The sequence below is a fragment of the Cajanus cajan genome, chromosome 8 (assembly GCF_000230855.2).
Source record: "Cajanus cajan strain Asha chromosome 8, NIPB_CcT2T_4, whole genome shotgun sequence".
NCBI classification, from domain to species: domain Eukaryota; kingdom Viridiplantae; phylum Streptophyta; class Magnoliopsida; order Fabales; family Fabaceae; genus Cajanus; species Cajanus cajan.
In genome coordinates, this window is record NC_138524.1 from 52240859 (window position 1) to 52301806 (window position 60948).

Below are 60948 nucleotides of genomic sequence, written 5' to 3' on the forward strand. Positions count from 1 at the left end.
AAATTTAAAAAAACTTACTTCTAAACTTATTTTTAGAATAAATAGATCCTCATATATATATATATATATATATATATATATAAAGTCTTCATACTGTAGATACACAATGATTCTAGAGATGGAAATGAAGAAGATTTACTCCCATAAAAATCAACATCAATACTCACTATCTTATCAAGCCTATTAATTTGCAAGAACTTGAGAAATGACAAACGTCCAAGGGGAGGCAAACGTTGGCAGAATTTACAACCTTGCAACCTTAAGGAGACTACGTTCGATAATGAATTATCGAATAACCAACTTGGAAATTGTGTACCTCTATACCCCTTAATTAACAATTGCTCCAAGTGTTTTGGCGGTTTTAGATTATCAATTATAATCGCATCCTCTTTCCTTGGATCATCAAGGATCAATTTTTGGTCCCATACTAAATCTATTTCAACAAGCTGTGTTTTATTTGTCAAATCCAGAGCTAATGCCTCTGACGGGTTCTGAATATTTTGTAGATTCCTAATTTGCAGTCTTCCATGGAGATTGAGTTCTCCTAATTGTTGAATAGTGAACCCTTTACTTTCTCCAACACAAAATGAACTCATTAATATTTGAAGGTTTTTCAATTGTCCCAAACGTGTTGGCACTTCTCTCAAGTGAGTGAAAATCAATTCAAGGCGATGCAACTTGATGAGTTTATGAAAACTTGAGGGAAGCTTCTTCAAATATTTACAATTGTTCAACTTTAATATTTGCAAGTTAGAGAGTGAGCACGTTGATTCAGGTAGCTCTTTTATGTCAGTACAGGAAAGGTCTAAGGAACAGAGATGCATAAGATTGCCAACAGAGTCTGGCACCTCTGATAGGACATAATGAGACAAAGATAAGAAACGTAAGAACTTCAACTTGGAGAACAACTCATGTAACGACATCTTGCAATCCCAAACATGAAAAGGTGTTGGCATAAATGTACGTAACCTTTCAATATCATGTAAAGTTTCGTACCCATCAAAACATTGAAATGACAAATGACGAGTTGTTTTTGGTATACTTTTTCCATGATCAACTTCTAACCTGAAACAAATGTCCTTGGAAACATATGTTGCCAAATCATTTAGAAGGTCATGCATGACAAAACGCTTTTTGTTTTCACTTGATTGTTGAAAGAACGACCTAGATAATAGATCATTGAAATATTGTTCACCAATTTCTTCTGGACTTTTACTTTGTTGAGAACATTCTAGAAATTTTTGAGTCATCCAAACCTCAATTAAAAACTCCTTGTTAAACAAATAATCTTTTGGAAATAAAGAACAGTAAGCAAAACATCTTTTGAGATGGGAAGGAAGGTGGTGATAACTCAGTGCTAAAGCAGGCACAATATCACTATTCTCCAATTCCCATATATCGCTTTGCAATACGTTTTTCCATTCCAAAACAGGCTTGTTGTGTAATAAACTTCCCATTGTTTTTAAGGCAAGAGGAAGTCCATTACATTTTTCAACTATCTTCATGCCAATCTCCTTGAAGTCTGGACTTGGGGAAGGATTAGCATTTTGGAATGCATGTTTCTCGAACAACTGCCAATAATAATCTTCTTGTAATTGTGTCAAGAGGTGTTCTTTTGACCTTATGATAGAAGCAACATTCTTGCTACGTGTTGTAACAAGGATCCTACTTTCCTGAGCCCCACAATCAATTAGAGGAGTATGCACAGCTTCCCATTTATCTCTCTTTTCATTCCAAACGTCATCTAAAACAAGGAGAAATTTCTTTCCAGACAATTTTTCTTTCAATCTTTCTTGAACCATTTGTAAGTCTCTACTATCATCAGTTGATTTAGTGATTGCCTCTAGAATTGTTCTTGTTACCTTAAAAACATCAAAATCATCCGAGACACAGACCCAAGCTTTGATATCAAATTTACCCTCTAGCATTGGGTCATTGTATGCATGTTGGGCAAGTGTGGTCTTACCCACCCCTCCCATGCCCACAATAGAAAGTATTGATAACTTGTTATGATTGTCTGTGTCAGATGTGAGCCAACTAAAGATGATTTTTTTGTCATCATCTCTACCATAAATAACACTTTCAATGATGAAAGATGTTGATGGCAGTTTTTGTGACACACAACTAGGCTCTTTGGAGCCTAGTTTGGGTTTCAAACCTAGATGAGTGCCTTCATTAGCAAGCTCATCTAAGTCATCAAGGATTTGTGTCATCCTGGTTTCAATTTCATTTTCATTATTGAACAAACTGACAGGAGATATAGAGAAATTGAAATTCCACACCTTGTCTTCAATGCTTTGAGCCTGAGATTCAGCTTCCACTTGGCGTTTGGAGAGTTCATAAATTTCATCCAGCAAATCCTCAGCTTCAAACACAGCATCTTTGACATCAAGAAGCCATGCTCTCACACGTTGATCTCTGAACTGTTGTAGTTCTGCATCATCAGCAAGAGCATCGATGGATCGCAGCTTTCTCTTCAACTTCTTCAAAAGGTTCTCATCAAGTTTTTTTTTACGAAAGAAATCCAAAACTTGAGGAGAAGCAAGTCTGTCAAATGCAACCTGAAGGAAAGCAGAAAGAAAAGCACCACCAACCAATGTTGCTGCCATGTATGGTAAGAATTAAGAAAATGAGTAATTAATTTGAAGAACAAGTTATGTGAATGACTATAACAATGCATTGCAGTTTTAATATACTGATGAAATGAGTTATTGATGACTTGACTTTAAGTCAATAAGTCAATAAAGTTACCCATATTACAATATTTTAATAAATATTATGGGAAAAGGAAAAACAAATGTGAAAAGAAAAAGAAATAACACTGCAGCATGCCAAAATCAGAAATAACTGTAAAATAATATTATCATAGTATAAAATGAATAAAACTGATAAATATTTTAAAAATTATAAATTACATTTGTAAAATAAGAAATGATACTAAATAAATTTATTAAATTTTGGCCATGAATAATAGTTATTATTATATTAAAATAAAAAAGTAAACATATTTTACTAAAATAGACAATATTGCCATTTTATTATTGGTTACAATGATTTTTTTTTTGTTAACAACCACTGTATTATTACTCATTAGCACAATTTGGGAATAAAGATTTTTAAACAATAATATTTTTAAAAATTTCTCAAAATATTGAAAAAATAAAAATTATTTATCTAAATTCAACCATAAGAATGACAAGACAGATAGTGATCCCTTTTATCATTTTATATATTATAAACGTATTCATTTATCTGATATCAATCAAATAAAATATATATATATATATATATATATATATATATATATATATATATATATATGAATGAATGTTTATGAGTATTTATATATAAATTAATATTTACATGAAAATATTATTTACATGAAAGCGTGAAAGTGAAACTACCAAGAACTTGCGTCTACCATCTACTATCAATAAACAAAGTAGACTTGACTTTGAGTCTAACATTTTATAGTTTTGTATTTCATAATATAAATAAAAAATAATCTATCATTATAGTAGGCTTACTGTTTATACACATACTTTATCTTCCATCCACTTTCTGTCTCATTTTTCTATATTTCACACTTTATCATATCTATTATCACATCAATTAATTATTTTTTTTCTTTCTAATTTTATCTTCTATTTAACCATTTTCTACTATATCTATTAATAAGAAAAAATGATTGAGCCTCGAAATACATCCGTCAAAATTCATTCCGAAAGATTAATATAATAATTTGAATTATAAAATATTAAATTAAATAAGTATTTTACAATAAATTTATTTAAAAATATTAATATTTTAATATTCAAAACGTTTAGAATACATTTTCGGGCTGTATATTATTGCTCATTAACAAGTCTTAATAAATATTACAATATTTTAATAAATATTATGGGAAAAGGAAAAACAAATGTGAAAAGAAAAAGAAATAACACTACAGCATGCCAAAATCAGAAATAACTGTAAAATAATATTATCATAGCATAAAATGAATAAAACTGATACATATTTTAAAAATTATAAATAACATTTGTAAAATAAGAAATGATACTAAATAAATTTATTAAATTTCGGCCATGAATAATAGTTATTATTATATTAGAATAAAAAAATTAAACATATTTTACTAAAATAGACAATATTGCCATTTTATTATTGGTTATAATGATTTTTTTTATTGTGTTAACGAGCACAATTTGGGAATAAAATTTTTTAAACAATAGCATTTTTAAAAAAATTTCAAAATATTAAAAAAATAAAAAATTATTTATTTAAATTCAACCATAATAATGACAATGAAACATGGGACAGATAATAATCCCTTTTATCATTCTATATATTCATTTATCTGATATCAATCAAATAAATAAATAAATAAATAAATAAATAAATATATATATATATATATATATATATATATATATATGAATGAGTATTTATGAATATTTATATATAAATTAATATTTTTTAAATATAAAGTTTAAATAAGATCAAAATAAAATAAAATTAAAATTAATAATTTTAAAATATATATTTATAATAAAAACTAATTTGAAATATATGTGTACTAAAAGATAGTTATTACATATATATTGGTAATAAAATAAATTAGAAAAATTTAGGTTAAAAACTAATTTTAGTCCCTTATAATAATTGTTTGTTTCAATTTAATCTCAATTTTATTTTTTGTCTCAATTTAGTCTCTAATAAGTTAATTAGTTGCAATGTCGGACTTCCATCCAAATTATTTAAACAGAGTTAACTATTGATCACGTGGAAGCTACGTTGATGCCACGTGGATGTCAAATTTTGTCATGCATCTGGAACCAGAATGACCCATTTTGAAACTGGAAGAGTCGTTCCGATTGCACTCATGATGTGTAAATTTTGCATCTGGAACGACCCATTCCAGATACATTATTTAACACCAATGCGTGCATCAGAACGGGCCGTTCTAAAACCAGAATAGGTCGTTCTGAAACCAGAACAGGTCGTTCTAGATTCCAAATGAACCGTTCTAGATTCAGAACGGGCCGTTCCAGAACGCCAAACAACATAATGCACCAGTGTGGTTCAAAAATCGAAAGCAAACCATTTACACACACAATTTTTTTTATCTAAAAAATGATATATTTTAAAAAATAAAAATTATATTCTAATATATATATATATATATATATATATATATATATATATACTTATTTATTTATTTAAATTATCGTATGTATAAAATATAATTTTCGAGGAACTATTCATTTATCTTATATTTGTCAAACTTTTGTACTTTCTATATATTGTTTATGTTGATAAAAAAAAATTAAAATTGTAAAAATTTATATCACATTAAAAACATCTTTATGTGATAAATAAATTAAACTTAATTTTTATTGTAACGTAGCAAGTTGTTTTAGAAAGTCCAATATAGGTGATTTAGTAGCCCAGAACGGGCCGTTCCCAATCTGGAACGGGTCGTTCCAGGCTATTAAATTTACCAATAATTCGTGGTTGAGAACGGGCCGTTCTGGAGGGAGAACGGGCCGTTCCAAATTCTAGAACGAGTCCTTCTGGTTGGAGAACAAGTCGTTCTGGTTGGAGTACGGGGCGTTCTAGATGCAGAACAGGCCGTTCTGGATGAGTACCAGAACGGGCCGTTCTGATTTCAAAACGGGTCGTTCTGCAGGTGGGTTTTGCACATGATGAAGGAGTACAGAACGGGCCGTTCCGAATTTGGTACAGGTCGTTCTGGCCATTCCGGAATGTCTATAAATAGGGGTTGTGGGCCTTGAGGAGAATGTGAGTTTTTAGAGAGAAGTTTTAGAGAGAAGGTCTCTGGGTCTGTGAGCTCCTTTCTCTCCCAAATTTCTCTGTATGATTCCTTTTCTTCTCTAGACCACTAATGCCTTCTGTCATTTCTTGAAATTCATATTAGAAAGCTTGATTTGGGTGGATAGAAGTTCTAAGTTGAGCCTCGAAGGAAAATTCTACTTTTGTTCAGTTTTTGGCTATTTGAGCCAATCTTCAGGTGAGGGAAGCTAGAATGTAGGTTGTTTAATTTCAGGAGAGTTAGGGAAGCTTTATGTGTGGTGTTCTTTTGTTGAAATAGTTGAGTTGTTGAGTGCTTAAGTTGATTTATGCTGTTTATATAAGTTGACATGATAGATTAATTTTAATATGTTGTATATTGCTGAAGTTGTTTATAAAGTTATTAAGTTACATTAACTGTATTTTGGAACCAGAACGGCCCGTTCCGGATTCAAAACAGGTCGTTTTGGTTCCACATGCATGACAAAAATTTGATATTCACGTGGCATCTACGTAGCTTCCACGTGACATCCACGTAGCATCCACATGACTAACAGTTAACTCCGTCTAAATAATTTAGACGGAAATCTGACATTGTAACCAATTAATTATTAAAGACTAAATGAGACAAAAAATAAAAGTGAGACTAAATTAAAACAAATAATTATTATAAAGAACCAAAATAGGTTTTTAGCCAAAAATTTACATTATATGTATAACTAGATCTGAATGATTTTATAAAATAAAAGAAAGATAAAATTAACATTTTATGAAAATATTGAATTCCAGTTTAATTGTGAGTGAAGAAGGTTTGTGTGTGAGGTGGTGGAACAGGTTTTTCATAAAATTAAATTTATACACTAAAAAAATATATATCTTCTTTATATATTACTATTTTTTGTCTCCGTAAAAAAAAATAGTGTTTCTATAAAGGGATGGGTAGTTATTATTTTTAAAAAGGTAGTTATATATATAAATATATATATATATATATATATATATATTATTTCTATTTTATCCTTAAATATAAATTAGTGAGAAAAAAAATAAAATACAACATAAAGGTATAATATACTAGCACTCTAACTTTTTATATTAATAAACTGTTGAATTAACCATCTAAACATTTACTTTAATTTAATTTGATCTTTTAAGTTTTTTCTATAATATCATAATTCATAAAGGCTGAAATTAAAAGTTATAACTTATAAGACGGTAATATTTATTTTTCTAATAAGCTGTCTATAATATGGTTTGTTTTAATTCTAAAAATAAATCTCATAAATACACATTTTTTTCTTCTACATGACCAAAAATAAATAAATAATAATAATAATAATAATAATAAAATGAAGTTGTAAATAAAAAAAATTATAAACCAAGTGTTTTTTTTTTCAAAGTATAAGAAAATAAAATTAACAACTAAATTTTTTCTTCTCTCAGTTTTTAAACTGTCGTTAAATTAAGTGTTAATAAACGTATTTATATTTCTTTATTTTCATCTGAAAAGTAGTTACTAAAAAGTAGTTTATAGAATAGTTTTGAAAAAAACAAAAAACAAAAAAGCCTTGAACCCATTATATTAGGATATTATTTACATGAAAGCGTGAAAGTGAAACTACGAAGAACTTGCGTCTTAAAAAGAATCATAGTGTTCACACTTAAAACTCTTTGTCCCTTTTCAAAAGATATGTCTTTTACGAAAGTTAAGTGCGTTTGGTCAACTTTGGTGGCTAACTAATCAATAAATAAACTCAACTTATCTAATAATGCATGTATTTTTCTTTATAGCTTCTTTTTAATGCTAAACTTTTAGGAATAGTGATAAAGTAGTTCAACAACAAACTAATTATTAGCTGTTTATGTGATCCAACTCAAACATAATTATTTATGCATAAAGATATCACTAAAAAAAAGTATATATAAAAATAAAAAAAAAGCTGCAGTTTGTCACGGCTAATACAGTTTCTGATAACTAAAAATCTCCACAAAATATTTTTCCTGAAAGCTAAAAGAGCTGTAACATTTACAAATGTCAGAAATTGATTATGACAAATTTAAATTAGTTGCTTCTAAATTTGCCTTAAAAAATATTGGCTAAATTATATTTTTATTTTTTCTATTTTTTATTTATGTTTTTAATTCTTCTATTTTAAAATAAATATATTAATTCTTTTATCTTTTAAAATACAAAATTTAGATTCTATCATTAATTTAATATTTTTTATCGTTAAATTTAAACATTATTCAATGATTTATCATTATTTAAGTTACATGACATTTATTAATATAATATATAAAAATAAAAATAACATGCAAAAGATTCTATTTTTATATATTTTTACGAGTGATAAAAATTTATTTATATATTTTTTAATTTTTTATTTTTAAATATCATGTTATTAAATATTATACCACTTAATATTATGTTAGTCCAAAATTACTGTACCATTCTAGGTGCATACACCTATAAAATATATATTATAACATTTATAATAAACCAATTTTTAAGACAGGGTGTACTAAAAATTACAAGAATAACTTTACTTAACTTTGTGAGCATGATAGTCACAAACATCTCACATCTATAAAGACAAGTGAGCTTGAGGATGATAATCAGATTACAAAGCATTCCAATTCAGAAGGAATGTTGAGAAGGGAAAGCAGTATAAAATCAAATCTCGACGAGGAATCACTGGAAAAGATTGTAGAGTCGTACTCTATTGATAATTCAAAATTCAAAAATTGTGGAACATTGGTAGTTGATTCTCCTGTCGGTACCACTCCAGTAGATGTTTCTTTAGAACCTGTTGAAGTATGTGTAACACCTTGAAGTTCTTTCTTCAAATCATCATGGTATTGCTGCTCCAGGATCATCATCTGCAATGCAATCATTCAAATGTAAAATACATGAGTATCAGAGTTTACATAAAATGATCCACTCCCATTATGCCACTATGATCGGAGCTTAAGTACTATGGACTGCCCAAGTCCCACATTAAGTAGAATAGGATGTTTGTTAGAGTACTAATACTTGATTCTCCTCCTTAATAGCCATCTTTCAAGAGAGGGTTCCCCAAATGCTTGGATACTTTTATCAAGATATTTTTCTAATCTGTTCCCTTAGGTTAATTAATGATTGTGTCAAGAGAACTAAATTGTGGAACTAATTTTTTTTTAGACTTAAATATGTTTTTAGTCCCTCAAATTTAAGGTAAATTTACTTTTAGTCCATCAAATTAAAAAATTATCTTTTTAGTCCATGTAATTTCAAAAAATCTTATTTTAATCTTTATTTTCAAATATTTTTTAGAGTCTGTCAAATATTGTTGCACAAAATTTACCTACTAATGTCTCTATTAGCAAAACCATAACATTAAACTAAGTTGATTTTGCACAACTATATCAATTTGTCACTTTTAGATGTTACTAGTGATTTAAGGGACTAAAACAAGATTTTTAAAAATTACAAGATTAAAGAAAACAATTTTACATTTGAGGGACTAAAAATGTATTTATTATAAATTTAAGAAACTAAACATATTTAAGCCTTTTTTATTTTACATAAATGCTTTAGATTATGCATTGTATTTTCATTATTGAATATTAATTATAACTTTCATGCAAAAGTGAGAGAGAAGGAGGAGTGAGATAGTAGAGAGTGTGACTTATAAGTTTTGTAGCTTTTAATTTCTATAGATAGAGATATAATAGAATAAGAAAAAAAAATTATAAAATGACACATAAACTTTTTCACTAACATGGTAATGCATAAAGTGATGTATCAACGTATTATAGTGTATCTCAACTTTTTATATTATAAATAGATGTTACACATGAATTATCACAAAACTAAGAACTTATGATTTAATAGGTGAAAGTAACCATAGCTCCTAATGAGAGAGTCTTGGACTTTTTTTCATGATAGATAGCATGTGAGTCATGAGTTTGATTTATGATAATAAGTTGATAATCCGAATGAAATCTTAAGTTCTTTTGAATATATGAATCTTAATCCTAGCACATTTGTTTATTTAGTCAAATTTGTTTAGTTTAACAAATCTCCTGCACATAATTGTTGTATCAAAACACAAATATTAAGAATTAATCCCCTACACATGTGTTTACTTAGACAAATTTGTGTAATTTACCAAGTGATATTGGATACTTTCAAGCACAATTGACATCCTCTTGCAAATTCTATTGCTTCATATATGTAAAAGGTTATAAAAACATATTAGCATTTCTACTTCCTTTTCTGCAAATTTTATTGCTTCAGGACATGTAAGGGATAATAAAAACATATTCAACATTAATTTCTACTTCTTTTCCTATAACTCCAACTTACAAAAATATAAGGTGTCAATAGATATGAGTTAGCTATTATAATTTTATTATTAGCATTATTTTTCCCTATTGATGCAGTTTTATATTTCATTTATGAAACTATGAAATTCTCATAGTGATATAGGGTACCTTAGTTTTGTGATTGATATGCTGCCAAAAGTTGTTTCGGATTATATGCATAATTCTTTATGTTACATAATTTATATTACATATTGTAATTTACAAGGGGATACTATTAATACAAAGTAACAAATGCACTACACAGTTACCAGAATCACAACGATACATAAGCATGTAAAACAATATATTAATTAGTAATATATTATAGGGATGTATATGATCCATTAAAACTAGAGGCAAATTGTCAAATCATAGATTATCATTAACTATTGTATATGTTAGATCTAATTAAAATTTAAATTGATTTTAATTTTATTTATCTTTTCATAGTTTTATTGTGATGATAAATACATTTTATTCTTTTTATAGATAAAATATCATTTATTTATTTAATTCATGTACATCAATTTTTAATTAATATATTATTTGTATACAAATATAAATTAAAGCATATTTTTGTTCTCTTGGTTTAACTAAAAAAAAATCTCAATTTACTTCACTTGCTTTAACTAAGTGTTTCACATCAGGTAATCATGAATTTTTTTCAAAATTACTTATCTAATTCCTTGTTCATAAATTTTAAATTACTTATCTAATTTTTATTTTTATATATGTCTTTTATAAAATTAATTTATTTATCTAATTTTTCTTCTTCTTGAACTTAGTTGGATGGATGTATAGTAATGGATAAATCATGAATTAATATGCCACATAAAATACAATAAAATATTTAAAACCGCTAAAAAATATAAATAAGTCAAACAAAAATGCAATTTTGTGATGGTTTCAAATCGCCAAAAACTTCCAAAATAACCATCACAAATCACACATTTTTTTTTATAGTGAATTGAGTATTACATACTCATTCGTACTCATATTCAATTAAACTGAATATTTCCTATCAAAATTGGAATGAGTTCAAAATTACCCATAAATAAGAATTTACTTTTTATCCTTATAAGTAAACATGATAATTGCTACGATATAATAATATCAATAAATACAAATATTTCAATCTCTATAATTACGTATCTGATTTCCTTCATGACATAAATATTTAAGATAATTAAATTTAAAAAAATTGCAACTTGTTCCTTCCTGAGGTAGAGATATAAGGAATTAAGTGGGAAAACCATGGTTTCTTGGATGTTGATAATCTTTAAATTAAAACCTTGTGAGATAAATTTTCATATGATATTTATTTATTTATTTGATAAAATTTAGGAACTTCAGTTAAGAAAAATAATTAAAATAAGTTAATTAAAAACTTTGGTAGATTACAAATTTAGAAAATGTTAAAAGCATGAGATCCTAGTAAATTTTTTCAGATATATGAAAGATTATATTATATTATTATATTAGTGAAAATGGAATTTGGTTTTAATTTTTTAAGGAACGTCTCAAGTACAAATATCAAGTACAAATATGTAGATAAAAAAAATATAATTGGAAGGTGATATTCTACTAAAACTAATCAAGGTTAAATATATTTTTAATTTTTTAAATTTAGAATAAATTTATTTGTAATCTTCCTTTAAATTTAAAATTATTATTTTTAGTCTTTATAATTTTTTAAAGTCTTATTATAATTTCCTAAATCACAAATAATATATCTAAAAATAACCATTTGAAATAGTTAATACTATCAATGATGTTTAATGTAATATTTTTATTAATAAAAATATTAGTAGGTAGTAAATTTTATGTGACAATATTAAATATTTTTTAACAAAATTGGAATAAAAAACTAATATTTTAGAATTCAAGAAAAGGGTCGGAGAAAAAAAACAGTAATCCTTCTAAGTTCTGCACTCGAGGTTGAAAAAAATAACAGTGCTACCAAAATTGAGGATTTTGAGAGCTAGAGCTAGTCATATGCATATATTTGAGAATCGTCGATTTAATTAAATGATAGAACAAGGATTTCAATAATATTGAAAGTATATTAAATTCATATAATATTTTTCTCATGTAAAAGTTAAGACGAAAAGGAATGAAAACTATTTACAAATAGCAGTAAATTCAATCCAGTTTTAACTGGATTTTAACTTTGATTCTTTGGATAAATGACATCCAACATAATATCTTTAAAATGTTTCTAAGAACTAAAATAAAATTATTTATTTTCAATAGAAAAATTCTTTAAAATATTTTTAAACTATATCAAAGTACATTTTAGCTTGAAGTTTCGACTCTTATATATTGCAACAAATTAAATATTTTTTTATACATAATTAACACAATATGTAACTCTTCAATTAGAAATAAAATTTATGAATTAAAACTACTTTTATATATATATATATATATATATATATATATATATATAAGAATATTCATTTATTTAAAGAATAAGTTTACTTTAATTTAATGTATTAAATAAAATTTATGAATTAAAACCAGGAATAAGTTTACTTTGATTTAATACATTAAATAAAATTTATGAATTAAAACCATTTATATATATATATATATATATATATATACATATATATATATATATATATATATATATTTATATATATAAGAAGACTCATTTATTTAAAGAATAAGTTTACTTTAATTTAATACATTAAATAACTTATATTTTTCATTAAATTTCAATGATCAAATTTTTAAATTAAATTTTTTTAATGTATAGATTAAATTTGTAAATTTTAAAAAGATTTAAAAATTATTTAATACTTCATTAAATTTAAATCATAAAATTATTTTATAGGATTATTTAAATTAATAAAATAAAATATTAAATAATTTTTAAATTTTTAAAAAATTTGTAAATCTGATCAATATATTAAAAACTTTAAATTCAATAGAGTAAATTTAAAAAAACTTACTTCTAAACTTATTTTTAGAATAAATAGATCCTCATATATATATATATATATATATATATATATATATATATATATATATATATATATATATATATATATATATATAAAGTCTTGTATTATGAAAAGAAGAATTATCTATCGAAAGTATAAACAATACGAAGAAAAACAATTAATTATCGATTGAACAATGATGTCTCGTACGTAAAACATTAAAAACAGAATTTTTGTGAGAAGTATTCTATCCATTATGAATAACTCACGAACGACTACAACAACCATGAAGCAAATAAAACTTTATAAAACAATAATTTAGTAATTCCCTAGATCCACCACATATATAGCACAAGAAACTCTAGAAACTTAAACATGATAATAACTCACCAATACTCATCATAATCAGAAAAATCAGAATCAGAATCAGTGTCGTAAACAACATCTTGAATGTGAGCAATCTTTCCATGGTCTTGGCCTTGTGGTGATTACTGACAGGATGACACTTGCCCTTATGAAGGTAGGTGTCCCTTTTCGTAATATCTTACGACATGACAGAGGTTACACCAAATCTTAGAAAGTCGGTCATTATCGGTGTCCCTTTTCGTAATATTTTACGATATGACAAAGGTTGCACTGATTTTTGTCGAGTATTCCTACCAGTTCTAATATATGTATAGCATATAAGCGCCTTATTATATTTTTTTGTTTATATTTTTAGACAAAAGAAAGGGATTATGACAAAAGGCAAACGAACTATATTTAATTTTTTTTTTCACAAACAACTATGCAACAATCATATGCTCAACCAACGTACACCCACGAACAGTCGCGTATAAATCCATGGTTTGTGGTCTCTGTTCAGAAAAGTGCATTGTACAAGGATGGTTCTAATCTCAATGGTTTCAAGGCCCCCAAGGTGCCCCCATTATAGCGACCCAGTATCTCTGTCGCCGTCACCTGACAAACTCTAAGGTATGTCGTAGTATTTCGGGCTAGAGTAACCGGTTATCATCTTGAGTGTGATTTCCGACAAGGCTCGCAGGCTCCAAGGCCAAACTTGGGCCGGTCGTATGTCAACCACTCCCTATGTTTATTACCCTCATGCCCCCGGGTGTAGGGGAAACTGTTGTGTGCAAAGGATTGTGTACAGTTTTATTCAAACAAGTGCAGAATTTAAATAAACAAACAAACAGATATTAAAGCCAAACAAATAAAATAAATAAAGTAAAGGGGAAAATATTTAAATTATTATTTTTATTTTATTAAATTCATCAATTAAAGGGGCCTGACCCTCTTTAAACGTCCCCAGTGGAGTCGCCATCTGTCGCAACCCGAAAATTTCCGATCTTGCGACCTATGGTTTAGACGTCCTTTTAAAAGTCTCATCAATTAAGGAATGCCCGGATACCAGACTAATCCTTAATTAATGGTTTTGAAAATAGGTTCTATGGAGTCGCCACCAATATTTTACTCAAAACATTGGAAAAAGAAAAGGTTTTTAAAAGATCCAATAATGGCCTTGATAACCAGAATTGGGTTCGGGGGTCGGTTACGTGTAAGGAAGGTATTAAGCACCCTTACAACGCCCTAAATCGGTACCCTATGATAAAGTTAATGCGATAAGAAATAATAAATTAAATATTAGATCCCCTTTTATTGATGATTATTTACATGCTTGAAATTTAAATTATACAATTAATCCTAAAATGTCTACATGATTATTTTTTATTATAAATAATATTTATGAAAAAATAAGAAATAAAAGATAGAAGAGAATTAGCTGAAATACCTCTTGAACGAGCTCTATTAATCTTCAAAGATGGAGATTTGGGCGCTTTTTGGCAACCCTTCACACTACAATGCCTCACAAAAATCTCAAGAAATACAAAGAGAGGGAGAGAGAGAAAAAGAGAGAAATTTCGTGCTCTATGGAGCTCTGGACGAAATTTTCGGGGCCTGGAGAAATGAGCCCCAGCTGTCTATTTATAGACTTCGGGAAGGGGGTCCAGAACGGCCCGTTCCAAGATCGGAACGGCCGTTCTGGATATGGCCGTTGTGTGTTAATTTGGACCCCAGAACGGCCCGTTCTGAAATCAGAACGGCCCGTTCCGGGTAACTGGAACAGCCCGTATTGATTTCAGAACGGCCGTTCTGGGCTTCAAATTAAGCCCCTTTTTTAAAGGTTGGAACGGCCCGTTCTGAGTCAGAACGGCCCGTTCTGGACGACCAGAACGGCCCGTTCCAATCTATAATTTTAGGCTTTTTATAGGCCTCGGAACAACCCGTTCCAATTCGAGAACGGCCTGTTCCAGACTTGGGAACGGCCCGTTCCGATTTTGGAACGGCCCGTTCCAACTTAGGTTTTTTTCCTTTTTTTAAAAGCCTTGGAACGGCCCGTTCTGGACATTGGAACGGCTCGTTCCAATTTTGGAACAGCCCATTCTGATTTTGGAACGGCCCGTTCCGGGCCAATAACAATTTTGGGCCTTTTAAAGCCCCGTCTTCTTGTTGGCTTGTTTCGGGAGCTCCTTCCCTTCACAACAGAGGTCCATGTCCTTGTTTGTATGCCCCCGGACGAAATTGGGTGTCTACATGCTGATGCAACACGGGAAAGTGGTGTCCTATGCGTCAAGGCAACTGAAGAACCATGAGAGGAATTATCCCACTCATGACTTGGAGTTGGCAGCTGTTGTTTTTGCATTGAAGATATGGCGACATTATTTGTATAGTGCTCGGTTCAGCGTCTTTAGTGATCATAAGAGTCTGAGGTATCTATTTGACCAGAAGGAGCTGAACATGAGGCAGAGGCGGTGGATGGAGTTTCTGAAGGACTATGACTTTTAGTTGATGTATCATCTTGGTAAGACCAATGTTGTGGCAGACGCGTTGAGTAGGAAATCCATCCACATGTCGAGTATGATGGTGAGGGAGTTGGAACTGATTGAGAAATTCTGAGATTTGAACCTCGGTGTAGAGTTAGCTCAAGATCACATTAGTTGTGGGACAGTCACCATAACTAATGAGTTCTTGAGGCAGGTTGGACTTAAGCAATTACAAGATGCTGAGCTAGTTAAGCTTCTTGGTTTGTTAGGTACCGAGAAGGTTGTGGGTTTTGAGTTGGGCGGAGATGGAATCTTGAGGTTCAAGGGCAGAATTTGCCTACCTCAGGATACAGAGTTGAAGAAAGTTGTGTTGGAGGAAGGCCATAAGAGTAGACTTAGCATACATCCGGGTATGACTAAGATGTACCAGGACCGCAGGAAGACTTTCTGGTGGCCTGGCATGAAGAGGGAGATAGCTGAGTATGTAGCGGCCTGTCTGACTTGTCAAAAGGCGAAGGTGGAGCATCAGAAGTGGAGTGGGTTGATGCAGCAGATGGAGATTCCGGAATGGAAGTGGGATAGCATTACCATGGATTTTATTGTCGGGTTGCCTAGGTCAGCTAGGAATAGTGATGCTATCTGGGTGATTGTAGACCGGTTGACCAAGTACGCACACTTCTTGCCTGTCAACATCAAGTGGTCCTTGGAGAAGTGACGCAGTTGTATGTGAGGGAAATAGTACGGTTGCACGGGGTGCCTTCCGGTATTATTTCAAACAGAGATCCGAGGTTCACTTCCAGATTTTGGCAGAGTCTACACCAGGCCTTAGGTACGAAGTTGAAGTTGAGCTCTGCTTATCATCCACAAACGGATGGTCAATCAGAAAGGACAATCCAGTCCTTGGAGGATCTGCTTAGGGCTTGTGTGTTAGACCATTTGGGTAGCTGGGAAGAGGTCCTACCGTTGGTTGAGTTCACCTATAGCAACAGCTTTCACGCAAGCATTGGGATGGCACCATTCGAAGTGTTGTATGGCAGGAGATGTAGGACTCCTCTGTACTGGTACCAGGATGGTGAGTCAGTGGTGGTAGGTCCGGAGCTAATCCTACAGACTACTGAGAAAGTGAAGATGATTCAGGAAAGGATGAAGGCTGCTCAGAGTAGGTAGAAGTCGTATGCTGACAAGAAGAGGAAGCCTTTGGAGTTTGCTAAAAGGGAGCATGTGTTTCTGAAGGTGACTCCGACTTCTGGTGTGGGTAGAGAACTGAAGGCAAGGAAGTTGACACCGAGGTTCATGGGTCCCTACCAGATCATACAGCGTGTGGGTCCGGTTGCCTATCGGTTGGCTTTGCCACCATCTCTTTCAAACCTGCACGATGTGTTTCATGTCTCCCAGCTGAGAAAGTACGTCCATGATCCGAGTCATGTGATGGAGTTGGATGATGTACAAGTGAAGGAGAATTTGACGTATGAGAAGTTTCCAGTAGCTGTAGTTGATCATAAGCTGAAGGAGTTGAGAGGCAAGTCCATTGCCCTGGTAAAGGTGTTGTGGGATGCAACTACCGGTGAGGCTACCTGGGAGGTAGAGCAGCAGTTCAGGGAGCGTTACCCGTTTCTCTTCCCAAGTAAGTCTGTTTTCGGGGACGAAAACGTTTTTTGTTGGGGAGGTTGTTAGACCTCTATCTGTCTTTTTCTTTTTCCTTCCCCGGGACCCTACCCTCTCCCTCTCATTTTGAACTGAATTCACTTTCTTCATTCTCTAAAACTCTCTCTTTCCCTTTTTGCTTGAACTCAAGGTGGTGGTGCTGAGTAGTAGGGAGTACTAGCTGGTGTTGGATTCCTCTTCTCCTTTCTCCGTCATTCAAGCTCACTTGTTCTCTCTTCTTCTCCATTCAAGCTTCCCGGAGCTCGAAATCTTCACCCGAGGTAAAGGAAGCTAGTCATTCTGTTTTATTTGGCTATGGACGAGTTCAGAAACTCATTTGTTACACGATGATTTCTGGATTTCTGAGTTAAGATTTCTGAAAATGGGTTTTTGGGAGGGTTTCGGAGTTAAATAAATTTTTGGGGTTTTGATGATTTCGTGTTTGCATGTCGAAAATGTATCATTTTTATTGATGTTTGATGAAAGAGAAAGCTTGTGGATAGTTTGCATGTTAGATTTCTGTTGAGTTATACAGGTTTTGGTCAAACTTTTTGAAAATGGAGTGTTGCTGCTGAGCTTCGCGCTGAGCGCTGTTCATCGCGCTGGGCGCGTGGCCACCAGGGGACCCCATTTGGCCAAGCTCGCTGGGCACAATCATGAGTGCGCTGGGCGCGCTTGAGAATGTGGGTCTCTGGTTGGCCCGAGCAGAGCGTGACTTGGACCGCGCTGGGCACGATACTCGTTGTAACTTGCTTTTGGTTTCTTGAGGCTGCGCTGAGCACGACCCTTGTCGCGCTGGGTGTGAGACTCCTTGGGAGTCTCTGCCTTGAGGGCGCTGGGTGCAATTTCGAATTGCACTAGGCACGAGACCAAGGGGTGGTCCCTGCCTTCCCCGCGCTCAGCGTTGGGTTCGGTACGTCGGGCGCGTGAATCTCCTTTGAGTCTCTGCCTGGCCAACACTGGGCGCAATGGCCATTGCGCGAAGTGCGAGAAAGCCTTGGGTTCTCTGGCTGAGTCCCGTCGGGCGCGGGCACACCTGCGCTGGGTGCGTGGGGCACGCTGGTGCTTTCTGGTTGCGCTGCGCTGGGCGCAACCACGTATGCGCTGGGCGCAACCACGTATGCGCCGGGCGCGGAGATGAGATTGTTGTGTATGATGTTTTATGTTGAGTTGAATTGAAATGGAAGGTTATGAAATGATGTCTAGTAGATAATGTTGTTGTTGATATTAAATTGTATCTGATGAATGTGTTGAGAAGTGGTGTTGTGTTGTAGATGATATGTTGAACTGTGAAGCTGATGTGATGAGTTGTATAGTTGTGCAGTGTTATGTGATGACTGAGTTGTTGTAGGCCTAAACGGCTGAGTTGTTGTAGGAGGGTTGAGTTGTTGTAGGCCTAAAGGGCTGAGTTGTTGTAGGCCTAAACGGCTGAGTTGTTGTAGGAGATCTCCGAGTTGATATGCGTGACGACGCATTGCATGCTTATTGATGATCATGTTGAGAACCGATGGGATGTATGTTGATGAAGTGTTGATAGTTGTAGTTTTTTTTATATTTCCTAAATCTTTCTATATGTTGTTCCTTTTTATGCTAGCTTACCCTTTGTGTTTCCATGTGGTTGGACTGCTATGATCGTACTATGTACGGGAGCAGAGCAGGGATAGGTGGTGGATAGTGGCGAGTCGGTAGCTGATGGATGGAGCTGACTTATATGGAAGTTTTGTTTGTTTTGGTCACTTGGCATTGTGACTTTTGATGAAATTCTTGTATTACATGCCCTAACTCTAGTCGGACTCGGGACATATGTATATATTTATATTCTAGACTCTATATTTATATATTTGTTCTACTCTGTATAGTGTTTCCGGTGTGTTATGGTGATGAGCGTAGTGGCCAGCCGGGTCGTTACATAAAACAAAGGCAAAAATTTCAATATAGAGTAGTAATTATAAAATTATATTAATTAAGTTTCATTTAACATAATTTTAAAATAGAGTAAAAATTACATAATATCAAATAAATTTTTAAAAAATAAATTAAATTTCTAGAAATTTAAAGTAAGTATAAATACAGGACAAGTAAATTTATACAAATTCTGGCCCTCATATCCGATTTAATAAATTGCATATTACTTATACTTATATTCATACTCATATTTGATCAAACTGAATATTTTTCGTCAAAATTGAAACAAATCCTATATATATTACCCATGAATAAGAATTCACTTATTCTCATTCTTATATATAAATATATTATCTAGCCTATAATTATTTCTAATTTCTACGATACAATAATATTAATAAATACAAATATTTCAATCCCTGCAATTACATATCTAATTTCCTTGTTTCCGTTAATATGGACAACAAAAACCAGCTATATATAAAATGCATTCATTCAAGACATAAATATTTAAGATAATTAAATTAAAAAAAATATTGTAACTTGTTCCTTCCTGAGGTAGATATAAGGAATTAACTTGGAAAACAATGCTTTCTTGATGATAATCTTTGAATTAAAACCTTGTGAGATAAATTTTTATAAGATATTTATTTATTTATCTTGTAAATTTAGGATCTTCACTTAAGAAAAATAATTAAAAGAAGAAAATTAAGAATTTTGGTAAATTACAAATTTAGAAAATGTTAAAAGCATGAGATCCTATGTAAATTTTTTCAAATAATAAAGATATGAGATCCTAGGTTTTAATTTTTTTAAGGAAGGTCTCAAGTGCAAATATGTAGATAAAAGAATGTAATTGGAAAGAGATATTCTACTAAAAATAATCAAGATTTAAATATATTTTTAGTCTCTAAAATTTACGATAAATTTATATTTGGTCCTTTTTTAAATTTAAAATTATTATTTTTAGTCCTGTAATTTTTAAAAATTTTGTTATAGTCCCTCAAGTCACCAATAATATATTTGAAAATGACAGTTTGAAATAATTATACACTATCAACGACGGTGTTTAATAAGATATTTTTACTAACAAAAATATCCATAACTAGATTTTATGCAACATTAATAGATAAATTTTTTAACAAAAATTTAAGTATAAAAATTAGAGCAAAATTTTTTAAAATTACAAGATTAAAAAGATCAATTTTAAATTTCAAAGACAAAAAAAAATAAATTTATCTTAAATTTAAAAAATAAAAATATATTTAAGCTAATAATCAATTAATGAAAATTAATTATCAACGACAAAAGTAGGTATGTTACACTTTTAACATGATAACAAATAAAATAATAGTGATATAGATTTTTTTATATATATAATCATAAGAATCGATAAAAAATAATTTAACTTAATGTTGAATGTGTGCGCAAATGTTGTTATTTACTTATAAAGCATGAAACGTGTTTTTTTTTTTTTCTCGTGATTCAAGAAAAGGGTTGGGGAAAAAAACAATGATCCTTTCTAGGTTCTGCACTCAAGGTTGAAAAAAAATAACAGTTGCTACAAAAATTGAGAATTTTGAGAGTTAGAGCTAGTCGTATGTATATATTTGAGAATCATCAATTTAATTAAATGATAGAACAAGAACAAGAATTTCAATAATATTAAAAGTATATATTAAATTCATATAATATTTTTCTAGCTCTTGTAAAATTTATGACGGAAAGGAATGAAAACTATTTACAAAAAGCAGTAAATTCAAACTAATTATAAGTGAATTTTAACTTTGATTCTTTGGATAAATGACATTCAACATAATAACTTAAAAAAAATTAAGAGCTTCTTTAGTTTAAACAAATGTTATTTATTTTCAATAAAAACACCCTTAAAAATCTTTTAAAACTATATCCAAACAAATTTTAGGTTAAAGGTTAGACTCTTATATTGCAACAAATTAATTTTTTTTTTATTACTCAATGTGTACCTCTTCAATTAAAAACAAAATTTATACTTATATATATATATAGGAGGATCTGCTTACTGCAAAACTAAGTTTACATAAATTTATTCTGTTTATAATTTTAACCATTTAATTGTTGAATTTAAAGTTCTTAATACATAGATCAAATTTACAAATTTAAAAAATAATTAAAAATTATTTGATATTTTATTTCATTAATTCAAAATACTTCAAATGAATGGATAATTATAAATTAATTTTATATATTAATTTGAATTAATGAAACTCGGTATCAAATAACTTTTAAATTTTTTTAAAAATTCACAAACTTAATCTATACATTAAAAACTTTAAATTTAATAGTTGAATTATAAAAATTTAATGTAGGAGATACATTATTGAATAAATCTAAAAAGATATATTCTTAGAGTAAATAGGTTCTTTTCTATATATTAAAAGCCTTGTATTGTGAAAAGAAGAATTATCTCCATAGAAGTCGGCTATATAAACAATATGAAGAAAAACAAAATTAGTTATCAATTGAACAATATGTCTCGTACGTAAAACATTGCAAACAATTTTTTTTGTGAGAAGTATTCTGTCCATTATGAATAACTCACGAACGACTACAACAACCATGAAGCAAATATAACTTTATAAAACAATAATTTAGTAATTCCCTAGATCCACCACATATAAAGCACAAGAAACTCTAGAAACTTAAACATGATAATAACTCACCAATACTCATCATAATCAGAATCAGAATTACCGTCGAAAACAACATCTTGAATGTGAGCAATCTTTCCATGGTCTTGGCCTTGTGGTGAGCCGCAACACTGTTTGAGCAATGGACTGCCTGAAATTCTGAGAAGTGAAATGGATTGGGGTAGACCATTGTCTGGTAAGCATTGGATGTTGGGACAGTGTCGAAGAACCAGTTTCTGGAGAGAGGAAAGTTGGCAGAGACCCTTTGGTAAGCATTGCAAGTTGGAACAATCTCGAACAATCAATTTCTTGAGAGAAGAGAGTTGGCAGAGATCCTCTGGTAAGCAATGGAGGCTTTTGCAGTTTATTAGAACTATTTTCTCAAGAGATGAGAGGTGGAAGAGACCCTTGTAGTCTACATTTTTAAGATTTTGACAATTCTCAATCCATAGAGAAGTAAGAGAGACTGGCAACAAACCTTCATCGGGAAAACACTCAACATGATCCAATTTCTCTATATACAAGTATTTTAAAGAGGGATTGGCAACCAAAGCACAAGCCTCTTTTATTGAGGCCATAAGTTTGGAGCAATTGAGGAGAGACAAGGATTTTAGATTTGGTGGGAAACCTTTGTCAGGGGGTAACTCAAGTTTTGGACTATCTGTTATGCATAGATCTTCAAGAGAGGGGAGGGAGATATGCATGCATTGAGGCAGTGATTCAAATTGAGGGCACTCCCAAATTTTCAAATTCTTAAGATGATCATGAATGTGTTCCTGTGAAATGATCCGTAGACTATGACAACGACCAAGCTCAAGTGACCTTAATGTTGGGAAGATATCGAGGGGAAAGGTCATTAGGGATTTACCACTCATTTTCAATTTTTTAAGGAAATTGTAGCAACGATTCATGGGAATATATACATGTAGGCCAAAATAAGCATCCAAACATTCAATTGAAGAATCACATATGATGTTCCCAATCCATTCGATCAACCACGCTTCCATTTTGTGTCCACATATATCAATGTCTGACTCTTTTCCTTCATAGAAAAGCTTTCCTTCAAAAAGTTGCTCACAAGAAATAATACTTAGTCTCTTTAAACAAAGGAGTTGCTTTGGCAAATGACTTTTCAGCTCGGGACAATAAATTATAGAAAGATTTTGAAGGCGTGGAAAAGCACCCGTCACATCTTCACATTCCCATTTTTCCCAGTTCTTCATACCGGAGATACACAATGATTCTAGAGATGGAAATGAAGAAGATTTACTCCCATAAAAATCAACATCAATACTCACTATCTTATCAAGCCTATTAATTTGCAAGAACTTGAGAAATGACAAACGTCCAAGGGGAGGCAAACGTTGGCAGAATTTACAACCTTGCAACCTTAAGGAGACTACGTTCGATAATGAATTATCGAATAACCAACTTGGAAATTGTGTACCTCTATACCCCTTAATTAACAATTGCTCCAAGTGTTTTGGCGGTTTTAGATTATCAATTATAATCGCATCCTCTTTCCTTGGATCATCAAGGATCAATTTTTGGTCCCATACTAAATCTATTTCAACAAGCTGTGTTTTATTTGTCAAATCCAGAGCTAATGCCTCTGACGGGTTCTGAATATTTTGTAGATTCCTAATTTGCAGTCTTCCATGGAGATTGAGTTCTCCTAATTGTTGAATAGTGAACCCTTTACTTTCTCCAACACAAAATGAACTCATTAATATTTGAAGGTTTTTCAATTGTCCCAAACGTGTTGGCACTTCTCTCAAGTGAGTGAAAATCAATTCAAGGCGATGCAACTTGATGAGTTTATGAAAACTTGAGGGAAGCTTCTTCAAATATTTACAATTGTTCAACTTTAATATTTGCAAGTTAGAGAGTGAGCACGTTGATTCAGGTAGCTCTTTCATGTCAGTACAGGAAAGGTCTAAGGAACAGAGATGCATAAGATTGCCAACAGAGTCTGGCACCTCTGATAGGACATAATGAGACAAAGATAAGAAACGTAAGAACTTCAACTTGGAGAACAACTCATGTAACGACATCTTGCAATCCCAAACATGAAAAGGTGTTGGCATAAATGTACGTAACCTTTCAATATCATGTAAAGTTTCGTACCCATCAAAACATTGAAATGACAAATGACGAGTTGTTTTTGGTATACTTTTTCCATGATCAACTTCTAACCTGAAACAAATGTCCTTGGAAACATATGTTGCCAAATCATTTAGAAGGTCATGCATGACAAAACGCTTTTTGTTTTCACTTGATTGTTGAAAGAATGACCTAGATAATAGATCATTGAAATATTGTTCACCAATTTCTTCTGGACTTTTACTTTGTTGAGAACATTCTAGAAATTTTTGAGTCATCCAAACCTCAATTAAAAACTCCTTGTTAAACAAATAATCTTTTGGAAATAAAGAACAGTAAGCAAAACATCTTTTGAGATGGGAAGGAAGGTGGTGATAACTCAGTGCTAAAGCAGGCACAATATCACTATTCTCCAATTCCCATATATCGCTTTGCAATACGTTTTTCCATTCCAAAACAGGCTTGTTGTGTAATAAACTTCCCATTGTTTTTAAGGCAAGAGGAAGTCCATTACATTTTTCAACTATCTTCATGCCAATCTCCTTGAAGTCTGGACTTGGGGAAGGATTAGCATTTTGGAATGCATGTTTCTCGAACAACTGCCAACAATAATCTTCTTGTAATTGTGTCAAGAGGTGTTCTTTTGACCTTATGATAGAAGCAACATTCTTGCTACGTGTTGTAACAAGGATCCTACTTTCCTGAGCCCCACAATCAATTAGAGGAGTATGCACAGCTTCCCATTTATCTCTCTTTTCATTCCAAACGTCATCTAAAACAAGGAGAAATTTCTTTCCAGACAATTTTTCTTTCAATCTTTCTTGAACCATTTGTAAGTCTCTACTATCATCAGTTGATTTAGTGATTGCCTCTAGAATTGTTCTTGTTACCTTAAAAACATCAAAATCATCCGAGACACAGACCCAAGCTTTGATATCAAATTTACCCTCTAGCATTGGGTCATTGTATGCATGTTGGGCAAGTGTGGTCTTACCCACCCCTCCCATGCCCACAATAGAAAGTATTGATAACTTGTTATGATTGTCTGTGTCAGATGTGAGCCAACTAAAGATGATTTTTTTGTCATCATCTCTACCATAAATAACACTTTCAATGATGAAAGATGTTGATGGCAGTTTTTGTGACACACAACTAGGCTCTTTGGAGCCTAGTTTGGGTTTCAAACCTAGATGAGTGCCTTCATTAGCAAGCTCATCTAAGTCATCAAGGATTTGTGTCATCCTGGTTTCAATTTCATTTTCATTATTGAACAAACTGACAGGAGATATAGAGAAATTGAAATTCCACACCTTGTCTTCAATGCTTTGAGCCTGAGATTCAGCTTCCACTTGGCGTTTGGAGAGTTCATAAATTTCATCCAGCAAATCCTCAGCTTCAAACACAGCATCTTTGACATCAAGAAGCCATGCTCTCACACGTTGATCTCTGAACTGTTGTAGTTCTGCATCATCAGCAAGAGCATCGATGGATCGCAGCTTTCTCTTCAACTTCTTCAAAAGGTTCTCATCAAGTTTTTTTTTACGAAAGAAATCCAAAACTTGAGGAGAAGCAAGTCTGTCAAATGCAACCTGAAGGAAAGCAGAAAGAAAAGCACCACCAACCAATGTTGCTGCCATGTATGGTAAGAATTAAGAAAATGAGTAATTAATTTGAAGAACAAGTTATGTGAATGACTATAACAATGCATTGCAGTTTTAATATACTGATGAAATGAGTTATTGATGACTTGACTTTAAGTCAATAAGTCAATAAAGTTACCCATATTACAATATTTTAATAAATATTATGGGAAAAGGAAAAACAAATGTGAAAAGAAAAAGAAATAACACTGCAGCATGCCAAAATCAGAAATAACTGTAAAATAATATTATCATAGTATAAAATGAATAAAACTGATAAATATTTTAAAAATTATAAATTACATTTGTAAAATAAGAAATGATACTAAATAAATTTATTAAATTTTGGCCATGAATAATAGTTATTATTATATTAAAATAAAAAAGTAAACATATTTTACTAAAATAGACAATATTGCCATTTTATTATTGGTTACAATGATTTTTTTTTTGTTAACAACCACTGTATTATTACTCATTAGCACAATTTGGGAATAAAGATTTTTAAACAATAATATTTTTAAAAATTTCTCAAAATATTGAAAAAATAAAAATTATTTATCTAAATTCAACCATAAGAATGACAAGACAGATAGTGATCCCTTTTATCAGTTTATATATTATAAAAGTATTCATTTATCTGATATCAATCAAATAAAATATATATATATATATATATATATATATATATATATATATATATATATATATATATATATATATGAATGAATGTTTATGAGTATTTATATATAAATTAATATTTACATGAAAATATTATTTACATGAAAGCGTGAAAGTGAAACTACCAAGAACTTGCGTCTACCATCTACTATCAATAAACAAAGTAGACTTGACTTTGAGTCTAACATTTTATAGTTTTGTATTTCATAATATAAATAAAAAATAATCTATCATTATAGTAGGCTTACTGTTTATACACATACTTTATCTTCCATCCACTTTCTGTCTCATTTTTCTATATTTCACACTTTATCATATCTATTATCACATCAATTAATTATTTTTTTTCTTTCTAATTTTATCTTCTATTTAACCATTTTCTACTATATCTATTAATAAGAAAAAATGATTGAGCCTCGAAATACATCCGTCAAAATTCATTCCGAAAGATTAATATAATAATTTGAATTATAAAATATTAAATTAAATAAGTATTTTACAATAAATTTATTTAAAAATATTAATATTTTAATATTCAAAACGTTTAGAATACATTTTCGGGCTGTATATTATTGCTCATTAACAAGTCTTAATAAATATTACAATATTTTAATAAATATTATGGGAAAAGGAAAAACAAATGTGAAAAGAAAAAGAAATAACACTACAGCATGCCAAAATCAGAAATAACTGTAAAATAATATTATCATAGCATAAAATGAATAAAACTGATACATATTTTAAAAATTATAAATAACATTTGTAAAATAAGAAATGATACTAAATAAATTTATTAAATTTCGGCCATGAATAATAGTTATTATTATATTAGAATAAAAAAATTAAACATATTTTACTAAAATAGACAATATTGCCATTTTATTATTGGTTATAATGATTTTTTTTATTGTGTTAACGAGCACAATTTGGGAATAAAAATTTTTAAACAATAGCATTTTTAAAAAAATTTCAAAATATTAAAAAAATAAAAAATTATTTATCTAAATTCAACCATAAGAATGACAATGAAACATGGGACAGATAATAATCCCTTTTATCATTCTATATATTCATTTATCTGATATCAATCAAATAAATAAATAAATAAATAAATAAATAAATATATATATATATATATATATATATATATATGAATGAGTATTTATGAATATTTATATATAAATTAATATTTTTTAAATATAAAGTTTAAATAAGATCAAAATAAAATAAAATTAAAATTAATAATTTTAAAATATATATTTATAATAAAAACTAATTTGAAATATATGTGTACTAAAAGATAGTTATTACATATATATTGGTAATAAAATAAATTAGAAAAATTTAGGTTAAAAACTAATTTTAGTCCCTTATAATAATTGTTTGTTTCAATTTAATCTCAATTTTATTTTTTGTCTCAATTTAGTCTCTAATAAGTTAATTAGTTGCAATGTCGGACTTCCATCCAAATTATTTAAACAGAGTTAACTATTGATCACGTGGAAGCTACGTTGATGCCACGTGGATGTCAAATTTTGTCATGCATCTGGAACCAGAATGACCCATTTTGAAACTGGAAGAGTCGTTCCGATTGCACTCATGATGTGTAAATTTTGCATCTGGAACGACCCATTCCAGATACATTATTTAACACCAATGCGTGCATCAGAACGGGCCGTTCTAAAACCAGAATAGGCCGTTCTGAAACCAGAACAGGTCGTTCTAGATTCCAAATGAACCGTTCTAGATTCAGAACGGGCCGTTCCAGAACGCCAAACAACATAATGCACCAGTGTGGTTCAAAAATCGAAAGCAAACCATTTACACACACAATTTTTTTTATCTAAAAAATGATATATTTTAAAAAATAAAAATTATATTCTAATATATATATATATATATATATATATATATATATATATACTTATTTATTTATTTAAATTATCGTATGTATAAAATATAATTTTCGAGGAACTATTCATTTATCTTATATTTGTCAAACTTTTGTACTTTCTATATATTGTTTATGTTGATAAAAAAAAATTAAAATTGTAAAAATTTATATCACATTAAAAACATCTTTATGTGATAAATAAATTAAACTTAATTTTTATTGTAACGTAGCAAGTTGTTTTAGAAAGTCCAATATAGGTGATTTAGTAGCCCAGAACGGGCCGTTCCCAATCTGGAACGGGTCGTTCCAGGCTATTAAATTTACCAATAATTCGTGGTTGAGAACGGGCCGTTCTGGAGGGAGAACGGGCCGTTCCAAATTCTAGAACGAGTCCTTCTGGTTGGAGAACAAGTCGTTCTGGTTGGAGTACGGGGCGTTCTAGATGCAGAACAGGCCGTTCTGGATGAGTACCAGAACGGGCCGTTCTGATTTCAAAACGGGTCGTTCTGCAGGTGGGTTTTGCACATGATGAAGGAGTACAGAACGGGCCGTTCCGAATTTGGTACAGGTCGTTCTGGCCATTCCGGAATGTCTATAAATAGGGGTTGTGGGCCTTGAGGAGAATGTGAGTTTTTAGAGAGAAGTTTTAGAGAGAAGGTCTCTGGGTCTGTGAGCTCCTTTCTCTCCCAAATTTCTCTGTATGATTCCTTTTCTTCTCTAGACCACTAATGCCTTCTGTCATTTCTTGAAATTCATATTAGAAAGCTTGATTTGGGTGGATAGAAGTTCTAAGTTGAGCCTCGAAGGAAAATTCTACTTTTGTTCAGTTTTTGGCTATTTGAGCCAATCTTCAGGTGAGGGAAGCTAGAATGTAGGTTGTTTAATTTTAGGAGAGTTAGGGAAGCTTTATGTGTGGTGTTCTTTTGTTGAAATAGTTGAGTTGTTGAGTGCTTAAGTTGATTTATGCTGTTTATATAAGTTGACATGATAGATTAATTTTAATATGTTGTATATTGCTGAAGTTGTTTATAAAGTTATTAAGTTACATTAACTGTATTTTGGAACCAGAACGGCCCGTTCCGGATTCAAAACAGGTCGTTTTGGTTCCACATGCATGACAAAAATTTGATATTCACGTGGCATCTACGTAGCTTCCACGTGGCATCCACGTAGCATCCACATGACTAACAGTTAACTCCGTCTAAATAATTTAGACGGAAATCTGACATTGTAACCAATTAATTATTAAAGACTAAATGAGACAAAAAATAAAAGTGAGACTAAATTAAAACAAATAATTATTATAAAGAACCAAAATAGGTTTTTAGCCAAAAATTTACATTATATGTATAACTAGATCTGAATGATTTTATAAAATAAAAGAAAGATAAAATTAACATTTTATGAAAATATTGAATTCCAGTTTAATTGTGAGTGAAGAAGGTTTGTGTGTGAGGTGGTGGAACAGGTTTTTCATAAAATTAAATTTATACACTAAAAAAATATATATCTTCTTTATATATTACTATTTTTTGTCTCCGTAAAAAAAAATAGTGTTTCTATAAAGGGATGGGTAGTTATTATTTTTAAAAAGGTAGTTATATATATAAATATATATATATATATATATATATATTATTTCTATTTTATCCTTAAATATAAATTAGTGAGAAAAAAAATAAAATACAACATAAAGGTATAATATACTAGCACTCTAACTTTTTATATTAATAAACTGTTGAATTAACCATCTAAACATTTACTTTAATTTAATTTGATCTTTTAAGTTTTTTCTATAATATCATAATTCATAAAGGCTGAAATTAAAAGTTATAACTTATAAGACGGTAATATTTATTTTTCTAATAAGCTGTCTATAATATGGTTTGTTTTAATTCTAAAAATAAATCTCATAAATACACATTTTTTTCTTCTACATGACCAAAAATAAATAAATAATAATAATAATAATAATAATAAAATGAAGTTGTAAATAAAAAAAATTATAAACCAAGTGTTTTTTTTTTCAAAGTATAAGAAAATAAAATTAACAACTAAATTTTTTCTTCTCTCAGTTTTTAAACTGTCGTTAAATTAAGTGTTAATAAACGTATTTATATTTCTTTATTTTCATCTGAAAAGTAGTTACTAAAAAGTAGTTTATAGAATAGTTTTGAAAAAAACAAAAAACAAAAAAGCCTTGAACCCATTATATTAGGATATTATTTACATGAAAGCGTGAAAGTGAAACTACGAAGAACTTGCGTCTTAAAAAGAATCATAGTGTTCACACTTAAAACTCTTTGTCCCTTTTCAAAAGATATGTCTTTTACGAAAGTTAAGTGCGTTTGGTCAACTTTGGTGGCTAACTAATCAATAAATAAACTCAACTTATCTAATAATGCATGTATTTTTCTTTATAGCTTCTTTTTAATGCTAAACTTTTAGGAATAGTGATAAAGTAGTTCAACAACAAACTAATTATTAGCTGTTTATGTGATCCAACTCAAACATAATTATTTATGCATAAAGATATCACTAAAAAAAAGTATATATAAAAATAAAAAAAAAGCTGCAGTTTGTCACGGCTAATACAGTTTCTGATAACTAAAAATCTCCACAAAATATTTTTCCTGAAAGCTAAAAGAGCTGTAACATTTACAAATGTCAGAAATTGATTATGACAAATTTAAATTAGTTGCTTCTAAATTTGCCTTAAAAAATATTGGCTAAATTATATTTTTATTTTTTCTATTTTTTATTTATGTTTTTAATTCTTCTATTTTAAAATAAATATATTAATTCTTTTATCTTTTAAAATACAAAATTTAGATTCTATCATTAATTTAATATTTTTTATCGTTAAATTTAAACATTATTCAATGATTTATCATTATTTAAGTTACATGACATTTATTAATATAATATATAAAAATAAAAATAACATGCAAAAGATTCTATTTTTATATATTTTTACGAGTGATAAAAATTTATTTATATATTTTTTAATTTTTTATTTTTAAATATCATGTTATTAAATATTATACCACTTAATATTATGTTAGTCCAAAATTACTGTACCATTCTAGGTGCATACACCTATAAAATATATATTATAACATTTATAATAAACCAATTTTTAAGACAGGGTGTACTAAAAATTACAAGAATAACTTTACTTAACTTTGTGAGCATGATAGTCACAAACATCTCACATCTATAAAGACAAGTGAGCTTGAGGATGATAATCAGATTACAAAGCATTCCAATTCAGAAGGAATGTTGAGAAGGGAAAGCAGTATAAAATCAAATCTCGACGAGGAATCACTGGAAAAGATTGTAGAGTCGTACTCTATTGATAATTCAAAATTCAAAAATTGTGGAACATTGGTAGTTGATTCTCCTGTCGGTACCACTCCAGTAGATGTTTCTTTAGAACCTGTTGAAGTATGTGTAACACCTTGAAGTTCTTTCTTCAAATCATCATGGTATTGCTGCTCCAGGATCATCATCTGCAATGCAATCATTCAAATGTAAAATACATGAGTATCAGAGTTTACATAAAATGATCCACTCCCATTATGCCACTATGATCGGAGCTTAAGTACTATGGACTGCCCAAGTCCCACATTAAGTAGAATAGGATGTTTGTTAGAGTACTAATACTTGATTCTCCTCCTTAATAGCCATCTTTCAAGAGAGGGTTCCCCAAATGCTTGGATACTTTTATCAAGAGATTTTTCTAATCTGTTCCCTTAGGTTAATTAATGATTGTGTCAAGAGAACTAAATTGTGGAACTAATTTTTTTTTAGACTTAAATATGTTTTTAGTCCCTCAAATTTAAGGTAAATTTACTTTTAGTCCATCAAATTAAAAAATTATCTTTTTAGTCCATGTAATTTCAAAAAATCTTATTTTAATCTTTATTTTCAAATATTTTTTAGAGTCTGTCAAATATTGTTGCACAAAATTTACCTACTAATGTCTCTATTAGCAAAACCATAACATTAAACTAAGTTGATTTTGCACAACTATATCAATTTGTCACTTTTAGATGTTACTAGTGATTTAAGGGACTAAAACAAGATTTTTAAAAATTACAAGATTAAAGAAAACAATTTTACATTTGAGGGACTAAAAATGTATTTATTATAAATTTAAGAAACTAAACATATTTAAGCCTTTTTTATTTTACATAAATGCTTTAGATTATGCATTGTATTTTCATTATTGAATATTAATTATAACTTTCATGCAAAAGTGAGAGAGAAGGAGGAGTGAGATAGTAGAGAGTGTGACTTATAAGTTTTGTAGCTTTTAATTTCTATAGATAGAGATATAATAGAATAAGAAAAAAAAATTATAAAATGACACATAAACTTTTTCACTAACATGGTAATGCATAAAGTGATGTATCAACGTATTATAGTGTATCTCAACTTTTTATATTATAAATAGATGTTACACATGAATTATCACAAAACTAAGAACTTATGATTTAATAGGTGAAAGTAACCATAGCTCCTAATGAGAGAGTCTTGGACTTTTTTTCATGATAGATAGCATGTGAGTCATGAGTTTGATTTATGATAATAAGTTGATAATCCGAATGAAATCTTAAGTTCTTTTGAATATATGAATCTTAATCCTAGCACATTTGTTTATTTAGTCAAATTTGTTTAGTTTAACAAATCTCCTGCACATAATTGTTGTATCAAAACACAAATATTAAGAATTAATCCCCTACACATGTGTTTACTTAGACAAATTTGTGTAATTTACCAAGTGATATTGGATACTTTCAAGCACAATTGACATCCTCTTGCAAATTCTATTGCTTCATATATGTAAAAGGTTATAAAAACATATTAGCATTTCTACTTCCTTTTCTGCAAATTTTATTGCTTCAGGACATGTAAGGGATAATAAAAACATATTCAACATTAATTTCTACTTCTTTTCCTATAACTCCAACTTACAAAAATATAAGGTGTCAATAGATATGAGTTAGCTATTATAATTTTATTATTAGCATTATTTTTCCCTATTGATGCAGTTTTATATTTCATTTATGAAACTATGAAATTCTCATAGTGATATAGGGTACCTTAGTTTTGTGATTGATATGCTGCCAAAAGTTGTTTCGGATTATATGCATAATTCTTTATGTTACATAATTTATATTACATATTGTAATTTACAAGGGGATACTATTAATACAAAGTAACAAATGCACTACACAGTTACCAGAATCACAACGATACATAAGCATGTAAAACAATATATTAATTAGTAATATATTATAGGGATGTATATGATCCATTAAAACTAGAGGCAAATTGTCAAATCATAGATTATCATTAACTATTGTATATGTTAGATCTAATTAAAATTTAAATTGATTTTAATTTTATTTATCTTTTCATAGTTTTATTGTGATGATAAATACATTTTATTCTTTTTATAGATAAAATATCATTTATTTATTTAATTCATGTACATCAATTTTTAATTAATATATTATTTGTATACAAATATAAATTAAAGCATATTTTTGTTCTCTTGGTTTAACTAAAAAAAAATCTCAATTTACTTCACTTGCTTTAACTAAGTGTTTCACATCAGGTAATCATGAATTTTTTTCAAAATTACTTATCTAATTCCTTGTTCATAAATTTTAAATTACTTATCTAATTTTTATTTTTATATATGTCTTTTATAAAATTAATTTATTTATCTAATTTTTCTTCTTCTTGAACTTAGTTGGATGGATGTATAGTAATGGATAAATCATGAATTAATATGCCACATAAAATACAATAAAATATTTAAAACCGCTAAAAAATATAAATAAGTCAAACAAAAATGCAATTTTGTGATGGTTTCAAATCGCCAAAAACTTCCAAAATAACCATCACAAATCACACATTTTTTTTTGTAGTGAATTGAGTATTACATACTCATTCGTACTCATATTCAATTAAACTGAATATTTCCTATCAAAATTGGAATGAGTTCAAAATTACCCATAAATAAGAATTTACTTTTTATCCTTATAAGTAAACATGATAATTGCTACGATATAATAATATCAATAAATACAAATATTTCAATCTCTATAATTACGTATCTGATTTCCTTCATGACATAAATATTTAAGATAATTAAATTTAAAAAAATTGCAACTTGTTCCTTCCTGAGGTAGAGATATAAGGAATTAAGTGGGAAAACCATGGTTTCTTGGATGTTGATAATCTTTAAATTAAAACCTTGTGAGATAAATTTTCATATGATATTTATTTATTTATTTGATAAAATTTAGGAACTTCAGTTAAGAAAAATAATTAAAATAAGTTAATTAAAAACTTTGGTAGATTACAAATTTAGAAAATGTTAAAAGCATGAGATCCTAGTAAATTTTTTCAGATATATGAAAGATTATATTATATTATTATATTAGTGAAAATGGAATTTGGTTTTAATTTTTTAAGGAAGGTCTCAAGTACAAATATCAAGTACAAATATGTAGATAAAAAAAATATAATTGGAAGGTGATATTCTACTAAAACTAATCAAGGTTAAATATATTTTTAATTTTTTAAATTTAGAATAAATTTATTTGTAATCTTCCTTTAAATTTAAAATTATTATTTTTAGTCTTTATAATTTTTTAAAGTCTTATTATAATTTCCTAAATCACAAATAATATATCTAAAAATAACCATTTGAAATAGTTAATACTATCAATGATGTTTAATGTAATATTTTTATTAATAAAAATATTAGTAGGTAGTAAATTTTATGTGACAATATTAAATATTTTTTAACAAAATTGGAATAAAAAACTAATATTTTAGAATTCAAGAAAAGGGTCGGAGAAAAAAAACAGTAATCCTTCTAAGTTCTGCACTCGAGGTTGAAAAAAATAACAGTGCTACCAAAATTGAGGATTTTGAGAGCTAGAGCTAGTCATATGCATATATTTGAGAATCGTCGATTTAATTAAATGATAGAACAAGGATTTCAATAATATTGAAAGTATATTAAATTCATATAATATTTTTCTCATGTAAAAGTTAAGACGAAAAGGAATGAAAACTATTTACAAATAGCAGTAAATTCAATCCAGTTTTAACTGGATTTTAACTTTGATTCTTTGGATAAATGACATCCAACATAATATCTTTAAAATGTTTCTAAGAACTAAAATAAAATTATTTATTTTCAATAGAAAAATTCTTTAAAATATTTTTAAACTATATCAAAGTACATTTTAGCTTGAAGTTTCGACTCTTATATATTGCAACAAATTAAATATTTTTTTATACATAATTAACACAATATGTAACTCTTCAATTAGAAATAAAATTTATGAATTAAAACTACTTTTATATATATATATATATATATATATATATATATATAAGAATATTCATTTATTTAAAGAATAAGTTTACTTTAATTTAATGTATTAAATAAAATTTATGAATTAAAACCAGGAATAAGTTTACTTTGATTTAATACATTAAATAAAATTTATGAATTAAAACCATTTATATATATATATATATATATATATATATATATATTTATATATATAAGAAGACTCATTTATTTAAAGAATAAGTTTACTTTAATTTAATACATTAAATAACTTATATTTTTCATTAAATTTCAATGATCAAATTTTTAAATTAAATTTTTTTAATGTATAGATTAAGTTTGTAAATTTTAAAAAGATTTAAAAATTATTTAATACTTCATTAAATTTAAATCATAAAATTATTTTATAGGATTATTTAAATTAATAAAATAAAATATTAAATAATTTTTAAATTTTTAAAAAATTTGTAAATCTGATTAATATATTAAAAACTATAAATTCAATAGAGTAAATTTAAAAAAACTTACTTCTAAACTTATTTTTAGAATAAATAGTTCCTCATATATATATATATATATATATATATAAAGTCTTGTATTATGAAAAGAAGAATTATCTATCGAAAGTATAAACAATACGAAGAAAAACAATTAATTATCGATTGAACAATGATGTCTCGTACGTAAAACATTAAAAACAGAATTTTTGTGAGAAGTATTCTATCCATTATGAATAACTCACGAACGACTACAACAACCATGAAGCAAATAAAACTTTATAAAACAATAATTTAGTAATTCCCTAGATCCACCACATATATAGCACAAGAAACTCTAGAAACTTAAACATGATAATAACTCACCAATACTCATCATAATCAGAATCAGAATCAGTGTCGTAAACAACATCTTGAATGTGAGCAATCTTTGCATGGTCTTGGCCTTCTGGTGAGCCGCAAGACTGTTTGAGCAATGGACTGCCTGAAATTCTGAGATGTGAAATGGATTCGGGTAGACCATTGTCTGGTAAGCATTGGATGTTGGGGCAGTCTCGAAGAACCAGTTTCTGGAGAGAGGAAAGTTGGCGGAGACCCTTTGGTAAGCATTGCAAGTTGGAACAATCTCCAACAATCAATTTCTTGAGAGAAGAGAGTTGGCAGAGATCCTCTGGTAAGCAATGGAGGCTTTTGCAGTTTATTAGAACTATTTTCTCAAGAGATGAGAGGTGGAAGAGACCCTTGTAGTCTACATTTTTAAGATTTTGAAAAGAAGTAATATATAGTGTCTTTAAACAAAGGAGTTGCTTTGGCAAATGCCTTTTCAGCTCGGGACAATCACTTATAGAAAGATTTTGAAGGCGTGGAAAAGCACCCGTCACATCTTCACATTCCCATTTTTCCAAGTTCTTCATACTGTAGATACACAATGATTCTAGAGATGGAAATGAAGAAGATTTACTCCCATAAAAATCAACATCAATACTCACTATCTTATCAAGCCTATTAATTTGCAAGAACTTGAGAAATGACAAACGTCCAAGGGGAGGCAAACGTTGGCAGAATTTACAACCTTGCAACCTTAAAGGAGACTACGTTCGATAATGAATTATCGAATAACCAACTTGGAAATTGTGTACCTCTATACCCCTTAATTAACAATTGCTCCAAGTGTTTTGGCGGTTTTAGATTATCAATTATAATCGCATCCTCTTTCCTTGGATCATCAAGGATCAATTTTTGGTCCCATACTAAATCTATTTCAACAAGCTGTGTTTTATTTGTCAAATCCAGAGCTAATGCCTCTGACGGGTTCTGAATATTTTGTAGATTCCTAATTTGCAGTCTTCCATGGAGATTGAGTTCTCCTAATTGTTGAATAGTGAACCCTTTACTTTCTCCAACACAAAATGAACTCATTAATATTTGAAGGTTTTTCAATTGTCCCAAACGTGTTGGCACTTCTCTCAAGTGAGTGAAAATCAATTCAAGGCGATGCAACTTGATGAGTTTATGAAAACTTGAGGGAAGCTTCTTCAAATATTTACAATTGTTCAACTTTAATATTTGCAAGTTAGAGAGTGAGCACGTTGATTCAGGTAGCTCTTTTATGTCAGTACAGGAAAGGTCTAAGGAACAGAGATGCATAAGATTGCCAACAGAGTCTGGCACCTCTGATAGGACATAATGAGACAAAGATAAGAAACGTAAGAACTTCAACTTGGAGAACAACTCATGTAACGACATCTTGCAATCCCAAACATGAAAAGGTGTTGGCATAAATGTACGTAACCTTTCAATATCATGTAAAGTTTCGTACCCATCAAAACATTGAAATGACAAATGACGAGTTGTTTTTGGTATACTTTTTCCATGATCAACTTCTAACCTGAAACAAATGTCCTTGGAAACATATGTTGCCAAATCATTTAGAAGGTCATGCATGACAAAACGCTTTTTGTTTTCACTTGATTGTTGAAAGAACGACCTAGATAATAGATCATTGAAATATTGTTCACCAATTTCTTCTGGACTTTTACTTTGTTGAGAACATTCTAGAAATTTTTGAGTCATCCAAACCTCAATTAAAAACTCCTTGTTAAACAAATAATCTTTTGGAAATAAAGAACAGTAAGCAAAACATCTTTTGAGATGGGAAGGAAGGTGGTGATAACTCAGTGCTAAAGCAGGCACAATATCACTATTCTCCAATTCCCATATATCGCTTTGCAATACGTTTTTCCATTCCAAAACAGGCTTGTTGTGTAATAAACTTCCCATTGTTTTTAAGGCAAGAGGAAGTCCATTACATTTTTCAACTATCTTCATGCCAATCTCCTTGAAGTCTGGACTTGGGGAAGGATTAGCATTTTGGAATGCATGTTTCTCGAACAACTGCCAATAATAATCTTCTTGTAATTGTGTCAAGAGGTGTTCTTTTGACCTTATGATAGAAGCAACATTCTTGCTACGTGTTGTAACAAGGATCCTACTTTCCTGAGCCCCACAATCAATTAGAGGAGTATGCACAGCTTCCCATTTATCTCTCTTTTCATTCCAAACGTCATCTAAAACAAGGAGAAATTTCTTTCCAGACAATTTTTCTTTCAATCTTTCTTGAACCATTTGTAAGTCTCTACTATCATCAGTTGATTTAGTGATTGCCTCTAGAATTGTTCTTGTTACCTTAAAAACATCAAAATCATCCGAGACACAGACCCAAGCTTTGATATCAAATTTACCCTCTAGCATTGGGTCATTGTATGCATGTTGGGCAAGTGTGGTCTTACCCACCCCTCCCATGCCCACAATAGAAAGTATTGATAACTTGTTATGATTGTCTGTGTCAGATGTGAGCCAACTAAAGATGATTTTTTTGTCATCATCTCTACCATAAATAACACTTTCAATGATGAAAGATGTTGATGGCAGTTTTTGTGACACACAACTAGGCTCTTTGGAGCCTAGTTTGGGTTTCAAACCTAGATGAGTGCCTTCATTAGCAAGCTCATCTAAGTCATCAAGGATTTGTGTCATCCTGGTTTCAATTTCATTTTCATTATTGAACAAACTGACAGGAGATATAGAGAAATTGAAATTCCACACCTTGTCTTCAATGCTTTGAGCCTGAGATTCAGCTTCCACTTGGCGTTTGGAGAGTTCATAAATTTCATCCAGCAAATCCTCAGCTTCAAACACAGCATCTTTGACATCAAGAAGCCATGCTCTCACACGTTGATCTCTGAACTGTTGTAGTTCTGCATCATCAGCAAGAGCATCGATGGATCGCAGCTTTCTCTTCAACTTCTTCAAAAGGTTCTCATCAAGTTTTTTTTTACGAAAGAAATCCAAAACTTGAGGAGAAGCAAGTCTGTCAAATGCAACCTGAAGGAAAGCAGAAAGAAAAGCACCACCAACCAATGTTGCTGCCATGTATGGTAAGAATTAAGAAAATGAGTAATTAATTTGAAGAACAAGTTATGTGAATGACTATAACAATGCATTGCAGTGTTAATATACTGATGAAATGAGTTATTGATGACTTGACTTTAAGTCAATAAGTCAATAAAGTTACCCATATTACAATATTTTAATAAATATTATGGGAAAAGGAAAAACAAATGTGAAAAGAAAAAGAAATAACACTGCAGCATGCCAAAATCAGAAATAACTGTAAAATAATATTATCATAGTATAAAATGAATAAAACTGATAAATATTTTAAAAATTATAAATTACATTTGTAAAATAAGAAATGATACTAAATAAATTTATTAAATTTTGGCCATGAATAATAGTTATTATTATATTAAAATAAAAAAGTAAACATATTTTACTAAAATAGACAATATTGCCATTTTATTATTGGTTACAATGATTTTTTTTTTGTTAACAACCACTGTATTATTACTCATTAGCACAATTTGGGAATAAAGATTTTTAAACAATAATATTTTTAAAAATTTCTCAAAATATTGAAAAAATAAAAATTATTTATCTAAATTCAACCATAAGAATGACAAGACAGATAGTGATCCCTTTTATCATTTTATATATTATAAAAGTATTCATTTATCTGATATCAATCAAATAAAATATATATATATATATATATATATATATATATATATATATATATATATATATGAATGAATGTTTATGAGTATTTATATATAAATTAATATTTACATGAAAATATTATTTACATGAAAGCGTGAAAGTGAAACTACCAAGAACTTGCGTCTACCATCTACTATCAATAAACAAAGTAGACTTGACTTTGAGTCTAACATTTTATAGTTTTGTATTTCATAATATAAATAAAAAATAATCTATCATTATAGTAGGCTTACTGTTTATACACATACTTTATCTTCCATCCACTTTCTGTCTCATTTTTCTATATTTCACACTTTATCATATCTATTATCACATCAATTAATTATTTTTTTTCTTTCTAATTTTATCTTCTATTTAACCATTTTCTACTATATCTATTAATAAGAAAAAATGATTGAGCCTCGAAATACATCCGTCAAAATTCATTCCGAAAGATTAATATAATAATTTGAATTATAAAATATTAAATTAAATAAGTATTTTACAATAAATTTATTTAAAAATATTAATATTTTAATATTCAAAACGTTTAGAATACATTTTCGGGCTGTATATTATTGCTCATTAACAAGTCTTAATAAATATTACAATATTTTAATAAATATTATGGGAAAAGGAAAAACAAATGTGAAAAGAAAAAGAAATAACACTACAGCATGCCAAAATCAGAAATAACTGTAAAATAATATTATCATAGCATAAAATGAATAAAACTGATACATATTTTAAAAATTATAAATAACATTTGTAAAATAAGAAATGATACTAAATAAATTTATTAAATTTCGGCCATGAATAATAGTTATTATTATATTAGAATAAAAAAATTAAACATATTTTACTAAAATAGACAATATTGCCATTTTATTATTGGTTATAATGATTTTTTTTATTGTGTAACGAGCACAATTTGGGAATAAAAATTTTTAAACAATAGCATTTTTAAAAAATTTTCAAAATATTAAAAAAATAAAAAATTATTTATCTAAATTCAACCATAAGAATGACAATGAAACATGGGACAGATAATAATCCCTTTTATCATTCTATATATTCATTTATCTGATATCAATCAAATAAATAAATAAATAAATATATATATATATATATATATGAATGAGTATTTATGAATATTTATATATAAATTAATATTTTTTAAATATAAAGTTTAAATAAGATCAAAATAAAATAAAATTAAAATTAATAATTTTAAAATATATATTTATAATAAAAACTAATTTGAAATATATGTGTACTAAAAAATAGTTATTACATATATATTGGTAATAAAATAAATTAGAAAAATTTAGGTTAAAAACTAATTTTAGTCCCTTATAATAATTGTTTGTTTCAATTTAATCTCAATTTTATTTTTTGTCTCAATTTAGTCTCTAATAAGTTAATTAGTTGCAATGTCGGACTTCCATCCAAATTATTTAAACAGAGTTAACTATTGATCACGTGGAAGCTACGTAGATGCCACGTGGATGTCAAATTTTGTCATGCATCTGGAACCAGAATGACCCATTTTGAAACTGGAAGAGTCGTTCCGATTGCACTCATGATGTGTAAATTTTGCATCTGGAACGACCCATTCCAGATACATTATTTAACACCAATGCGTGCATCAGAATGGGCCGTTCTAAAACCAGAATAGGCCGTTCTGAAACCAGAACAGGTCGTTCTAGATTCCAAATGAACCGTTCTAGATTCAGAACGGGCCGTTCCAGAACGCCAAACAACATAATGCACCAGTGTGGTTCAAAAATCGAAAGCAAACCATTTACACACACAATTTTTTTTATCTAAAAAATGATATATTTTAAAAAATAAAAATTATATTCTAATATATATATATATATATATATATACTTATTTATTTATTTAAATTATCGTATGTATAAAATATAATTTTCGAGGAATTATTCATTTATCTTATATTTGTCAAACTTTTGTACTTTCTATATATTGTTTATGTTGATAAAAAAAAATTAAAATTGTAAAAATTTATATCACATTAAAAACATCTTTATGTGATAAATAAATTAAACTTAATTTTTATTGTAACGTAGCAAGTTGTTTTAGAAAGTCCAATATAGGTGATTTAGTAGCCCAGAACGGGCCGTTCCCAATCTGGAACGGGTCGTTCCAGGCTATTAAATTTACCAATAATTCGTGGTTGAGAACGGGCCGTTCTGGAGGGAGAACGGGCCGTTCCAAATTCTAGAACGAGTCCTTCTGGTTGGAGTACGGGGCGTTCTAGATGCAGAACAGGCCGTTCTGGATGAGTACCAGAACGGGCCGTTCTGATTTCAAAACGGGTCGTTCTGCAGGTGGGTTTTGCACATGATGAAGGAGTACAGAACGGGCCGTTCCGAATTTGGTACAGGTCGTTCTGGCCATTCCGGAATGTCTATAAATAGGAGTTGTGGGCCTTGAGGAGAATGTGAGTTTTTAGAGAGAAGTTTTAGAGAGAAGGTCTCTGGGTCTGTGAGCTCCTTTCTCTCCCAAATTTCTCTGTATGATTCCTTTTCTTCTCTAGACCACTAATGCCTTCTGTCATTTCTTGAAATTCATATTAGAAAGCTTGATTTGGGTGGATAGAAGTTCTAAGTTGAGCCTCGAAGGAAAATTCTACTTTTGTTCAGTTTTTGGCTATTTGAGCCAATCTTCAGGTGAGGGAAGCTAGAATGTAGGTTGTTTAATTTCAGGAGAGTTAGGGAAGCTTTATGTGTGGTGTTCTTTTGTTGAAATAGTTGAGTTGTTGAGTGCTTAAGTTGATTTATGCTGTTTATATAAGTTGACATGATAGATTAATTTTAATATGTTGTATATTGCTGAAGTTGTTTATAAAGTTATTAAGTTACATTAAGTTGATATTGAAATGACTATAATTGTTTAATTAAGTTGTTTGCATGTTGTAAGTTGTCTATTGTTGTTAAGATGTATATTGCTGTAAAGTTGTATGTTGTTTAAGTTGTTAAACTTATTAAGCTGTAATGATGAGTTGTTGATCATTAGGACTAGGGGAGATGTTTTCGAAGTTGCTCATCCCATTTTGTGGATTGAGATAGTTGTGGTGCTCTGAGAGCCCAATTTTTTGAAAAACCCTCCTTGGGAAGTTGTCCTTTGGAGTGGACGTTGTATTGTTCTCCTCTAGGACTTAGTTGATCCCGTGTGTGGGTGTTAAGTCTCAATTTTACCTCTTTTTGGATGAGACTTATTAGACAAATTCCACTCATCCTATGAACCATTGCAATATAATTGTTCTCTTTTTGGTTCATTTTGTGTGCAGATATAAATAACCCATATTTACCTCAATACCTTAATATACCTCATTTTTTGTGTAGGTATTGAGCTAGAGAATTGAGGATTGAAGACTCTTAGGATTGGAAATATAAGAAGCTGAGGAGCAGAGCAGGGTGGCTGCGCCGGGCGCAAGATGATCTGCGCCGGGCTTGAGCGAAACAGAGCATCTCACATCTGGAAGCAATTGCGCCGGGCGTAATTGATAATTACGCCGGGCGTGACGCTTGGCAGAGACTCAAGAGAAGAATATGCGCCGGGCGCTGAGACTTACGCGCCGGGCGCGAAACCCTAATCTGACCTCCCAGGCTCGCATTTAAGGAGAACTTCGAGGGTTTTTCCCTCATTCTCACATGGGGCGACTCTAGGAGCTGCGAAAGGGATTCCCAGGGCTTGGGATCGTCCGTGTGCGGATCTTTCCTTCGGTTCTTCACTTCCTCTTCCATCTCTATTTTGTTTTTACCCTCTTTGTTGAGTGGTTTCACCCATTTTGTGGGGTTAGATGTAACCAACGTACTCTATTGTAATCTTTACGATTTTAATGATATATATATATGTTGTTTTATTCTTTGTTGTGTTTGTTTCTATTCTTAATGCTTGCTTTGGACTGATCACCCTTTGCATGATTTAAGGTTCCATGGGTATTGGAAAATAACCTGTGAAACTAGTTCTGAAACATATGCCTAGTGGTGATTGTATCTAGGGATAGAGCTTGACCCATCAGTAGTCTTAAACCCTAGCCCGTAATGCGGGTGTAGATATTGGGTACTCAAGGGATTGATATTCAATATCCGCACCTAGGCTCTTTCTCTAAGGGATTAGGTTTGAGTAAACTCATGGGTTGACTAAGCAATGAATTCAACAAGAGATTAAGGATACGTTAGTGTTATGTTTGGTGAAATCTGACCCCACAATCTCACAAAACCATAAAATCATTTCTACCCTTTCCACTCACAAACCAATATTTATTTACAGCTTTCATTCCAATAGTCTTAACCTTGAATTCACATGACAAAATATTGAAATTGGAATTATTCTTTAATCACGAATAGTCAATAAATGCTTATATTACCTTCTAATCCCTGTGGATACGATATTTTTACTACTTGAACGGCCGGTATACTTGCCGTGTTTGAGACCGTTGATAGAATTAAACGAATTTACAAATATTAACAAAAGTGTTTCAACGGAAATCTCAACAAGTTTTTGGCGCCGTTGCTGGGGATTAGAATGGCGATTTAGTATTTATAGCTATTTGTGATTTAATCCTTTTTCTTTGTTTTTGTTATTCTTTGTTGAGCAATGAAGTGTTGGAACTAACTTGTGTACTCTAGTCTTCAGCCTTCTCTTGTGTGCAAGGTACTATTATGAGCTGAATTGACCAATCCCTCTGAGCATTGTTGAGCAATCATGAGGTTGACCACGGGGCAAAAAGGAACAAGAGCAACAAGAGGAGAAGGAGAATCAGAGCATTTCAAGTTGGTCACTGTCAGGCTCGGGACAGTAAACAAGCGCTTCCTGGGAGGCAACCCAGAGATCTGACTTTATTTACGTGTTTATCGTTTCGTTCGTGTTTTAGATTTCAGTGCCAATGTTTGTCATGCATAGTTGTTTTGTGTTACGTGTTGTTCTGTGCCATATATGTTGTTTTGTATTATGTGTTGTGTTTTGTGGTATATGTTGTTTTGTGTTATATGTTGTTGTGTTATGTGTGTTTGTGTTAATTGTTAAGTGTTTGAATCATGTTTGAATAAGTAAATATAGGGTATATTTTGTTTGGAGTGTGAAGAACTGAGGTAACTCTGTTTCCTGGTGTGTTCAAGGCCTCCTTTCAACGAAAATTTAGGCAAAACTGACCATATCAGAGTCACGCGCCCGGCGCTCCTTACCTCGCGCCCAGCGCAAGACTCGAATTGTGGTCTCTGGAACCCACCACGCCGGGCGCGCTTAACGTAAGCCCGGCGCGATATCAGAGTTGAAACCTATGTGCTTTTTACTGATAGCAAGCCCGGCGTGCCTGTGTCGCGCCCGGCGAGCACCCTCCTGATGCCACATATTTCTTTGTTTTCAATCATGCTTCTTTGTGTATTTGTTGTGTTTAATTTTGGTCTAAGGTTATTCTTCATTGTTGTTATTCGTTCTTGGTAGTCACTGTGTTTAATTGGTATGCTCACCATGTCTTTTATGATTATGCTCTTTCACCACTTCTGGTTACTAGGACTTTCAGGTATATACTGGTTGGCCTAGGGACCAGGCTTCTCAGTTGGGGGAGCAGAGCTGCATTGCTAATGCAGATGAGGTGAAGCACCTACTGAGGATGATGACCAGGATGGAAGCAGATGGAGCTCACCTTAGTTTACCTCTGTTTGCAATTTATTTTCTGTTTGCAATTTATTTTTCTGTTTTTTATTTTCAGTACTTTAACTGTTTTTATATAGTCTTTTTGGTGATTACTCTGTTGGTTCTTTTGTGAATATTCTGCCTTAGCATGGTTTTTAATCTTGTTGATACTTGCTTTGCTTGTGGTTGATTCTGGATTATAGTTTGCTTGATGTTTATGGTGTGTGTACCTTAGACATTTTCAAGTCACATTAGATCTTTAGTTCATGACTAGTTGCATACGGGTTTCAATGTTGATCATAGAACTGAGCTGAGTGTGATAGTTTGTGGATGCATAGCCGGGTGAGGTTTGAGCCTAAAACACCTATGAGTGAACTACGCTTAAGTTGCATGATAGACTTTGCTTGAGTTTCCCTGGTGGTTTGCTTATGTTGTGCACTTATATGATCAAGGCATTCACATTTCCATATTTTGTTAACCAGCTAAGCCAAAAAGTCATCTCCACCTTTCACTTGACCCATACCTTCCTAGGCCTAAACACCACACCTTCCACTTGTCCCAAACCATGAAAAATTAACCATAACCTTTTCCTTGGTTAAGAGAGCAAATTGATGACATCAAATAAGTTTGGGGGAGTTGAAGAATGAGGAATTTGGGAAGAAGAAAGTATGTGGTCAGCCATTACAAAACAAAATAAAAATAAAAAAAAAAATAAAAAAAAAATAAAAAAAAGCAAAACAAAAACAAAAATATTAAGATGCAAAAATGTAAATATGCATCTCATAAAGGCTAATGGCTTGGATCAGGTAAAGGGCATGTGCCAAATTGTTATAATGGGGTATGGAGAGGGACATCATTGTAAAATCTTATTTGCTCTCTTAAGCTATAGCACCTTCAATCCTTGAAAAACCATAAAACTGCTACCGCTTGACCCTGCTTGACCCAGATTGCCCTAATAAAGACCTTGTGATAAGTGCCTGCATTTGTGTTACCACTGGTTTCATTTGGAAACGAAGAGCAAAGTTGAATTATGTGGCGTGAGTAGTAGACTAGAGAGAAACACTCACCCTGATACACTAGTGTGCATAGAGAGAAACATTTTCCTAGTGAGGATGCATACACAAATAGTCATTACTCCTCTCAGCTCTTTGATCTCTTTTGAAACCTTTGTTTGCACCTTGTCATGTTCTATTGCAATAATTGTGATTGGAAATTCATCTGAGGTTCATGCTTGCGAAAAGAAGATACAAGTAAACTAGGATGTAGAAATTGACTCACTTGCATTGCTTGTTATCTGCTAGATTAATTACCTTTTGCTTGAGGACAAGCAAGGTTCTAAGTTTGGGGGAGTTGTTAAGTCTCAATTTTACCTCTTTTTGGATGAGACTTATTAGACAAATTCCACTCATCCTATGAACCATTGCAATATAATTGTTCTCTTTTTGGTTCATTTTATGTGCAGATATAACTAACCCATATTTACCTCAATACCTTAATATACCTCATTTTTTGTGTAGGTATTGAGCTAGAGAATTGAGGATTGAAGACTCTTAGGATTGGAAATATAAGAAGCTGATGAGCAGAGCAGGGTGGCTGCGCCGGGCGCAAGATGATCTGCGCCGGGCTTGAGCGAAACAGAGCATCTCACATCTGGAAGCAATTGCGCCGGGCGTAATTGATAATTACGCCGGGCGTGACGCTTGGCAGAGACTCAAGAGAAGAATATGCGCCGGGCGCTGAGACTTACGCGCCGGGCGCGAAACCCTAATCTGACCTCCCAGGCTCGCATTTAAGGAGAACTTCGAGGGTTTTTCCCTCATTCTCACATGGGGCGACTCTAGGAGCTGCGGAAGGGATTCCCAGGGCTTGGGATCGTCCGTGTGCGGATCTTTCCTTCGGTTCTTCACTTCCTCTTCCATCTCTATTTTGTTTTTACCCTCTTTGTTGAGTGGTTTCACCCATTTTGTGGGGTTAGATGTAACCAACGTACTCTATTGTAATCTTTACGATTTTAATGATATATATATATGTTGTTTTATTCTTTGTTGTGTTTGTTTCTATTCTTAATGCTTGCTTTGGACTGATCACCCTTTGCATGATTTAAGGTTCCATGGGTATTGGAAAATAACCTGTGAAACTAGTTCTGAAACATATGCCTAGTGGTGATTGTATCTAGGGATAGAGCTTGACCCATCAGTAGTCTTAAACCCTAGCCCGTAATGCGGGTGTAGATATTGGGTACTCAAGGGATTGATATTCAATATCCGCACCTAGGCTCTTTCTCTAAGGGATTAGGTTTGAGTAAACTCATGGGTTGACTAAGCAATGAATTCAACAAGAGATTAAGGATACGTTAGTGTTATGTTTGGTGAAATCTGACCCCACAATCTCACAAAACCATAAAATCATTTCTACCCTTTCCACTCACAAACCAATATTTATTTACAGCTTTCATTCCAATAGTCTTAACCTTGAATTCACCGGACAAAATATTGAAATTGGAATTATTCTTTAATCACGAATAGTCAATAAATGCTTATATTACCTTCTAATCCCTGTGGATACGATATTTTTACTACTTGAACGGCCGGTATACTTGCCGTGTTTGAGACCGTTGATAGAATTAAACGAATTTACAAATATTAACAAAAGTGTTTCAACGGAAATCTCAACAGTGGGCAAGGTCGAAGCACACGTGTACAAAGCGACCATGGTATAGGGGCCAAGCCGAGCTATACTGATTACAAGCGGCCAGATGTTAAGATACATAGTACTAGGGTGATAAGTTGAAAGTTGTTTTAAAAGTTGAAAGTTATTTTAAAGTTTAATCCCTTAGTACTGTGTGGGCGACATGGAAATAGTCGATCCATGTCATGGTTGAATGACCAATTTGAGTAAGGTATCTAGTTAGAGATGTAGTCTTTGACTAAGTACTGTAGGGTGCGTGGTACTTGGAGGATAGTGGGTGGGCTAACTCCACATGTGGATTGGTGAAGCTAGCCAAGGCCGTGGTAGGCTCATATCCAAACCCTTCTGTCCTGACAGTAGTACTAGACCTCCGAGTCTAAGTGACACACTTGAGAAATCGCCTATTGTTGTCTATATCTGGTTCTCTTTGGAGTTCCTACTGTTGTACTATACCTGACCTGATTGAGATCGGTCAAACGTTAGATTTGGTAGGGTTTATGCCACCTAGACTGCTCAACTTCAGTTGTTGGAGATCTTCCAATTGTACACGCGTGACGACACATTAAATATTAAGTTGTATATTATTGTTATTGTTGTTGTATTAAAATTTCTTCTAAGTTGTATTAATGAGTTGTGTTTTTATGCTGAACTGTATGATGATGATTGAATAATGAGTAGTATAGTATTTTCCCTATACTTGTATGGTTGTTTATCGAATTCTAACTTACCCTTCTGTTTCCATGTGGATGGACTGCTATGATTATACGGTGTATGGGAGCAGATTAGGGCTAGGTTGGAGCTGTTGGCTGAGTCTGCTGCTAGAAGTGAAATTTTTTGGTACCTAGTGTCAAAGTTACCACTTTGGGTAACAATTTTGTGCTTGACCGGCACTAAGAGATAGTAATTTTGGATATTTGTATATAATACCTAATACTTAATTATTCTTATATATATAATTTTTCATGTTTTTGTATTTATGAGTTATCCAATTTTATTATTTATCTTAGTTTACAAATTTTTAGTGCGATTCCATTAAGTGTAGAGACCACGGCGAGTCGTTACATTTATAATATTTAACATATTTATTTATATATTTTTATTAGTGTTAAATTATTATTAAGTAGGTTTTCAAGATTGTTATGTAACCAAATATTTTAAAAAATGTTTATGACAGATAAATATATAATATTTATAACATGTATTTTTAACAAAAATTAGGTTTAAATCTGTTAAATTATAATATAGCATAATCTGACCTAGTTTATTTTCATCCTTAATCATAATTATAAATATAAAAACTTTTAAAAAATAACTATAATATATATTTATACTTTAAAAAATTATATATAAAATTTTTAATATTACAAATATATGAATAAGTATTGTCCTCACGGTCTAAAATTTCTGGATATAATCATCAACTATATTTTGGAACCAGAACGGCCCGTTCCGGATTCAAAACAGGTCGTTTTGGTTCCACATGCATGACAAAAATTTGACATTCACGTGGCATCTACGTAGCTTCCACGTGGCATCCACGTAGCATCCACATGACTAACAGTTAACTCCGTCTAAATAATTTAGACGGAAATCTGACATTGTAACCAATTAATTATTAAAGATTAAATGAGACAAAAAATAAAAGTGAGACTAAATTAAAACAAATAATTATTATAAAGAACCAAAATAGGTTTTTAGCCAAAAATTTACATTATATGTATAACTAGATCTGAATGATTTTATAAAATAAAAGAAAGATAAAATTAACATTTTATGAAAATATTGAATTCCAGTTTAATTGTGAGTGAAGAAGGTTTGTGTGTGAGGTGGTGGAACAGGTTTTTCATAAAATTAAATTTATACACTAAAAAAATATATATCTTCTTTATATATTACTATTTTTTGTCTCCGTAAAAAAAAAATAGTGTTTCTATAAAGGGATGGGTAGTTATTATTTTTAAAAAGGTAGTTATATATATAAATATATATATATATATATATATATATATTATTTCTATTTTATCCTTAAATATAAATTAGTGAGAAAAAAAATAAAATACAACATAAAGGTATAATATACTAGCACTCTAACTTTTTATATTAATAAACTGTTGAATTAACCATCTAAACATTTACTTTAATTTAATTTGATCTTTTAAGTTTTTTCTATAATATCATAATTCATAAAGGCTGAAATTAAAAGTTATAACTTATAAGACGGTAATATTTATTTTTCTAATAAGCTGTCTATAATATGGTTTGTTTTAATTCTAAAAATAAATCTCATAAATACACATTTTTTTCTTCTACATGACCAAAAATAAATAAATAATAATAATAATAATAATAATAAAATGAAGTTGTAAATAAAAAAAATTATAAACCAAGTGTTTTTTTTTTCAAAGTATAAGAAAATAAAATTAACAACTAAATTTTTTCTTCTCTCAGTTTTTAAACTGTCGTTAAATTAAGTGTTAATAAACGTATTTATATTTCTTTATTTTCATCTGAAAAGTAGTTACTAAAAAGTAGTTTATAGAATAGTTTTGAAAAAAACAAAAAACAAAAAAGCCTTGAACCCATTATATTAGGATATTATTTACATGAAAGCGTGAAAGTGAAACTACGAAGAACTTGCGTCTTAAAAAGAATCATAGTGTTCACACTTAAAACTCTTTGTCCCTTTTCAAAAGATATGTCTTTTACGAAAGTTAAGTGCGTTTGGTCAACTTTGGTGGCTAACTAATCAATAAATAAACTCAACTTATCTAATAATGCATGTATTTTTCTTTATAGCTTCTTTTTAATGCTAAACTTTTAGGAATAGTGATAAAGTAGTTCAACAACAAACTAATTATTAGCTGTTTATGTGATCCAACTCAAACATAATTATTTATGCATAAAGATATCACTAAAAAAAAGTATATATAAAAATAAAAAAAAAGCTGCAGTTTGTCACGGCTAATACAGTTTCTGATAACTAAAAATCTCCACAAAATATTTTTCCTGAAAGCTAAAAGAGCTGTAACATTTACAAATGTCAGAAATTGATTATGACAAATTTAAATTAGTTGCTTCTAAATTTGCCTTAAAAAATATTGGCTAAATTATATTTTTATTTTTTCTATTTTTTATTTATGTTTTTAATTCTTCTATTTTAAAATAAATATATTAATTCTTTTATCTTTTAAAATACAAAATTTAGATTCTATCATTAATTTAATATTTTTTATCGTTAAATTTAAACATTATTCAATGATTTATCATTATTTAAGTTACATGACATTTATTAATATAATATATAAAAATAAAAATAACATGCAAAAGATTCTATTTTTATATATTTTTACGAGTGATAAAAATTTATTTATATATTTTTTAATTTTTTATTTTTAAATATCATGTTATTAAATATTATACCACTTAATATTATGTTAGTCCAAAATTACTGTACCATTCTAGGTGCATACACCTATAAAATATATATTATAACATTTATAATAAACCAATTTTTAAGACAGGGTGTACTAAAAATTACAAGAATAACTTTACTTAACTTTGTGAGCATGATAGTCACAAACATCTCACATCTATAAAGACAAGTGAGCTTGAGGATGATAATCAGATTACAAAGCATTCCAATTCAGAAGGAATGTTGAGAAGGGAAAGCAGTATAAAATCAAATCTCGACGAGGAATCACTGGAAAAGATTGTAGAGTCGTACTCTATTGATAATTCAAAATTCAAAAATTGTGGAACATTGGTAGTTGATTCTCCTGTCGGTACCACTCCAGTAGATGTTTCTTTAGAACCTGTTGAAGTATGTGTAACACCTTGAAGTTCTTTCTTCAAATCATCATGGTATTGCTGCTCCAGGATCATCATCTGCAATGCAATCATTCAAATGTAAAATACATGAGTATCAGAGTTTACATAAAATGATCCACTCCCATTATGCCACTATGATCGGAGCTTAAGTACTATGGACTGCCCAAGTCCCACATTAAGTAGAATAGGATGTTTGTTAGAGTACTAATACTTGATTCTCCTCCTTAATAGCCATCTTTCAAGAGAGGGTTCCCCAAATGCTTGGATACTTTTATCAAGAGATTTTTCTAATCTGTTCCCTTAGGTTAATTAATGATTGTGTCAAGAGAACTAAATTGTGGAACTAATTTTTTTTTAGACTTAAATATGTTTTTAGTCCCTCAAATTTAAGGTAAATTTACTTTTAGTCCATCAAATTAAAAAATTATCTTTTTAGTCCATGTAATTTCAAAAAATCTTATTTTAATCTTTATTTTCAAATATTTTTTAGAGTCTGTCAAATATTGTTGCACAAAATTTACCTACTAATGTCTCTATTAGCAAAACCATAACATTAAACTAAGTTGATTTTGCACAACTATATCAATTTGTCACTTTTAGATGTTACTAGTGATTTAAGGGACTAAAACAAGATTTTTAAAAATTACAAGATTAAAGAAAACAATTTTACATTTGAGGGACTAAAAATGTATTTATTATAAATTTAAGAAACTAAACATATTTAAGCCTTTTTTATTTTACATAAATGCTTTAGATTATGCATTGTATTTTCATTATTGAATATTAATTATAACTTTCATGCAAAAGTGAGAGAGAAGGAGGAGTGAGATAGTAGAGAGTGTGACTTATAAGTTTTGTAGCTTTTAATTTCTATAGATAGAGATATAATAGAATAAGAAAAAAAAATTATAAAATGACACATAAACTTTTTCACTAACATGGTAATGCATAAAGTGATGTATCAACGTATTATAGTGTATCTCAACTTTTTATATTATAAATAGATGTTACACATGAATTATCACAAAACTAAGAACTTATGATTTAATAGGTGAAAGTAACCATAGCTCCTAACGAGAGAGTCTTGGACTTTTTTTCATGATAGATAGCATGTGAGTCATGAGTTTGATTTATGATAATAAGTTGATAATCCGAATGAAATCTTAAGTTCTTTTGAATATATGAATCTTAATCCTAGCACATTTGTTTATTTAGTCAAATTTGTTTAGTTTAACAAATCTCCTGCACATAATTGTTGTATCAAAACACAAATATTAAGAATTAATCCCCTACACATGTGTTTACTTAGACAAATTTGTGTAATTTACCAAGTGATATTGGATACTTTCAAGCACAATTGACATCCTCTTGCAAATTCTATTGCTTCATATATGTAAAAGGTTATAAAAACATATTAGCATTTCTACTTCCTTTTCTGCAAATTTTATTGCTTCAGGACATGTAAGGGATAATAAAAACATATTCAACATTAATTTCTACTTCTTTTCCTATAACTCCAACTTACAAAAATATAAGGTGTCAATAGATATGAGTTAGCTATTATAATTTTATTATTAGCATTATTTTTCCCTATTGATGCAGTTTTATATTTCATTTATGAAACTATGAAATTCTCATAGTGATATAGGGTACCTTAGTTTTGTGATTGATATGCTGCCAAAAGTTGTTTCGGATTATATGCATAATTCTTTATGTTACATAATTTATATTACATATTGTAATTTACAAGGGGATACTATTAATACAAAGTAACAAATGCACTACACAGTTACCAGAATCACAACGATACATAAGCATGTAAAACAATATATTAATTAGTAATATATTATAGGGATGTATATGATCCATTAAAACTAGAGGCAAATTGTCAAATCATAGATTATCATTAACTATTGTATATGTTAGATCTAATTAAAATTTAAATTGATTTTAATTTTATTTATCTTTTCATAGTTTTATTGTGATGATAAATACATTTTATTCTTTTTATAGATAAAATATCATTTATTTATTTAATTCATGTACATCAATTTTTAATTAATATATTATTTGTATACAAATATAAATTAAAGCATATTTTTGTTCTCTTGGTTTAACTAAAAAAAAATCTCAATTTACTTCACTTGCTTTAACTAAGTGTTTCACATCAGGTAATCATGAATTTTTTTCAAAATTACTTATCTAATTCCTTGTTCATAAATTTTAAATTACTTATCTAATTTTTATTTTTATATATGTCTTTTATAAAATTAATTTATTTATCTAATTTTTCTTCTTCTTGAACTTAGTTGGATGGATGTATAGTAATGGATAAATCATGAATTAATATGCCACATAAAATACAATAAAATATTTAAAACCGCTAAAAAATATAAATAAGTCAAACAAAAATGCAATTTTGTGATGGTTTCAAATCGCCAAAAACTTCCAAAATAACCATCACAAATCACACATTTTTTTTTATAGTGAATTGAGTATTACATACTCATTCGTACTCATATTCAATTAAACTGAATATTTCCTATCAAAATTGGAATGAGTTCAAAATTACCCATAAATAAGAATTTACTTTTTATCCTTATAAGTAAACATGATAATTGCTACGATATAATAATATCAATAAATACAAATATTTCAATCTCTATAATTACGTATCTGATTTCCTTCATGACATAAATATTTAAGATAATTAAATTTAAAAAAATTGCAACTTGTTCCTTCCTGAGGTAGAGATATAAGGAATTAAGTGGGAAAACCATGGTTTCTTGGATGTTGATAATCTTTAAATTAAAACCTTGTGAGATAAATTTTCATATGATATTTATTTATTTATTTGATAAAATTTAGGAACTTCAGTTAAGAAAAATAATTAAAATAAGTTAATTAAAAACTTTGGTAGATTACAAATTTAGAAAATGTTAAAAGCATGAGATCCTAGTAAATTTTTTCAGATATATGAAAGATTATATTATATTATTATATTAGTGAAAATGGAATTTGGTTTTAATTTTTTAAGGAAGGTCTCAAGTACAAATATCAAGTACAAATATGTAGATAAAAAAAATATAATTGGAAGGTGATATTCTACTAAAACTAATCAAGGTTAAATATATTTTTAATTTTTTAAATTTAGAATAAATTTATTTGTAATCTTCCTTTAAATTTAAAATTATTATTTTTAGTCTTTATAATTTTTTAAAGTCTTATTATAATTTCCTAAATCACAAATAATATATCTAAAAATAACCATTTGAAATAGTTAATACTATCAATGATGTTTAATGTAATATTTTTATTAATAAAAATATTAGTAGGTAGTAAATTTTATGTGACAATATTAAATATTTTTTAACAAAATTGGAATAAAAAACTAATATTTTAGAATTCAAGAAAAGGGTCGGAGAAAAAAAACAGTAATCCTTCTAAGTTCTGCACTCGAGGTTGAAAAAAATAACAGTGCTACCAAAATTGAGGATTTTGAGAGCTAGAGCTAGTCATATGCATATATTTGAGAATCGTCGATTTAATTAAATGATAGAACAAGGATTTCAATAATATTGAAAGTATATTAAATTCATATAATATTTTTCTCATGTAAAAGTTAAGACGAAAAGGAATGAAAACTATTTACAAATAGCAGTAAATTCAATCCAGTTTTAACTGGATTTTAACTTTGATTCTTTGGATAAATGACATCCAACATAATATCTTTAAAATGTTTCTAAGAACTAAAATAAAATTATTTATTTTCAATAGAAAAATTCTTTAAAATATTTTTAAACTATATCAAAGTACATTTTAGCTTGAAGTTTCGACTCTTATATATTGCAACAAATTAAATATTTTTTTATACATAATTAACACAATATGTAACTCTTCAATTAGAAATAAAATTTATGAATTAAAACTACTTTTATATATATATATATATATATAAGAATATTCATTTATTTAAAGAATAAGTTTACTTTAATTTAATGTATTAAATAAAATTTATGAATTAAAACCAGGAATAAGTTTACTTTGATTTAATACATTAAATAAAATTTATGAATTAAAACCATTTATATATATATATATATATATTTATATATATAAGAAGACTCATTTATTTAAAGAATAAGTTTACTTTAATTTAATACATTAAATAACTTATATTTTTCATTAAATTTCAATGATCAAATTTTTAAATTAAATTTTTTTAATGTATAGATTAAGTTTGTAAATTTTAAAAAGATTTAAAAATTATTTAATACTTCATTAAATTTAAATCATAAAATTATTTTATAGGATTATTTAAATTAATAAAATAAAATATTAAATAATTTTTAAATTTTTAAAAAATTTGTAAATCTGATTAATATATTAAAAACTTTAAATTCAATAGAGTAAATTTAAAAAAACTTACTTCTAAACTTATTTTTAGAATAAATAGATCCTCATATATATATATATATATATATATATATAAAGTCTTCATACTGTAGATACACAATGATTCTAGAGATGGAAATGAAGAAGATTTACTCCCATAAAAATCAACATCAATACTCACTATCTTATCAAGCCTATTAATTTGCAAGAACTTGAGAAATGACAAACGTCCAAGGGGAGGCAAACGTTGGCAGAATTTACAACCTTGCAACCTTAAGGAGACTACGTTCGATAATGAATTATCGAATAACCAACTTGGAAATTGTGTACCTCTATACCCCTTAATTAACAATTGCTCCAAGTGTTTTGGCGGTTTTAGATTATCAATTATAATCGCATCCTCTTTCCTTGGATCATCAAGGATCAATTTTTGGTCCCATACTAAATCTATTTCAACAAGCTGTGTTTTATTTGTCAAATCCAGAGCTAATGCCTCTGACGGGTTCTGAATATTTTGTAGATTCCTAATTTGCAGTCTTCCATGGAGATTGAGTTCTCCTAATTGTTGAATAGTGAACCCTTTACTTTCTCCAACACAAAATGAACTCATTAATATTTGAAGGTTTTTCAATTGTCCCAAACGTGTTGGCACTTCTCTCAAGTGAGTGAAAATCAATTCAAGGCGATGCAACTTGATGAGTTTATGAAAACTTGAGGGAAGCTTCTTCAAATATTTACAATTGTTCAACTTTAATATTTGCAAGTTAGAGAGTGAGCACGTTGATTCAGGTAGCTCTTTTATGTCAGTACAGGAAAGGTCTAAGGAACAGAGATGCATAAGATTGCCAACAGAGTCTGGCACCTCTGATAGGACATAATGAGACAAAGATAAGAAACGTAAGAACTTCAACTTGGAGAACAACTCATGTAACGACATCTTGCAATCCCAAACATGAAAAGGTGTTGGCATAAATGTACGTAACCTTTCAATATCATGTAAAGTTTCGTACCCATCAAAACATTGAAATGACAAATGACGAGTTGTTTTTGGTATACTTTTTCCATGATCAACTTCTAACCTGAAACAAATGTCCTTGGAAACATATGTTGCCAAATCATTTAGAAGGTCATGCATGACAAAACGCTTTTTGTTTTCACTTGATTGTTGAAAGAACGACCTAGATAATAGATCATTGAAATATTGTTCACCAATTTCTTCTGGACTTTTACTTTGTTGAGAACATTCTAGAAATTTTTGAGTCATCCAAACCTCAATTAAAAACTCCTTGTTAAACAAATAATCTTTTGGAAATAAAGAACAGTAAGCAAAACATCTTTTGAGATGGGAAGGAAGGTGGTGATAACTCAGTGCTAAAGCAGGCACAATATCACTATTCTCCAATTCCCATATATCGCTTTGCAATACGTTTTTCCATTCCAAAACAGGCTTGTTGTGTAATAAACTTCCCATTGTTTTTAAGGCAAGAGGAAGTCCATTACATTTTTCAACTATCTTCATGCCAATCTCCTTGAAGTCTGGACTTGGGGAAGGATTAGCATTTTGGAATGCATGTTTCTCGAACAACTGCCAATAATAATCTTCTTGTAATTGTGTCAAGAGGTGTTCTTTTGACCTTATGATAGAAGCAACATTCTTGCTACGTGTTGTAACAAGGATCCTACTTTCCTGAGCCCCACAATCAATTAGAGGAGTATGCACAGCTTCCCATTTATCTCTCTTTTCATTCCAAACGTCATCTAAAACAAGGAGAAATTTCTTTCCAGACAATTTTTCTTTCAATCTTTCTTGAACCATTTGTAAGTCTCTACTATCATCAGTTGATTTAGTGATTGCCTCTAGAATTGTTCTTGTTACCTTAAAAACATCAAAATCATCCGAGACACAGACCCAAGCTTTGATATCAAATTTACCCTCTAGCATTGGGTCATTGTATGCATGTTGGGCAAGTGTGGTCTTACCCACCCCTCCCATGCCCACAATAGAAAGTATTGATAACTTGTTATGATTGTCTGTGTCAGATGTGAGCCAACTAAAGATGATTTTTTTGTCATCATCTCTACCATAAATAACACTTTCAATGATGAAAGATGTTGATGGCAGTTTTTGTGACACACAACTAGGCTCTTTGGAGCCTAGTTTGGGTTTCAAACCTAGATGAGTGCCTTCATTAGCAAGCTCATCTAAGTCATCAAGGATTTGTGTCATCCTGGTTTCAATTTCATTTTCATTATTGAACAAACTGACAGGAGATATAGAGAAATTGAAATTCCACACCTTGTCTTCAATGCTTTGAGCCTGAGATTCAGCTTCCACTTGGCGTTTGGAGAGTTCATAAATTTCATCCAGCAAATCCTCAGCTTCAAACACAGCATCTTTGACATCAAGAAGCCATGCTCTCACACGTTGATCTCTGAACTGTTGTAGTTCTGCATCATCAGCAAGAGCATCGATGGATCGCAGCTTTCTCTTCAACTTCTTCAAAAGGTTCTCATCAAGTTTTTTTTTACGAAAGAAATCCAAAACTTGAGGAGAAGCAAGTCTGTCAAATGCAACCTGAAGGAAAGCAGAAAGAAAAGCACCACCAACCAATGTTGCTGCCATGTATGGTAAGAATTAAGAAAATGAGTAATTAATTTGAAGAACAAGTTATGTGAATGACTATAACAATGCATTGCAGTTTTAATATACTGATGAAATGAGTTATTGATGACTTGACTTTAAGTCAATAAGTCAATAAAGTTACCCATATTACAATATTTTAATAAATATTATGGGAAAAGGAAAAACAAATGTGAAAAGAAAAAGAAATAACACTGCAGCATGCCAAAATCAGAAATAACTGTAAAATAATATTATCATAGTATAAAATGAATAAAACTGATAAATATTTTAAAAATTATAAATTACATTTGTAAAATAAGAAATGATACTAAATAAATTTATTAAATTTTGGCCATGAATAATAGTTATTATTATATTAAAATAAAAAAGTAAACATATTTTACTAAAATAGACAATATTGCCATTTTATTATTGGTTACAATGATTTTTTTTTTGTTAACAACCACTGTATTATTACTCATTAGCACAATTTGGGAATAAAGATTTTTAAACAATAATATTTTTAAAAATTTCTCAAAATATTGAAAAAATAAAAATTATTTATCTAAATTCAACCATAAGAATGACAAGACAGATAGTGATCCCTTTTATCATTTTATATATTATAAACGTATTCATTTATCTGATATCAATCAAATAAAATATATATATATATATATATATATATATATATATATATATATATGAATGAATGTTTATGAGTATTTATATATAAATTAATATTTACATGAAAATATTATTTACATGAAAGCGTGAAAGTGAAACTACCAAGAACTTGCGTCTACCATCTACTATCAATAAACAAAGTAGACTTGACTTTGAGTCTAACATTTTATAGTTTTGTATTTCATAATATAAATAAAAAATAATCTATCATTATAGTAGGCTTACTGTTTATACACATACTTTATCTTCCATCCACTTTCTGTCTCATTTTTCTATATTTCACACTTTATCATATCTATTATCACATCAATTAATTATTTTTTTTCTTTCTAATTTTATCTTCTATTTAACCATTTTCTACTATATCTATTAATAAGAAAAAATGATTGAGCCTCGAAATACATCCGTCAAAATTCATTCCGAAAGATTAATATAATAATTTGAATTATAAAATATTAAATTAAATAAGTATTTTACAATAAATTTATTTAAAAATATTAATATTTTAATATTCAAAACGTTTAGAATACATTTTCGGGCTGTATATTATTGCTCATTAACAAGTCTTAATAAATATTACAATATTTTAATAAATATTATGGGAAAAGGAAAAA

General features: G+C 29.7%; 3 protein-coding genes and 1 pseudogene across 3 annotated transcripts in view; all 4 read right to left on the reverse strand.

The window, feature by feature from the left end:
- LOC145950524 (putative disease resistance RPP13-like protein 1) overlaps positions 1-2657 on the reverse strand; it is a 7277-nt gene extending 4620 nt beyond the window's left edge. The window contains exon 1 of the mRNA XM_083061617.1: positions 106-2657. Coding sequence (XP_082917743.1) covers positions 106-2609 — 2504 coding nt within the window. The 5' untranslated portion in view covers positions 2610-2657. The remainder of the gene's footprint in view (positions 1-105) is intronic.
- Positions 2658-22178: 19521 nt separating this feature from the next.
- LOC145950525 (putative disease resistance RPP13-like protein 1) lies at positions 22179-25937 on the reverse strand. The gene has a single exon (XM_083061618.1). The coding sequence runs from the start codon at positions 25887-25889 to the stop codon at positions 22179-22181; it is 3711 nt and encodes a 1236-aa protein (XP_082917744.1). The 5' UTR covers positions 25890-25937.
- Positions 25938-36710: 10773 nt separating this feature from the next.
- LOC145950526 (putative disease resistance RPP13-like protein 1) lies at positions 36711-39914 on the reverse strand (annotated as a pseudogene).
- A 12508-nt stretch (positions 39915-52422) lies between these two features.
- On the reverse strand, positions 52423-59695 carry LOC145950527 (putative disease resistance RPP13-like protein 1). The gene is made up of 2 exons (XM_083061619.1): positions 57059-59695; positions 52423-52686 (listed from the first exon to the last, which is right to left on the reverse strand). The coding sequence occupies exons 1-2, from the start codon at positions 59645-59647 to the stop codon at positions 52423-52425; spliced, it is 2853 nt and encodes a 950-aa protein (XP_082917745.1). The 5' UTR covers positions 59648-59695.
- Between the last annotated feature and the right edge of the window lie 1253 nt (positions 59696-60948).

Bases quoted from the DNA above. Each gene is read 5' to 3' on its own strand.
- LOC145950525 (XM_083061618.1), bottom strand. From the start codon at position 25,889: ATGGCAGCAACATTGGTTGGTGGTGCTTTTCTTTCTGCTTTCCTTCAG.
- LOC145950527 (XM_083061619.1), bottom strand. From the start codon at position 59,647: ATGGCAGCAACATTGGTTGGTGGTGCTTTTCTTTCTGCTTTCCTTCAG. The intron at 52,687-57,058 runs GTAAGTTTTTTT...ATTGCATTGCAG, and splicing joins TTCTAAAAATAAGTTTAGAA to ATGATGATCCTGGAGCAGCA.